Source organism: Abrus precatorius, unplaced genomic scaffold, assembly GCF_003935025.1.
Source record: "Abrus precatorius isolate BTA unplaced genomic scaffold, Abrus_2018 Scaffold8, whole genome shotgun sequence".
Taxonomy (NCBI): domain Eukaryota; kingdom Viridiplantae; phylum Streptophyta; class Magnoliopsida; order Fabales; family Fabaceae; genus Abrus; species Abrus precatorius.
The window spans coordinates 39872936-39945024 of NW_020874428.1; the positions used below are offsets into that span (position 1 = coordinate 39872936).

General features: G+C 31.3%; 3 protein-coding genes across 8 annotated transcripts; 2 read left to right on the plus strand and 1 right to left on the minus strand.

Annotated features, from left to right (window-relative positions):
• Positions 1–3868: 3868 nt before the first annotated feature.
• LOC113848113 (derlin-1.1-like) lies at positions 3869–8288 on the plus strand. The gene is made up of 7 exons (XM_027477501.1): positions 3869–3885; positions 4252–4387; positions 4824–4897; positions 5066–5159; positions 5869–5997; positions 7074–7234; positions 7847–8288. The coding sequence occupies exons 1-7, from the start codon at positions 3869–3871 to the stop codon at positions 8070–8072; spliced, it is 837 nt and encodes a 278-aa protein (XP_027333302.1). The 3' UTR covers positions 8073–8288.
• A 15346-nt stretch (positions 8289–23634) lies between these two features.
• LOC113845929 (U-box domain-containing protein 35) lies at positions 23635–30984 on the plus strand. Of its 5 annotated transcripts, none has more exons than XM_027473645.1 (10): positions 23635–24039; positions 24642–24869; positions 25113–25234; positions 25314–25435; positions 26190–26380; positions 26924–27249; positions 27949–28050; positions 28208–28636; positions 29090–29839; positions 30026–30984. In XM_027473645.1, exons 2-10 carry the CDS (start codon positions 24674–24676, stop codon positions 30206–30208), a joined length of 2421 nt encoding a protein of 806 aa, XP_027329446.1. In that variant the 5' UTR covers positions 23635–24039; positions 24642–24673; the 3' UTR covers positions 30209–30984. The 5 variants fall into 5 exon arrangements, with proteins under 5 accessions (XP_027329446.1, XP_027329448.1, XP_027329447.1 ...); XM_027473647.1 differs by having other exon boundaries at positions 23679–24039; positions 25155–25234; XM_027473646.1 differs by having other exon boundaries at positions 23823–24039; positions 24665–24869.
• Positions 30985–32872: 1888 nt separating this feature from the next.
• LOC113846911 (ceramide kinase) lies at positions 32873–54164 on the minus strand. 2 transcript variants are annotated; one of them, XM_027475650.1, is made up of 12 exons: positions 53796–54164; positions 51595–51753; positions 51339–51506; positions 51144–51236; positions 50033–50125; positions 47744–47906; positions 45817–45910; positions 44262–44411; positions 42850–42951; positions 34628–35005; positions 33501–33567; positions 32873–33429 (listed from the first exon to the last, which is right to left on the minus strand). In XM_027475650.1, exons 1-12 carry the CDS (start codon positions 53970–53972, stop codon positions 33292–33294), a joined length of 1782 nt encoding a protein of 593 aa, XP_027331451.1. In that variant the 5' UTR covers positions 53973–54164; the 3' UTR covers positions 32873–33291. The 2 variants fall into 2 exon arrangements, with proteins under 2 accessions (XP_027331451.1, XP_027331452.1); XM_027475651.1 differs by lacking the exon at positions 51144–51236.
• Positions 54165–72089: the final 17925 nt, after the last annotated feature.

Genomic DNA, 72089 nt, shown 5'->3' on the forward strand with positions numbered 1-72089 from the left:
TAAAATACAACCCAAATGACGAGCTGGTAACTAATGTATTTGAGTCGGGATTCGATGATAACCTCAGAGACATATTGGGGGTGGTGTCTATATTACCTGTTAAATACGCCAAAGGCATCAGCAAAGGAGATGAGGATGATTTCTATGCTGATGAAGAATTAGATGATAACCCCTTAGGTTATTGCATTCTAACGAAGCAGGGATTTCCTATGAAGTCATTGGCTACTTTTGAGAAGCTGACTAAAGAAATGAAGAGCCACATGAAGCCATTATATGTGGCAGCTCAAATAAATGACAAATTTTGAGTGAATAAGGTCCTCGTTGACTGTGGGCCAGTAATCAATCTCATGTCTAGTTTCTTGCTAAAAAGGATTGGAAAGACAAAAGAGGTTCTACTATCCCATAACATGATTTTAACAACTATGAGGGAGTTAGCTAGAGCAGCAGGTGCTGTAGTGAAACTGATTGCAAAAGAGGGGAAATTAGCCACATTAAAATTACCTTCTGGGGAGGTCCGTTTGATATCCAAAAACTGCTCAGCAACAGTCGGACAAGTGGGGAATGTTGGGGTAAACCAGAAAAGTTTGGGTGGAGCCGGATCTAAATGTTGGCTAGGTAAGCGTCCTGTAGTAAGAGGAGTAGTTATGAACCCTATAGACCATCCTCATGGGGTGGTGAAGGGAGGGCCCCAATTGGGAGAAAAAAACCCGCAACTCCTTGGGGTTATCCTGCACTTGGAAGAAGAAGTAGAAAAAATAATAAATATAGTGAGAATTTGATTCTTCGTTGTCGTAGTAAATAGTAGAGAAAATAGAATTTGTTTCTTCGTCTTTACAAAAAAACAAAAAAAAAATGAGTAATTAACTGTGACACGTTCACTAAAAAAAATCTTTTTGTATGTTTATATTGATATTGTGTTGTGTGCGTGTTTTTTCATTTGGATTTTTTTTAAGGGCGAACGACGGGAATTGAACCCGCGCATGGTGGATTCACAATCCACTACCTTGATCCACTTGGTTACATCTGCCCTTATCCTTATACTATATAAAAATACTATATCCAAATTACCTATACTTCAATTGGAATCGTGTCTCAAGCAATTATTTTCGTGGTAGTGGCTTCCAAGGCAAGCTAGAATTTATTGCTCGGAAGAGAATGGATCCATGGAGTTGGAGCGATACCTTCATCACTCCATTAGAAGTTGTGCTTGTGGAACAGCGATGGGATCCTGGAGAATGTCGATGAAGACCATAGTTATTTTAAAGTTAAAGTTAATGTTAGCAACCTTGATCGCAATACGTTTGACAAATCCTTTGCTAACATTTCACCACTCAGCATGAAAGATGTGGGTGACCCTTATTTTACCATGAATGTCAACTCACAAGTGCCCTATGAAATTTGACTAGATCCTTCAATGGGTTTTTACGGCCTCCAAACTGATGTATCGGAGGCCAAGAAGAGTTTGAAATGGAGCCTAAAGGATTGAGCCTTTTGGCTCAAATTTGGCCTATGTGGCCGAAAACAAAAATAAAAACGGCTCTTGAAGTTGCTGAGGTCCTAAAGGCCAAGCAATCAGATTCGACCATTGAATACATAGAAAATTCGGCTTGCTTAGCCGAAAGGAGGAAGACAGCCTTTGAGGCAATAGAAATGGAGCAGTTCTCAATAAAGCCTAAAGAGTTGCTCGCAGTAGAAGAGATCCAATGCACAGGACAAGTAAATTCGGTCTTAGAGAGATCCAATGCACAGAACAAGAAAATTCGGTCTTAGAGATCGATAGTCAGGAAAATTGGCTCGATTGCATTTATGATGACTCGCCGATCTGTTTTGAGAATTCATCATGAAAAGAACAAAAAATAGAAGGAAAATTCTAAAATCTTAACCTTGTGAAAAATTTCTTCCCTTTAAAGAAATATATATTAAAAAAATTAAAATCTCATAAATTGAGAAATTAATATTTTTGGGGGGCATATGTTTGGAGGAAAGGAAAATTTTCTAAGTTACAAAGGCCCTTATCAAATTTTTGTGGTAGGAAATGAACTATGTCTTCTTGAGGAGAAAGATATCTTGAAGACCAGTGGCATGGGCACATCTTTCGAATAAAGTCAAAAAGAATCCTAGATTCTACATCCTGACAAGACTGGGACTCGTGAAAAATCTAAAAAAATCTATGTTTAAAATCCATCATCGAAAAGAAGGTCACATTTTGAGTAGTTTTGAAGGGTCATGAGATGTCAAAAAGAAGATGGCATTTTGAAGAGTTTATGAGGATTTTTAAGCACCCAGAATCAATAGGGCCAATATTGGTTAAAAAATAGAAACTGAAATTATTCTAAGTCTACGAGATTGAATAAGATCCCAAATTCTCCTCAGAATTGGTTGAAAACAAAGGATGACAGGAAAATTATTCTAAGTCCACGAGACTAAATGAGCTCATTGATTTCCTCAAAACTTGTCAAAAGGAGAATCGACAAGGAAAATTATTCTACATCCACAAGACTGGATGAGCTCAAGGACTTCCCTAAAACTTGTCCAAAAAGAAATCAACAAGGAAAATTATTTTAAGTCCACGAGACTAGATGAACTCATGGATTTTCCTCAAAACTTGTCGAAAGGAGAATCGATAAGGAAAATTATTCTACGTCCACGAGACAAGATGAGCTCATGGATTTTCCTCAAAACTTGTCAAAACAGGAATCGATAAGAAAATTATTCTAAGTTGACGAGACAAGGTGGAGCTTACTGGTTTTCTTAAAAACTTGTCAAAATATGAATTGACAAGAAAATTACTCTAAGTCCACGAGACAAGGTGGAACTCATTGATGTTCCCTAAAAACTTGTCGAAAGGGGAATTATTCTATGACAAGATGGAGCCCAAAGGTGAGGAAACCTGTAAGAAAAACTATAAGGTTTGAAGCAACTATCAAAGGAGCGGTTACCAGCAGTTAACACTAATTGAAGGTCAGAGATCGTGGGCACGAAGAAACGATCATGGGCAACATGCAGTCATGAAATCCAGGGGATAACTTTTTTGCACCCAAACACTACACCCAAACTCTTTGTATGCTGAAATTTTACACTAAGGCAGACACCAACTACCAAGAGACTCACGGTTATTGGTGTTCGTTATTGCTAGAAGTCGTACATTATTTTCTTACACATTTACATTTATGTTCCTTATTTTCAGTTCGTTCTACGTTTACTTCTTGCAATTTCAGTCTTACTCAGTACATTGGTGTAAACCTTTTACATTCAGTTCAATACTTTATCATCATCTGGTTATTGTTTATGCTCTGTTATTTGCTTTGCAACGTCTCATTTGTTATCACGTTAACAATAGTCTTCAAATTACTCTTAGATTAATTTGTCTATAATGTACAATTTTTTGTCATAAACAACTACAAAAGTGAAAAAGATAATATAACATAAAGCTTAATAATAGTATTAGTTGACCAGGTCAATCATTTCATTACAACCAATTCTTGACCATATAAATTTAATTATTTATTATTTTACTTTTATTCCATATTTTTCTGTCATTCTCTCACTTTCTTTTTTTATCTCTTCCTTAGATAAAAATATAAGTCGAAATGAAATTTCTCCTAATGAAATGATGGGGAACAGCAAGAAGATGTCAAAGTCAATAAGTCTACGCTATGCTATTCAACCAACGAAGAAAAAGCAAGTTGGAGCGTCATTTGGTTTAAGACTTCAGATGGTCACTACTTCCAAAGATCTCTTTTTTCTTTAATGCGTTTTCTAATGGCCACTCTCTCTTTGGAATTTCCAAAATATTTAAATATATCTCCCCTTACTCTGCTTCAAGTTCAAGTCTTGCTTTGCTAGCTAATTACCCATTTCGTTCAATATGTCTACACCAGCTGAGTACTCCCTCTTTCTCTTTCTCCTAACACAAACATGAAGAATTACAAATAGCTTTTCATGTAGTTACATATATATAGAATTTCTATTTAGTTATATGCATATAATGTACATGGTCAACTACTGTGTTATGCTATGATTGATCTATTATTCAAATATCATCGTAATCATCTTAATTATGCATAAATTTTATCCTTGATATATGGTTAAGTGCGGGGTTTAGATGGTTGCACCTAATAAAATTATCATATAAGCAAGAAATTTGAGCTTAGTTCTAAATTATAACATTAGTATTACTACCAAATATTTATGAGTACACGAGTTTCTCTAAGTTTTCCTAGACAAATAAAATTCTCTCTATTGTTTCAGATACTACCGATCTCTACCACCTGTGAGCAAGGCCTATGGAGTGGCCTGTTTGATGACCACAGCTGCATATTATCTGCAACTTTATGATGCATGGAACATAGCCCTTGATTATGGCCTAGTGTTTAAACGCCTTCATGTATGTAATTCAAAAAAACTGTTCTGAACTCTGATCCGTAGTCATAGATATTTATGCATGAATCCGCACCATTTTTAGATTTAGATAAACTTATCATTCTCAACAACCATTTACAGAAAAAGAAAATAAAATGAATTAAGGAGATAAAATGAATAATTTTTCTTTAAGTTAAAATTATGGTATGTACCTCAGCTCAATAAAAAGTTATTGACCATGCTTCCAAAAAAATTCAGGTGTATAAGTTGATTTTAAGTTAGGAGACAAGTTTGTTTTATTTTCGTTACTTGATTTGATATATTTTCTTCTCTTCTAAGTATTTATTATGGCTCGTATTCTTCTTTGTTTGACCAACCACTATGTACTTATAACTGAAATTATTTTACTTCTTCATTCACTAATAAATTTTCTTGATCATGTTTGATTATATTTGTTGCAGGTTTGGAGGCTTATAACGAATTTCTTCTTTCTTGGCTCATTTTCAGTTCCATTTGCAGTCCGTCTGATAATGATGTAAACAGCTAATGAAACTTACATCTCACTCTGCTGCCCTTTGGGAAATAATGATCACAACCATGTTATATATTCCTCTTTAATCACTGATGAGAGTGTTATATTCTGATTGTAAGATAATTTCAATTTTCTAGCTGTTTATAATTGTTTGAATATTGAATTTCGTAGAGCAAAATATGGTGTTGCATTGGAAAGAGGACCCTTTGACAAGAGAACTGCGGATTATGTTTGGATGGTCATATTTGGTGCATTCTCACTTCTGGTATGTGTGAAGGGTAATTGTACTTTATGATGTTATTTGTTAATTTTCGGTTGGAGAAACGAAACATGCTTAATGCCTTTAGTTGTTCTTATTTCCTTAATATTACTTGTTTGATCATAAATCTAAAATGTGCATAAATTTATTGTTATTCTGATTTCATGGTAGAAATGACACTCAATGTTGGCTAGGATCATTTCTTAGATGAAGCTGTTGATACAAGGAACTGCAAGTTGTCTAGGATAACAAGACGAAACTTGGAAATTTGTAATTCAAAGGCACTATGATATCATGACTTTTCATCCCCAACATCCTCAAAAGGCTTTTTTATTTATTTATTTTTTCTGGAATAATTTATGATATAGTTTAGGTTCAAATAAACCAATTAAGCGTATATGTTAAAGAAAAAAAATAGAGTCAAGCTTAAATTGACATTAATTGTGGGCAGTTACTGAGCAGCATTAATTAGAATAGATTACAGCTAGTTAAGAATATTGACAAATACTAATTAGTATTCTAATAGCATTGGTCAAGAAATAAAATAATTTTTCTATTGAAAAATGTAACAATACTTTTCTTATTATTTCTAATTCTTCCCCAACTTAATTTTAATAAAAAAATATTATTTATTAATTCTTTTATTAATATTCTTAGGACAATGTTAGTGATACCCAAATTATTTTACTGACTTACAGTTTCATCCTCTTCTTAGGTGATTGCTGCTGTGCCATTTTTATGGTTTCCATTCATGGGATATTCCTTAGTTTTCATGATCGTCTATGTTTGGAGCCGCGAGTTTCCAAATGCACGAATCAATATTTATGGTGTTGTGTCACTGAAGGTATAATATTCTAATTACTTTTCTTTGCTAATGTTGCTTCTTTATTTTGATAATGTCACAAAAATTGATACTTTTGGTTTCTGGGTAGTTTGTTTTCCAACTTAAAACACTTTCTAAAGTTAACATATCTGAAAACTCACATATGCTTCATAAACTTTGACCATTATAAAGTTAACATATGGTCCAAGGGCAATTGGGATTATGTTTTTATTAAAGGGTGTATTAATTAAATACACACACCTATTATTAGTATTATTATTTTCTATGAAGTTTCATAAAGATTCTATTAATTCATTTATATCTCATTTATATATAATATGTATGAGCAAACGTACTTAAATATCTATATAAATTTCTTTTAGATTGTTTCTTTGGAAGATTAACTATATTTTTTACTTCTTCTTGTCTCTGTTTTGCCTTCTATCTTCTCTGGTCTTTATTCAGTTATTCCTCCACCCTCCCTCAGCCTCTAAAAACAGAGGAAATACAAAAGAAATGTCTAGACCTCAATTCTTTACTACAAGCAAGGGAAAAAAAATATTTTACGCATGATTTTTCAGTTTGCCTCCACCAAAATGTCCCGTTACTAAAGTCAATAAAAAAATATGCTAAAAGTTTTATGATTGATTTTAAGAAATTAAAAGTTTTTATTGAAAATAAATTACTTTGAGAATACAAAACTATAATAAATATTTTCTTTCTATATACATTAAGTTACTACTTTTAGATGTTTCAAATCAGTCACAAGGATTGATCTTGACAAAATCAGCAAAATAAAATCAAGGTAGTAAAAATGATTTAAACAAGGTTTGTTCTTGAGTGAGCTAGTGTGTGCCCAGCTCCGTTTTTTGTTTGGTGTTTTTCTTTTCCTTACAATTTTAGACAGGTTTAGTTAAATAAAGTAACCTTTTTTTCTTTGTCTTTTACAACTTAGCTTATATTAATCCTCATGCAATTTCAGTTACTATGGTAATTAAAGTCATTCGTATTATGAATACTTTGTATTTGGGATTATTATACTTCCACCATTCATAAGTGGAACTATTAAACTTTTATTGATCATTTTTGTTCTGCAGGGATTTTACCTTCCATGGGCTTTGCTAGCTTTGGATTTAATTTTTGGAAACACTTTAAAGCCAGACATTTTAGGGATGCTTGCAGGACATCTTTATTACTTTTTAACAGTGCTTCATCCTCTTGCTGGGGGAAAGTTCAAATTCAATACTCCTCTCTGGGTGTATCCTTTCTTTTTATGAGGTTCCAAATGCCATTGTGATTAAATCAAGTAGCTCATTTTAACACGTCATATCCATTTCAAAATGCCACCATTATATTTTTAGAAAAGAAATCATTTTTTACCACTCTGATCCATGAAACCATATCACTCAACACATTTATATAGCAATGATCATTGATCACACAATTTCGATCTCCATGATCAAGAGTTTTCTAACCAAGTGGAAAAGAAAATTAAAGTCTAATCTCCTCTTCACCAAGGATATGACATATAGTTTACATTAAGAATTTAATCTTTACACTGTCATTTAATTATGAATTATCATATCAGTAAAAATCTTTGATTTCTATAATAATTAATATAAAAATCATATAAATAATGTATTCTAATTGGTTAATAGTGTGAAAATTTGTACACTTACAATCCACAAAAAATTAACTCTTATATTAATTGGTCTACCCTATTGTTATAATCCATGGATTCACTGCATAAGTGGTACAAATTGGACATCATTTGCTATACCAAGTTCTGTTTTTTTTGTGGTACATATCATACTATATAGTTTATTTTAAGATTAATGCATTCCTATAATCCTTAATTATGTTGCATCAGTCACAAAATAGTGGCATATTGGGGAGAGGGTACCCAAATAAACGCCCCAGTTCAATCTAATCCATCAGCTGGAATTGTATTCAGAGGAAGAAGCCACCGTCTTGGTGGGAATCAAACAACAAGAAGCAGTGCAGAGCAAAGTGAAGGGAATGCTTCCTCCCCTCAACAGCAGAATCAGGGTAATGGAATTGCTTTTCGTGGAAGAAGTTATCGTTTAAATGGATGAGTTTGGTAACATGATTTGTCTGTGTATGAACCTCTCTTTTATATAAATTTTATTTAATTAATTGATATGTTATGCCATCAAAACCACAAAACAGTAAATGTTTTGATGTGGTGAATCATTTAACAGAAGTGGGGTTCACATCACTGCCTGAATCATGAGCTTCCTACGTATTTTGTCTATCTTAACATTTAGTAATGAAAATTATAAGAACCACTTATGTACTTTCAACATTTATATTTCTTCTCCTGCCTCTGTTGTATGTATTGTTTGAGCCTTCCTTGTCTCACTAGTTACTATGTAACATCTTTCAATTGAATTTGCACCTTTAGATTTATTCTTGAGTAAATATTCAAATTAGTATTCGAGATTGCATGCACTATGTAGATTGTATGAGAAAACCTTTTATATTTTAAAAATATTTTATTAGCTTCTGACTTTGCAAAAAGGCATTTACTTTGGTTATTTTAATGCAAAACAATAGTTAAAAATAAAACAAAAAATAACTAAAATGATTGATCTTTATTAAAGTTAAGGGCTAACAATTTATTGTAATTTTAAAAACTAAAATGCATAATTCATACAATTTTATTAAGAGTGTACTTCAACTTTTACATTATAGCATATAATTAATTTGAGAATAAAGGTTATGTTTTTCTCTTACAATATGTTTGAACAGGGGAGGAATGGGAATGAAAGGGACAAAAAAAGAAAAGAAAAGTGAACAAAGTTTTATGTTTAAATGAGAGGGGGGGTTCCAAAATGAGGGAAAGAGAGAGGGAAGTGAGATGAAGGATCAAGAGAGGTTTTGGATTTTTTTTTACATTTGTTTTGTATTTTAATTTAAATATTTATATTATATAAAAAATTTAAAATTTTGAAGTTAATTTTTAATTTTTTTATAATTAAAACTTATTTATTATTTAGTTTTGTACTTAAGAATTTACGTTTTAATTTATATTTAAAAATGTCATTACATTTTAATTCCTGTTATTATTATAGTAATAACAATGGAAGAGATTAAAATGTAACGAAATAATTGTATAATGATTAAAACATAATTTTTTAAATAAGAATAATTTATAAATAAATATTAATTATAATATGTATTTTAACTAATTATAATTATTAAAGAATGATTAAGAAAAACTTATATTATAACTCAATTTTTTCTTTAGAAGTATAAATAAAGTATTAATATCAACATTCTTAATATAATTTTCTGACATGTAACTACTTAATTTATATATAATATTTTGTATATAATATATATATTTTTAATAAAATATTTATTATGTATTAGGTATAAATATATAATATTTACTCAAAATCTTAAATGATCAAACTTTATTATATATGTAGAATTTTAACTTTTTTTATAATAATATAAGTAACTAATTTTTATAATATCAACTCAAAATTTTGTTAATTAATTTTTATGATACTTTTTATTATTAATTAGATATTTTATCCATAAAAGATTTAAAAATTTTAATTTTTTCTAATAATAATAATTTATAAATAAATATTAATTATAGAGACTAAATATATATTTTAATTTAATTTTTAATATAATTTAATTATTATTTTTTCTACTCATCAAACAAGTAGAGAGAATTTTTATTTTATTTTAATTCATTTTAACCTAAAATCTTTTTCATTTTATTTTTACTGTAATTAGGAAAACTCGTAAATTTTGTGAAAAATTGTAAGGTTAGGACATGGATAATCCCTAACTTAGTGATCCTCAGCCGTGCGAGATAGAGAAAAAATTTATTTTTATTATTTATTTTATTTTTAAATTTTAAAATATTAATAAATTATAAAATATAAAGCATTGAATGATATATGCATACTTTTTTTTTTTTTTATTTCTCCTGATGATAAGTGCAGAATTTAAAATGTAAAAGATCCGTATATATGTATATACAAAGAAAAAGTAGTCGATACTTAATACTAACAATGTCACCTTATGATTAGGGATAAGAATAGGTTAGACTCTCCAATAGGAGTTAGGCCTAGTCTTTTTATAACCTAACTCAGTTTGATCTATTTAAGTATCAGGTTTAATTGATAAATGAGTTTATTACATCCAACACTAGTCTATATAGGTAACCCCATTTCTAGAAGGAAATTATGACTTCCCTCATTTGTAACATGTTGAAGAAGGATTTTATTATATCCAACACTAGTCCTTATTCTTCTCTGATCCTTTTAGCTAAGAAGAAGGATATCATGTGGCATTTTTGTGTGCCTGATCGCTTAATAATTACTATTTGGGATCAGTTTTCTATTTCTATGATAGATGAACTTTTAGATGAATTACATGGGGCTCATGCCTTTTCTAAGATCGATTTATGCTCCAAATATCACCAAATTTTGCTTAGCATTAGAGGACTCTCACAAGACAGCATTTAGAACTTTTGATGGACACTTTAAATTCTTAGTTATGCCATTTAGGGTTACCAATGCCCCATCTTCCTTTCAATTGGCCATGAATGAGCTATTACGTGAGTACTTGTGTAAGTTTGTATTGGTCTTTTTTTATGATATTGTCATTCATAGTCCAAAAGTTGTTCATGGACAAGTGTACCTGTTAAAAAGTAATAAAGGGTTATAAAATAAGTTTTCGAAATATTGTCCCATAAAGATTATTTCTAATTATAAAGAATTTCTTAATTTAATTGTTTGAACTTAAAGGATGTGAAATTAATTAAATAAAATAAGGATTTAAAAATAAGAAATTAAAAGCCTCTGCCAATAAACTAATCAAAAAGAACATAAAGCATATGATTTCACTTTTACACTTCTCTATGTTCACTTCTAGATTATTTCTAATTCTGATTTTCTTATGATTGTCAATCACTCATATTAAATCTATTAATACCGAATGATCATGCAATATTAAAAGTTTTTTCTTAAATTATTACCTTCAATAGTTACACAAGGTAAAAAGAAGAGAAGGTATAAAGAATATATGAGTTGTTAATTTAATAACAATTTAAAGAGAATAACTAAGTTTGGTTCACTTAATCATTTGTCTCTTTTTACCCTATAGATTCATAGATTATATGTGGTCTAATTGTTTACAATATAATTAATTATGGTATGTGTAACATCCTCATTTTCTTCATTTAAAATAAATAAATGTTTATAACGAATAAAAATGATTTTGTTCTTATTTGTGGATTTAAGAATATAATAAAGACAAAATTTACATTTTCTTCGTACGAAGGTTTCATAAAATTCTAAAAGGATTTAAAACTTCTAAGAGAAAATTTTTGAAACTTTAAGGTAATAAATAAAACTTAGCTTTTTCTCTAGCAAATCATTTGATTCACCTTGACTAGATATAAATTTAGAATTTCCACTAAGGATATTTCCAAAATATTCGTTACAATGAAATTAGCCCAAATATTATAAATTCTAAAATCTGACATTGAAAATCATTTACAAAATTTGGTCAACATGAAATACAATTAGATAAAATAATACAAATTTCTCAATTCTTACAGAGCAGTTTTCCTTCCAAAATCCTTGGATTATGATTCTAAGAAATGCCAAACATCTTTATCCTTTTACTTTAGTAAGGGTGGGTATCTCCTGCCCCACTAAATCTTTTGTTTAACATAAGCAAAATAATCATATATTTATGTATATATAGTACTGAAAATATTTTCTAACAGGGACCGAATTAACAATGACTCTTAAACCATACAACTTACTATCACAACAGAGTACACACAAGACAACAATCAATCATGTTTACAAACTTTCATAACATGCATCTTTCTACTAATATGTACGTCATAATACATGTATTATCCCACGTCGATCAATATGTTACAATACATGTATCCTAATCGCACCTGTCGATGTATTACAACACATATATCATAACAACATCAACTGATATGTTACAATAGATATATTACAATCATACAACTTATATACTACTTCATATACATCACACTTTCACATTCATTTCACTTTCATATTCAATGCCCCTGGGATCCTTGAGGACTTCACAGCATAGATAGTCACTGGTTAGTTGTAGCAACATGGATACACGTGTGCCAACCTGGCCTCTTTTAGCAAAGGTATAGTCAAGAGTCTCGTCAGGAAATGAGTGTATGGCCTGTGAATGCTTTCACTTTCAGCAAATCCTTGTGCACTCATTCACATTTAGCATTCACCACCCTCATTTCTCTAAGATTTCCCAAACTTTCTCTGGACTTTATACCCCAGTGTATCTCTGTAGCTATCTAAACTCACCACTAACATTTCTCACTCTTTCTTATACCTTTTTTCTAGGTTAATGTGTCATAATACGTGAGTCTTGACCACATCACTTGGTGTATGACAATACATGTATTATGAATACACCTTCGGGATGTATCACAATACCTGTATTATAATCACATCCATCAACCATTCTAACTCCCGTATTATAATTACTTTTCTCACAATTCCATCAGCATATCACATCATTTATTTCATACATCGAACTATATCTTCATTCAAAAATAATATAACACTTTTCATTAACAACCTCATTCAATCAATTTCCACATACTTCAATCATCAACGAACATACATTCAACATAGAAAATCTTCAAACAAGTCCATACATCACACAGATCAATAAAATGTGCCGGAGGTTGGACACCTTCGGGCTCAGCCAAATCGTACAATTCAACATATATATTTCTCATGGATAATAAGATCGTCTATCTTAAAATTTGATATAATCCATTATTAACATGCTCACTATTCCAAAAACATCAAGTAACAACTCCTAACTACTTTCAAAGAATATTTGTTTAGTAAAATCATAATATTTCTCAAAGATTGTTCTATTTAGAGCCTTTATTGCCAGTTACATTTAGATAGTTATAAAAGTAATTAAGGGTTTTTCAATTCAAAATACCCCAAGAAAAGTTAGGGTTTAAGATCAACTCCCTTACCTTGGAATGAAGATCCACCATGAAATCAACAGTAAAAATACTCCCTGCATGGATTCTCACCCTAAATACATGGAATAATCCATGAGAAATCAAGAAGAATGAAGAAAGAGTAAAAATCGAAAACTCTAACTCACAATACTTACCTCCAAATGTTCCAAACACGATTCCAAACTTCAATCTAAGGCACAAATGACTTCGGAGGCAATTCAATCGATGAAAAAGGCTAGGGATCGAAAGAGTTGACCAAGAGAACAAAAGGGAAAGTGAAAATGCATTTTTCCTAACCCTAAACCCCTTAAATACACAAAGTGTCTCGCTGCAGCGAGACCCCTTCTCACTACAATGAAAACACCAGACAAAACTGTGAACTGGTTTCTGCATACTCTCGTTACAGCGAGACCCTCTTGCTACAGTGAGACTGCACCCAGAAAACACCATTTCTTTGTTGCCCTCTCGCTACAACGAGAATACAATAGATGCATGCCACTTGCCCAGGACCTTCTTGCTACAGCGAGAATGCCCTTACAGTTCACCCTCCTCCTATATTTCTAATCAACGTAATCCAACCCAAGTCAACATTCACACACACACACACACACACACATATATATACACACATTCAAATTACCACATAACAATACACACTTCTAATTAACAATACACATACTTATTTTAACAATCAAGATATTATCACTAAATTCAGGGTGTTACAGTATGTTTAAGATTTGTCAATTCCAACATACAAATATAGCACAATAGGATAAACACCAATCACGAACGAAAACACAAAATCATCATAAATCATAAAAATCTCAGAGTCATGCGAAAAATCCACCATAGCTCTAGCTATGGATTTATTTATACATGATATAAAAGAGAAATAAAAGAGTACTAAACAAATCCATAGTTATTCGAAAAGTAAAGGCAAACTAGCAGAATCTCCAATAGAGAAAAGACGAAAAAATTTCTTAATCCCAAAATGCATTTCGAAGCTTCGATAGTCGTTTGCAACTGGCCAATGCCAAGATTGAAGATGTAAAAAGGTGAGAGAAGTAAAAAAGATGTAAAGATGTGAAAGAGATATGAGAAGGGTCAAAAAGATATGAAATGATGTCAAAGTCACTACCCTTGGAGCTCCTTTAATAAGGTTTCAAAACTCTAAGGGTCAGTTTGGTGCATGGAATTAGAATTGACATTTAGAATTATAATTTCAATTCCAATTCCATCAAAATTGGAATTGGTTTAAAATTATAATTCTATGTTTGGCGTGCTCAGAGAATCAAAATGTAGAATTAGAATTCTAAGTTGAAATCAAATTCTATAGTATAATGTAAGATTTAAATTTTTAAAAAATAATTTAATTTTATATTAAAATTTTATTTAATAACTTCTTTAAATATAATGTATTAACTAAAAATATAAAATAATTATTAAATAAATTCTTAAAGATAATAACTTAATATTTCTTTTTCAAAAATTACAACACAGTAAATTTATTTTTTTATGTTTAATTTAGTATTAAAATTTAATATTGTATTATGAACTATCTTTTTCATGAATTAGATGAAAACATATGAATACTCACAAAAATAATTTAATTCTCAAAATTGAAAATATAAATTGAATATAAGTCTCATTTTGAGACCACGAGCTAAAATAAATAGAAATATTGCAATAGATTCTAAGCTTATATGATAAGTAAGATGTAATTGATTATAACAATTTCTATTAGTCTCATGTATAATCGCCTCAAAAGTATACTTTTTACTGTGTCTTTATCACTCTGTTGCATCTAGCACTAATATTTTCTTTTTTGTTTCTTTTATACTCTCAAGAGTTCTTGAATTAATGTCTAATATTTTCTTCAACGGCTAACAATCCAAGAAAAGTATTAAACAATTTATCATACAATTAACATAAACAATATAGTTTGCGGCAAGTGTAAAAAGTGTAGAATAGCAGTACGACACAGTAAAAAAAGAGAAAGAAAGAAGAAGACGTGAAAAAGAAAAAAGAAACAAATGTCAAAAAGAAGAAAGAAAGAAGGAAGAAAACGTAAAACAAGAATATGAAGAACCAAAGAGGAGGAGGAGGAGGAATAAATAAATAAATAAAAACCACTTTTATTTATAATCTGTAGAATATTAATTTCCCTATGGTCAAGAAGCTTACACACTAAGAAGTAATCCAAGAATTTCTTATTGCTCAGAGAAAACAAAGTATCCAAAACAGCAGAAGCCTAATGCTTTCTTGGCCCAATTCATCCCTAAACCTTCAACATATTCTTAGCATTTTTCTGTTATATTTTCTGTAAATATTAGTAGCTTCTAGATAGTATCAGCTATATATTGTAGCAATATTTTTTTATTTATTCTTTCATTTTGTTTTGTCCTTGCTGATGCTTATCCAATATGATCTTATCTTATATATATATATTGCCCACATTGGGATAATCAATTCACTGAATATTTCATCATTCAATTCTATTTTACACACTTTTCCTTTTCCCTTTTATGGTATCAGAGAATCCACCTAGAGCTCTGTTGATATCCCTTTCCTGCTACGATGGCAGAGACCCCGTCAGATCCAAGTCCCCTCATAGTGACCACATCTCAGACCCACCTCCTCCTCCTTTTAATGATCCTAGCTAAAACACGTCTAGTCCTTTCTACATACAGCCTAGTGAGAACCATTCCTCTGTCTTAGTCTCCCTTGTCCTCTCCGATGGTAACTATCACTCTTGGTCTCATTCCCTTCACATAGCCCTCACCTCTAAAAACAAAATCGAGTTCCTCACTGGTGCTATTCTTATCCTAAATCTTGATGATCCCACTTATCCTCCATGGGAGCGTTGCAACACCTTGTTAATATCTCATAAATTCTCTCTCCTTCAATTGCACAAAGCATCATCTATTTGGACTATACGATTGATGTTTGGAACGATTTACGTGAATGCTTTTCTCAAAGCGACCTTTTGCGCATTGCAGAGCTCCAGGAGGAGATCTATGCCTTGAAGCAAGGCTCTCTCACTGTCACATATTTCTTTACTACTTTGAAGGCCTCTTGGGAAGAACTTGACAATTTCCATCCTTTCACTCCTTGTGATTATCAAGCTTGTCTTTACCATCAACAGGTCCTTGATGACAAATTTCATGTTGTTCACTCTTAAATCTTGTTAATGGATCCTCTACCCTCTATTAACAAGGTCTTTTCCATGGTTATTCAGAATGAGCGACAACACGCAGCTACTGTTTCACTTCTTGATACACCCAATGAATTTGTCAATAATGTCAATTCCAGGTTTTCTTCTTTAGCTAACGCTACTAACACGCATTATTTTGCTAGTAAGACTCGCAGTGGTGGTGCTAGTGGACCAGGTGACGAAGGCGGTGGTGGCCAAGTTCAACAACCCATATCTTCAAAGGTGTGCGTGTATTGTAAGAGAACTGGGCACACCATTGACATTTGCTATAGCAAACACAATTATTCACCTGGGCATCCACGATACCCAGGACGCCCACATTTTTATAACCCCAACAATGGTTCTTCTTCTGGTCATTCTTCCTCTGTCAACCACATCGCCACTACTGATGACCAGTTCTTTTTGCCACAACACTCTATGGAGCAACGACATGGATTAAGTCTCAACTTTACTCAGGCCCAATATCAGCATTTGATGTCTTTGCTTCAACAAGCCCCAGGTGGTGCCAACAACAATGAACCTCACTCTTCTACTCGGGCCAATCTCATCCAGAAAGGCCCAAACAATTTTTTTAGACCAAGTGGTAACACCTATGGTCCTAGTGGTAACGCCTCTTTTATTTTTTGTAGTGTCACACCACAAACCTCTCATGTCCTCTCTTTTAATTCATCATATAATTCCTCCTCTTGGATTGTTGACTCTGGAGCCACTTACCACATTAGTAGCTCTCTCAAAAAATTTTAAGCTTTTTCAAAAATAGGACCCATTAATATTCATATACCCAATGGCTCTATAATCACTTCATATTATGCTGACATTGTGCATTTTGCTCCTGATATTATAATTTATAATGTGTTTTATTTTCTAGATTTTAGTTTTAATCTTTTCTCTATTTCAAAGTTTCTTTCCAATCTCAATTACAAATAAAAATTTTTAGGTCTTTTATACAAAATACAGGAAGTGAGCACAATGAGGATGGTTGGTTTGGTTAAGCTACAAACAGGTCTCTACCACCTAGTTACTCAAGAAAATTCCAACTTTACTCCTCATGTCCCTTTTGTCAACCATCCTTCCATTTCTACCATCAACAACAACAATCTTTGGCATTGTCATTTAGGACATTTGTCAAACAAAAGACTCAGTGTATTGCACGAGCAATTTTCCTTTATTTCAAAGCATATTAATGAATCATGTGATATTTGTCACTTAGCTAAACAAAAGCAATTATCCTATTATGTTAGTAATAGTAGAGCTTCAAAAATATTTGATCTCATTCATATGGATATTTGGATCCATTCTCTATAAAGTTTCTATTCATGGCTGAAAAGTTCATATTTTGATATATTTTATGATTTATATTTATACACTTAAACTCTATTTTATATATTTATATTAATTATGTTATTAATTATTGCAGCTTAGCTGGAAGTTGCTATCAGTGCATTATGGAGATATTTTGGATAAAAATTAGATATTTTTAGTCCTTGGCAATGCTATATAAATCTGAGTGTGAATTTTAAATTTTGAATTTAAAATTCAAAAGATTGATATATGAAGATTTGAAGCAATTCTGATTGTGGATAAAACTGATTTAAAAAGATAGAGCTCAACCGACTGAAAACTCAGGGCACAGTCTATATAAAGAGGCCTTATGTTCCACACTTGACACTCCCACTTCTCTACACACCTTCTTCCCCTTATTAGTTCTACCCAAACTCATCTTTGGGAGTCATTGGAGACCATTGGCAAGGACTACAAGCTTCCCCTTGGAGTCCAAGCAAGTGATTAATACTATTCTATCACAAGGGGGCATCCTTTAGCATTCTTTAACAAAAAGATGGGACCTAGAATGCAAAATACTTTAACGTAAAAGAGGAAAATGTATGCTATAACAGACTCGATAAAGAAACGGAGGAAATACCTGATAGAAGCGTTGTTTTTGCATTTATACTGATCAAAAGAGCTTTCAAGGTTAATGAAACAAGTGATTTAGACTCTAGCACAACATAAATGGCTCTATAAGCTCTTAGGCTTTTATTACAAAATTTTGTACACCCCAAGTTAGGGTAACCTGGTCGCAAACGCTTTTTTCCATCATGAGCATGATGACGAAGCTTTGTTCATAACAATTTCCACTAGTACACCACTCTTATTGGACAAACTTTGACAATTTTATACAACCACTTCGATTGGCCAACAATGGGCTCAAAAATTTCTCCCTCAGTCACCACACCTTATTTTTAGTTGGCAGAAGCGAATTTTATTATTTAAGGGAAGGATTTATCTACTGGAAGAAACTAAGTTGAGACATTTAGTCTTTACCAAACTTCATGCCATATTGATAGAGGGACACTTAAGGTCTCGCTCCAATTTAGCTTGCATAGCTTTTACATTTGCGTGGCCTCGCATGGCTATCAATGTTTCCACTGTTGTACAACAGTGTGACATATGCCAACAAAACAAGTATTTGAATCAATGCCCTTTTAGATTGCTCCAACCCCTTCCGATTGTGGCGTAGGTGTGGGAGAACATCTCCATAGATTTCATCACCCACCTTTTCCTCTCTTTTGGGAAGATTGTCATTTGAATGATTGTTGATTGACTCACTAAATATGTTCACTTTCTCATTCTGCCTCCATGATATTCTGCCTCTTCAATTGCTCTCATCTTTCTGCAAACAAATACATCGCCTGCATGGAATGCCTCGCACCATAGTCAGCAACAGGGACAAAGTCTTTATTACTAAGTTTTGGCAAGAAATATTTCATTTAAGCGACACCACCCTTACTTACACTAGTGCCTATCATCCGTAATCAAATGGTCAAAGAAAGCTTGTGAATTGCACATTGAAAGCTTCACTCAGGTGTTTTGTAGGGGAAGAACCTTGTTTGCGGCCCAAGCTTTTTCCTTTGGCTGAATATTGGTACAACACCTCATACCATTCATTGTTACAGTTATCTCCATTTGAAGCCCTCTATGGTTGCAAACCCCCATCCCTTCTTACCTATGTTATAGGCACAACCATTGTGGTTGTCGTGGAGGATCTACTATTACTTTTACACACTATTTGCAAAAACCTCATAATAGCTCGTCTGAGGACGCAATCTCTAGCCAACTCCCATCGTCAAGATTAGAACTTTTATGTTGGAGATTGGGTTTTCTTGAAACTTCAACTGTATAGGCAACTCACTATACAACGTTGCCCCTGTTATAAGCTTTCATGTCACTATTTTGGACATTTTTAGGTTTTGCAATGCATAGGCATTGTCACTTATGAGTATCTGCCAAAATCTGCTCAAGTCTATTGTGTCTCTCATGTTTTAAAGCTAAAGCCTTTCCATGGCCAACCTCCATTTCAAGTGGCTCCTCTGCCTCCTTGGCTGACTGCTCAACATTTGTTTCTTCATCTCCATGCCATCTTGGGGAAACGAACAATTCAAGATGACCAAGGCTCAAAATCACAAGTGTTGATGCAATGAAATGATACCTCTGCTATGGAGGCCACTTGGGAAGATGGAGTGTTTAGGACAACTATCCTCACTTTAACCTTGAAGACAAGGTTCTTTTGGAGGATATAGGTAATGATACACCTAAAGAGGAAGAGTTAGCCTAAACTGAGATAGTTGTAGATAAGCCTAAGGAAGGGGAAGAACCCAAAGTGAATAGGCCTTTGAAGGAGAAAAAAAAAGACATGTTTGGTTGGATGACTATCAATGGTCCAACAAAGAAGAAAATTAGAATGTTTCCACTTAGTATTTGACAATCAGCTTGTATTTCATATTTGTTTTCCTATGTGTTGTTTGATCCAATAAGGATGTAACAAACTCACTTATATATACTAGTTTATTTTTAATAAAAAAAATTAAAAATAAACAAGCAAAAATTTGAAATCTTTTTTTTTTTTCCTTATCAATTTAGAACTTCTCTTGCTCAATGAGTTGTGGTTAGGAGTGAAATGTCACTCGAACCTAGAGCTAGTTAGTTCTCCCCAAAATGTGTTGAGACGCATTTTTATTTCAAAATAAAAAAATGATAAATTTTATAAGATTTAATTAAATAAAAAATTTAATTAATCATTTGATATTAATATAATTGCTATGCTTAGTATGTGACTCGTTAATTTTTTTAGAATGCTTAAAATTCAACAAAAAAAAAAAAACCAACTCATAATATGAATTAATTAAAAAAAATTAATAACCCACTCATTGCTTCGAATTGCAAATTATTATTCATCAAAATATGATTGAGTTATTAAGTGATAAAATGAATAATAATTTGCAACTTGAATTTCAACATTTTCTTTTATCACAAAGTATCACGAATCATTACCTTATTTTTTACGTTCAACTAAATTAATCCTAAAATTCTTCTTCACATTAACAAAAATAAACTATAAACTTATTTCTATTATAACAATTTTAATTAATTAGTAGTAGTTTCAACTCTTCAATAAATTAGATTTAAAAGTGTCCTCATGTACTTAAAAAAATAAAATTATGTTTATATGTTTTGGAAAAATATATTTATATGCCTTTTTTATTTTAAGAATATATTTTGAAGATATATATAAAATTATAAATAATATATTTTTAGTAATTTAAATAATGAAACTAATAAAAAAAAATTAAAAACTCGTGTTTAACTGCTGTGATGATATCCAAAATACGTGGAAAAGTTCGTTATAAAAGTCAATATATGTGTTTGACTTGGACTGTTGATAAGTACATAAAGGCAGGAATCACGTGAGCATATGTAGACATCGCAACATGTTCGCGGAAAATGCTTCGTTTAGATTTTAGGATTAAAATGATTTTAACTTTTTTTTATATATTTAATTTTTATTTATTAAATTAAAAAATTAATAATTTTTTGATATTTTTAAAACAATAAATACATACGTTTTTATTTTATAAAATAATGAAAAATTATTAACGTGATTTAAGAAAACTCCATCAAATTTTATTAAATCATTTCATTCTCGCTGTTATTTTTAAATAATAAACCTAAGCTGTCTATTTATGAAACGGTAAGAAGTAACATATTTTTTACATGGTCGTTCATTATTTTTATTTTTGTTGCGTAAATTAATCATGTGTTGTATGATTTTCATCTTAAATTAATCATGTGTTGCGTAAACAAAATTAACGGTTTAGATTGCATCAAAGGAGAAGACTAGGGTGACCTCATACGGTTCATACATTATTGATATTTTGACGATATTTATAGTTTGAGTAAATTTTTTTGAGAAGTTTTTATGTATTTTTCTTTTTTAAAAGTTTAAAAAAGATTCCAGTTAACTTTTTTAAAATTTAAAAAGATAAATTATTTTTAATTTATAAAAAAAATTATACTAATTTTGGGGAAATTGATGTTTCTGTTTCACATGTTGTGATAATTTGGACGGTGTGTGTTTTCTTTTTATTCAGTGAGAGAAAAAAAAATAGCAAGGGATGTGTTTCTCTTCTGAGATTTGCATGTGTTTTACGGGAACAAGAAGTGACCCAGAAAAACATTATCAGAAAAATATATATAATTTTTCATTTTTTACTTTTCTGGGAATATTTATAAGACAGAAAATAATTCTTTAAAACACGAGATGACAAGAGGAAAAAGTATAAAATGTGATAAAAAAATAAGAAAATAAAAATAAATACAAATATATGTAAGGATATATAAATTTTTATATAATAAAAATTAAGAAGTTGCCGCTTTTTATTATTCTGATATGAATATTTGATACGAAAGTGAGAAACAATATAAACGCATCCGCCAACTACTGGAAATTTTTCAGTACATAAAGCTTTAAAGTCAACCGAAGTCGTGTTGTGTGGGCCTTATCTACCATTTTCGCTCGTCATCTTATAATTTATTTTTACGTCATTTTCCCAAGTTAACGTAAGGAAGGGTAGATGAAGCTAATTATCACAGTCGTTCTTTTTCTAGAACCACATCAATTACTAGTTCACACTCGTTTGATTTCATTTTCAAGAAAATACACACCACTCATACTCATGATTTATAGATAATCTTACAGCAGATTTTATGAAAAAAACAGAGAAATTCAAGTCTCCTGAAAAGGGTCCAAATCGTAATAATTGATTCATTAATTTCGTGTCAGACTACTGTGAAATTAATCGTGTGCTTATTACTTTTTCTTTTATAACATAAAATCAATTTTGTTAACTGGTTTTTTTATGTTATTTGTTAAAGAAAACACTAAAAAACAATGTTTTAAAATTCAAACTATTTGTTTCTGCTCAAAAGTTCGTGTTTATTTATTTGATCGTAGAATGTTCCAAAGTTACGTAAGAACAAGGTAAATGTATTATCCAATTGGAATTTTATAGTATTAAGGTCAACTAAATCCAGGGGTCCTGTGGGCCTTCTGTAACATTTTTCTCTCGTCATTTTTTTTATAATTTAATTTTACGTTGTTTTCCCCTTGCCAATTGACAATCCCACGAGGAAGAACAAAGAAGTTAAGTTGAACAAAGGTAGATCCCGTCAAGAAAAAACTTGTTACAATGAGAATTTTTTCTGGAATTAGTCCAAGCAGTTGCACAATCTTTTAATATATGTATTTCTTGATTGAAATTTTAATTATTAAAATTGGGGGTCAATTCTATACCACCCTTCTCAAAATTATAAACTTTATGGTAAATATTAAGTATACAAAATTAAAAAAAATTATTTTTTAAAAACAGAAAATGCAGACCACTAAAATTATATGCTAGATGTCATTTTTGTTATGTAGTTTCAACGGGTGAGCGAAATCTCCTTTTCATGATAAGTTACTCCTTATGTCAAGTATGCCCATAAGAACATATTTGAGTAAGTAATTTAATTAACTGCTTATTTAATAAACTCTAACCACATACGACTTTATCACATAAATTTGTTTAAGTTAAAAAACATTAAAATCAAGCTACATGAAATAATTTTTTGTTAACATAATTTAAAATATGTTTAAATTCAAAAATTATAACTTGCAACGTTGAAATAATGTGAATATATTTTAGCTAAAATGCAAATTTGAACATCATAATAATAATAAAATATTATCTCCATCTTAAAACTGAAGTTAAGTAACTAATAACTAACAAATTATATTGAAAAAATATTTATTATATTTTTTATTTTGATAAAAAAATTATTTGTAGATATTTAAACACAATGCTTAAGGCTGGATTAACAAGAACTCATAGTAATATATACGTAATTTATGAAAGTCAAAACGCGAATATTCCGTTTACATGTACAACAGTTTTAGCATAACACACAAAACCAAGTAACATTAAATTCTAATGTCCCCGAAAAAAAATAAAACCGGTAGTCTGTGTATGAGGCGGCTGAAAGCTTTGACTATGTAGCATGTCAGAAACTTGCTTTGAAAATTGGAAGTCACAATTTGAAATTAAAATTGCTCTCTGAAATCAAAATAATTGTGCTCATTTTATCTTATTGGAAGTTGTTGAACTGTTTAATTGCATAAACAAAAACCTCATTAAGACAGTGACAGTTTCCTTTTAAAGAGAGACATTGTCTGAAGGCATGGTTAGGTTGATGTATTCAATTTATTACAAAAGCATGATGGGGTCATGAGTAGTTGTGTGTCACGTTGTTTTTTCTTCTTTTATGTGTAAGCCAAGCTTCTCTCAGATTTTGGAGTACCCAATTGGTGATTTTGTTTGAAACTTGGGTGTGGTTTCATTTGGGAGAAGAAGAGTGGTGGAAATATCTTCTTTCCTTGCCAAGATTTGAATCACTTCATGATTTCAAGTTAACTTAGCTGGTTTGATTGGTTAGTTCAAATCCTTTTAAAGTGGTTGTTTTGTTTGTTTGTTTTTGTTTTTTGTTTTTTTTGTCAACATATTAACCTGTTAAGGTGGTGGTTTCTGAATTTTACTCTCTCTCTTTGTCCCTGATTCCATGTAGTTGATCTTTGGAATTTCCCTTTGTCTCTTAAAATTGAGAATGATACCCATGTTTCATTTTGGAACTTGTTGTACAATGATGGGAATTGAGGGGAAAAAGGTGCTTTCTTTCTTTCTGGGGATTAGATGTTTTGGTTCACGCATCCAAAGAAAAAGTTTGTCCTTCCAAAAAATCAGGATTCAATTATTTGAATTTGAAGCTTGAAAGTTGAAATCCTTGTTCTTAATTCAACTGCTTGTTTTGTATGATCAATTGGGTTTCTTTTTAATTCTTTATACAGTACTCATTTCTTTATATGTTTCTAAGTCTTCACTGTATTTCTGTTTTTGTTTTGATATATATGTGGCATAGGAGCTAAGGTTCTTAGGCTAGTTTGGTTTGAGAAATTTATGCTGCAAGTATTTTAATGTAAAGCTATTCATTCTTGTAGAGCATTGTTTTAAAATTATTTGTTATCCACTGTTACAGATAATTCACTTTCTTCTTCAAAGGGAATAGAGATGGATAGGATAGATGAGGCAGATGAAAATAATAAAGCGCAGCATTCTGCGTCTTCAGTTGTTGCTCTAGCAGTCAAGGGTAACAAGAAAAGCAAATATGTGGTACAGTGGGCACTTAATAAGTTTGTTCCTGAGGGAATGATTATCTTCAAGCTGATACATGTCCATGCCACCATAAAAGGAGTTCCAACACCAAGTAATTTCACATTTTATGCTCATTACGTGAACTAAAGTAACAGTTTTATGCATTTAAAATTTGCATTAGAAACTTCTAATTCTAACCATGAGGATAACTGCAACAATTACTTACTCGTCCGGTATCCTCAAAAGTTGGATTATGAGGTTTGATCTATTTATAAAATGTTCCAAGGACTATCATGATTAGCATTCTTGCATTGTGTCTCAAAGTTAGGGTAATTCAACATTTTTGCACTTTCAGTGGGAAATATGATCCCTCTTTCACAAGTGCGTAATGATGTAGCAACTGCTTTCAAAAAGGAAGTGGAGTGGCAAACAAATCAAACGCTTCTACCTTTTAAGAGAATGTGTGAGCAAAGAAAGGTCAGATATCATTGCTCATGTTGATTAATTAGAATAATTAATGCAACATAGGATCTGTATTCATATATTGTTGGTACAGGTGCATGTTGATGTTGTAATGATTGAATCGGATGATGTGGTAACTGCAGTAGCAGAGGAAGTAGCTAAGGGTGCTATAACCAAACTTGTTGTTGGAGCTTCATCCCGTGGCATATTTAAAAGGTATTTATTGAAACGATGATGTATAATGCAACATGATTACTAGTTCTGAAGGACCTTTATTGAATTATTAAAATAAGGTACTTCTACAATGACGACACAATTATTCTACCTTTTCTTGACATATACTTCATTTTGGGAAAAACCATACACATTGGAGAACTAATCTGTTATCACTCCGTAGTTCATTTTAGGAGGACCATTGTTTTTACTGTTACTGTTGTCTTATCTCAAAATGATACTTCATTTATTGAATTTCTTATAAATATGAAAAAACCTACGCTTCATTTAAGCTTCTCTTTCAAATGTCAAAAGACTGAAACCGTATCTTGACATTTTAGTATGAATGGATGGAATTAGGTGAAATACTTCATGCTGAAAAGTGACTTGTTCCTTAGATCAAACTTTTAATCTCATCTTTGCACTTTAACCCTTGTTAGATCACCCTTGCAAGTGACAAATTTATTGATACAGGTGTATCAAATGAAATTCTGCGAAGCTCATCGAAACTAAAATACAACTATATTTCGTTGAAGTGTAAAAATTGATCTAGTACACTATCACTTGTTAATTTTATTCAAAATGTGTAATCTCTAGGAGGCTTAATGTGTAAGTTATAAAATTTTGAAATCTGTCTAAAATGTTGGTTCTAACATAAAAAGTTTCGATTTTCGTATAAAAAATATTGTAATCAGTAAAATTGATTATGGTCTTTATATGACCATATTCCTCCTTTCTGATATTCTATTGTTTTCAGTAAACACAAGGGTATGTCTGCGAAAATCTCAGTATGCACTCCAAGATTTTGTACAGTTTATGCTATTTCAAAGGGGAAATTGTCCATACGGCCATCAGACATGCAGATTGAAGGAAGCACTGTTGATGACGCTAGTGAGACCAGTTTTTCCTCCAACAGCTCATCAAACTACACTTCCTCCTCTCAGACAGGTATACTAATAGGAACTTACCCAACACTATGGTTTAGAAAGTTGTAAACTCCAAAAAAATGTCAACAACATTTTTGAATTCTTAAAATAATGTTTTGCTAACATCTTAATTTATAGAATTTGTGACAAATTACTTGCTATAACCACATGAGCATAGACGCTTCTCCAACAACTGAAATTTTCTAGTTCAGCATTCTTGTGTTGCTGCATTGCATGTACATAGTTATGCACCTGCTCATACTTTTCATATATTCTTGAATTCAAAATTCCCCAAGCACTTCCCTCTGGGATATAGAGAATAAAGAAATATATATATATAAAAAAAACATCTACACTTAATTATGACACTAGCATTTATGAGTTCTACTATGGCATATAATGTTCATTTTACTCTCTTAAATTGATAATAAAGGGAACACTAATATGCTTGGTTTCAATGATCTGCTTACCTTTAAACTGGAAATTTTCGCTTGTGTTACATCATGGAAAATGTCAAAATCTATTTCCCTGACATAGAATAATTACTGTTTTTGGATATAAACAGAATCTGGCTCAGTTTCATCATATGCTGGTTTACATTCCTCTTCCCTAGCAACACAGCGATTTCAAGCTCTTTCAAGTATAAATCAGTCCCTTATAAGCGCAACTCCTAGTTTAGTTGACACTAACCATTCTAGAGGCCAGTCTCTAGATCTTGGAAGAGAAAATACTGCTACAACAAGTTCTGCTAGAAACTCCGATATTGATAATGCTTTGAGTCGGGCCTCTAGTTGCAAAAGCTTTATTTCAGATACTGAATCTTGGATCAATGATCCAAATTCTGGCAAGGACGTGCAACTAGCAACTACACTTCCATCTCCCAGTAGGCAGGTAATTGAAATTTCTTTCTTTTGACCTGAAATTTCTTTTTTTTTCCCATCACCTTTTGGTTTCTGACAGAGCGCGAGTCATGTTGTCCTTATAGCCGTTCTTGTTGTTGACTTGATAAAATGGTACTTATTTTCAATTCATTCTTTAGTGAGAGGGCCTTTTTTATCTGAGAGTGAAGGGAACTAACTTCGATCATTAGATCTTATCATGAATGGTTAGGATTAAAACATATAAAGTCACAATCTTCTTAAGTGATCATGCAACTTTTCAAATCTTATAATCATGATCATCCATGTATGGTCTATACGGTCCAAATTTACGTCGCCCACTCTCATATGAGAAGGCTCTTGTTACTCTATATATATATATATATATATATATATTTGTGACATGAATTAACATTGGGGGTAAATAAATCATATCCTTGGTTTCAATTGTATCGTTACTTGACAAGACTCCAGCAATGTAATATTTCATCTTAACTAGAATCATTGAGTCAGTCAGTCCTGTTGTTTGCTCTGTCTTTCAATCAGAGTAAGTTATGTATGCACAACAGCACAAGGTTTACTTTTGATTAATATGCAATCCTTCGTAGAAAACTATATGTAATTTGTCAAACAGCTATTGCTTCCGCAAATTCTAGTAAGATACAACTCACATATACAAATGAACTTTCTTTGTGGTCATTTATTTGATCAGGCAAAATTTAACCTTGAGCTGGAAAAGTTGAGAATTGAACTAAGACATGCCCAGGGACTGCATGCAGTAGCTCAAAGTGAGAACATTGACGCATCCCGAAAGGTAATACCTATGTTCTCAAGCCCAGAAACTCTTTCTATTACGCTTTGTCATGTCTCTAAAATAGAAATTGGAGGATGAATTAACTTTCCATATACCTGGAATTGAATTTTTTGCTGGCATTGTCAAATGGAGTAACATTCTGTATTGATTTTAGCAGCTAAATGACCTGAGTAAGAGGCGATCAGAAGAAACCATGAAAATGAAGGAGATTATTGTTAAGGAGGAGATGGCAAAAGAACTAGCAAAACAAGAAAGAGAGAAATATCAATCTGCAGCAAGAGAAGCTTCATACTTGAAAGAAAGTGCTGAAAGAGAAGCAGCAGAAAGAAAGGAAACGGAGTTGAAAGTTATTCGTGCTGCCAAAGAGAAAGAAAAGCTGGAGGATGCTCTACGTGGTTCCACGCCTCAGTACCGGAAGTTTACATGGGATGAAATAGTCTCAGCTACTTCATCTTTCTCTGAAGATCAGAGAATTGGAATGGGAGCCTATGGAATAGTGTATAAGTGCAATTTGTATCACACAACTGTTGCTGTTAAAGTTCTCAACACTAATGGAAATCGCAAAAGCAAGCAATTCCAGCAGGAGGTATGGAATTTATATGAATAAAATGTATGTGCAAAATAATGTTTCATAATATAAAGAATAAGTGTGCACTCCTTTATCGCTGAAGATCTTCTGGAAATTTAGATGGCAAGTTGTTTATTTTCTCATTGATATGTCCAAGTTTACAATCATATTTCAAAAATATGTTTCTTGTTAAGTAGAGTTCTTAAGATTAACCATTCTTCGCTACTTATATTTCTCTTTTATAAAAAAAATTTGGCTTAGATATTAGAGGCATAGTAAGTTTTCATGTTTTTCTTATTTCCAATGCTTCCATCCCCTAACTTTGGACAAACTTTACTGTCGACAATTGCAAATAATAATAATAATAATAATATAGTGATTAATGAAACTGTACATCTAATGATGAGTATGAGACTGGAATTGAACCACACAGCAGGAATTATTTTTTATATATTTTTCTCTTTGTTCCAGTTAGAGATATTGAGCAGAATTCGTCATCCAAACTTGCTTCTTCTTCTTGGTGCATGTCCTGATCATGGATGCCTTGTGTATGAATATATGGAGAATGGTAACTTGGAGGATAGACTAATTAGGAAAAACAATACTGCCCCAATCCCATGGTTTGAAAGGTTCCGAATAGCTTGGGAAGTTGCATCAGCTCTTTCCTTTCTTCACAGTTCAAAACCAGAATCTATCATCCATCGTGACTTGAAACCGGCAAACATCTTGCTCAGTCATAACCTTGTCAGCAAGATTGGTGATATTGGCCTTTCTACAATGCTCCATTCAGATATGTCTACCATGTATAAGGACACAGAACCTGTTGGGACACTATGCTACATAGATCCTGAGTATCAAAGGACTGGGATAATATCTCCAAAATCTGATGTTTATGCTTTTGGAATGGTGATCTTACAGTTATTGACAGCAAAACCAGCAATAGCACTTGCTCATAAGGTTGAAACAGCAGTTGAAGGTGGGAATTTAACAGATATATTGGATCCAGAGGCAGGAACTTGGCCATTTCAAGAGACACTGGAGTTAGCTCAATTAGGACTCAGCTGTGCAGAAATTCGGCGGATTGACCGGCCTGATTTAAATGATCATGTGCTTCCAACACTAGAGAAATTGAAAGAAGTTGCTGATAGGGCCCAACGTTCTGCTTCAATTGTTACTATTAAAACCAAACCTCCTAATCATTTCATTTGTCCAATACTTCAGGTAATTCAATACTCCATAATGGCAAAATATTGATTTTCTATGCTAAAATTAAAGAGAAACTGCTTTGGTTAAAACATTTGGTGCATATTAATGAGTTTACAACATGGCTTGAGCTATGCATTTCTTCCCATGCATCTTGCAATGTCAATGTTCTTGAAGATGTTTGTCATACTTTGTTTGATGCAGGATGTGATGGATGATCCTTGTGTTGCTGCGGATGGATATACATATGATCGCAAAGCAATTGAAAAGTGGCTTCAAGAGAATGATAAATCACCAATGACAAACATGGCTTTGCCTCATAAGAATTTGATTCCTAATTACACTCTTTTGTCAGCAATTTTGGAGTGGAAGTCTAGAGAAACATGATATCAGCATTATCTTTCTCAATCAATATTGGGATAAATGATTTTTATTTTTTTTTGTAGCTTGGCTAGAGAGGTCAGTGGATTTTAAATGTAACAGTGTCTTGGATGCAGATTTTGTTTGTAGTTGAACCATCCTGAGCATGCTGTTTGGTTAGGTCTACTTTGAATAAGTTTCTCAATAAACACTAGACAAGAAAATAAGGTGGCAAAATGATTTGAACTTCTTTCATAAGTTAAGATCAATCTATGTACATCAGTTTTGGGAGACAATGGATGAAAAATTTTTAAAATAAAAAAATGATGTTCATCAGTTGATTTTAACTTATAAAGAGTTTGATTTATTTTACCTTCTTATTTTTTTTATTGTACAAGTACTAATTGAGAAATTTACTCAAACTAAACCTTAATTTAGGGAGATTGATTTTCAAATGTAGATATAGTTGATTCTATTGTATTCTTATATATGTCAAATCTGCTTCTTATTATAAAATGAGAACAATATTTGACATTCAAGACAAACCAATGCCACATACATCTGCATAATTTGCTTATTTTATATCACTGTATTCTAATTACATGTTTGGGTTGTACACTTTTTGCTGACCCTTTTGGATTGAGCCAACAAACATGATGTGACCGATCCATTTACTTAACCATGCACTATACAAGACCTATGAAAGATGGGTACTCTTAAATAGATGAACTGATTCTGTATTTGTACTCTTAGATGAACCGATTCTGTATAATGTATTTAATAACTTGTTGAATATATGTATGACTAAAGAAGAAAATAGCCATTATTGCAAATTAATACCAAGTAAAAAATAATCAAATTAATAAGGATATTTATATAATATTTTCTTTAACAGTAGTCATAGACACATTAAAAATGGCAATGGACACTTGTTTCTCACGAAATGAAGCAAAATTATTACTCCTTTCAAAACTTGTGGTTTTTAAAGTATTTTTGTTTTCTTGAGTTTGAACACTATAACAACTGAATTTATATGCTTTATATTTTTAATGATATATCTTGTACTTTTAATTAGTTTAAATTTTTTTATCATATCTTGTAGTTATATCAATAACGGTATCCGGTATCCATACTCATATTCATGCAATATCTTAATTAACATTTTAAATTAAAAATTAAAATAATTAATACTTTAAATTCAATTTTGAATTTATCCAACTTAATTGATTGACGTTGTTTAATTTATTTTGTCTTTTCCAATATAAAATAAATGATGATGATTTCTCAGGCACAAACTCCAAAACTTGCTTAACAGTGATTATTTTTCATTTTCAAAAGAATAAATTCTTCATAAAAAAAATTTTGAATAAGCTTTTTGTGTAAGTACTTGTAAAAAGAGAAAAAATTAATAAAACACTGTTTTTGAGTTAAAAGTAACTTGTACTCTTCAAGTTTTAGAGAAATTAAATGAGTAACTTAAAAAAAATATAAATTAATTTTAACTTATAAGACAAATTTAATTCATTTTGATACTTAACTTTTTAATTCTATAAATATTTATTAAGAAGTTTATCTAAATTGTGCCTAGGTATAATAATATTTTGGGTATAAAATGAAACTAGTTAAAAACTCACTTGTATTGAACCTTTTCCTAACACTTTTAAATCAAGAATTATTTTTTTTCCAAATTTTTTCAAGCCCAAATAATTATATAGTGGCTTCAATGAGGTTTGGGTCCTTAAAAAATTTACAGTTTTCCTATTTGATCCCTTATTTTTATTTTTTTAATCTATTTTCTCAAAAACTTTTTTTTTTCATTTTTATCTAGTTTCTTCGTTAGTAATTTTTCCCCCCATTATTTGTTTATATAATATTTAAATTGACTCGTATAATTTAACTAAAAAATAACATGAATGAAATGTATCATTAACAGCACATCTTTTGTATTTTCAAATAAAATTTTAGGTTATAAAGTTAAAACATTATAAGTTAAAATTTGGAAATATGAAAAGAGTAGAAGTGTAAATATCAAATCATCATCCATATGAACTCTAAGTTATATTATATGAATCAAATTAAATGTTAAATAGATGAATAAAAAGAAAAGTAACAAATTACTAATCGAAAGACTATATAAAAAAGAAAAATAATTAGGACTTATTTGGAAAAAATTTAAAATAAAGGATTAAATAGAAAATTCATAAATTTTTAGAAGATTAAAACCTTATTTAAGCTTTACATAATTTAACCTAGAGCCGAACAAACTACCCCTGAAGAGTTTGTTGAAGGTAGTTAGTATAGTGTTAAATCAAATTCAAATTATTATAACTGATAATTTACTAAAAGTAACCTGATAAGCTGCACAAAATTATCATTTTCACAAAAATAATTTATTTGCAATTATAAATTGATATAACCAAAAGTATAATTTATTTTGTGGTTATATATGTTTAGTTAAATCGATCTTTCAATAATTTAACCAAACAGTACCCATTAAAGGTTGATTGATTGGGCTTCAAATTATTGAAGGACATAATTATTTACCTACTTACATTAACGAACAACATTCGACATGTATAATCCAAGATCCAAAAAAATTAATCATAAATGGCTAAATTATCACCTATTCTTATTGTCATCTATATTCATTAAAAATACAGCATCCATGGCATAGTTAATGACTTCGCTACATATATAAAACAACCGCAACATCTATAAAAGACCACATCCTCTTATTGAACAATGACAGCGTTAAAATAACCTATATTTTATGTCCACAGCATAATGATTCCCGTTATAAATACATATATAATCATGAATCGTAAAACAATAGTACCCGACCCTTTTTCTCCTAGGTGGGATTGGCTATAAAAATCATGAAATTAGTATAAGAAAATTGTAACCAAATGTAACAAAATTTTCCCTCCATGTTTACGAGTCCTAGACATGACTTTAGAGAATAAAAAACTTCCACTTAATGATAGCTAGGCATTGCTATATATATATATATACACACACACACTACACACACACACACTAACTTATTGTACTAAATAAGCTTCATGGTTCCTGTTAATGGCCTTGGCCAAAACAATTTATAGCAAAATCAATTAAACTTCAGGACCAGATGCAAACAAGCATACAAGGCCTCTAAACACTTGAGCTGAAAGTTGATGTGCCTCAAAGATCTCACCATCCACATTCCATACACTCTCTTTGCCCGAAGAAGTAAAAGTAAAAGCAGGGGTCTGCAAATGCTAAATAAAATTAGTAAGTTATCCTTGGGATAAAGTGGTGTTTGGATTAGGGAAAAACTAACCTTATGATGTTCAACAAACTTAAAATTCAAGGGGCTTGCCCCTCTTCTTGTAAGTTGAGTCAGGTGCCTGTATCATTTAGTAAGCAAACAAGGAAGGATCTTTTTACTAAATTTGTATTTGATTCATATGGAACAATGAGTCAAACATACTAAAACACAAACAATTAAATTTGGGTAAGAAATATGAGAAGAGAGATTATAAAATTAAGAAAAAGAAAAGAAAAAAGATTCTACAAAGAAGATCATTAGTGGGATAACACTAATTAATTAGAAAAGCCAGTTCCTTACAAGCCATGACTAAACTTTTTCAGAATGATAGTCCACACAAACTCCTGACTAGTCATATGGCTGTGCAACAAATCATTATTCTACGTTTAAAGGAAGATAGCCAGTGACAGATTTCCAAAGGATGTTTTAAAAAACGGTGTGCTTTACTGAGGGAAAAATGTCCCACCACAAAGCCAGAGGCAAGCCTTTATATCAAATGCTCAATCCAAGTAGTAGAAACTTCAGGGTGTGCTTGATCAAGTAGACAGAAAATAGAGGACAGGTTGAAAATCGAGAGAGATACAAGAGGTTTCAATTTTCACTCTTAGTCATTTGGTTCAGCAATGAAAGAATAGAAGGTGGAAGATCATTTTCTTCCCTATTCTTTGGTAGGAATGGAAGTAGAGAACTGGAAAATAAAATGACCATTTTACTCTTGCACATGCAACCGAGTACAATTACTGTAGAAAGAAAAAAATTCTTCGAATTCAGATTATATAAAAAGTAGGGGTAAAATAGTAGTTCAATTTATGGTAGGCTCAATGTTACTTTCCTAGAATGCAGATGAATCCATGTTATCTTGCACCTAATATTTTTGTTACATCAGGCAATGTAAAGTGATTTTCATTTCAAAATTTCTACCAACACAACTACGAAGACCAATCTATAAGTAAACAAATCCTAATGTCCAAAAGATTGATATGATATTGCATTACCATGTAGGATAATAATTACTTACCAACATAATCTAGATAAAGATTGAATTCATGGTACCACAGAAGAGATGCAAGAATTTCAAGAGAAATTGGCTTTTGATAATTTCACATGGGCAACGACAAAAGAAGACAAGAAGTGTTTACCATAAATAAGATGCATGAGAACAGTCTCTAATCAATATAAGATGAAGGAAACCATCTGACAGGTGTGCATCAGCCACCAATCCATCTGGTGCTTTTTCATTCCTGCAAGAGATTACAGCAGCTCCTACACTAAGAAAGCGTCCTTTGGCTCTTACCCATCTTGCTTCTGAATACAAAGAAGGTGTTGGGCTGCAAACTCCAAAGGATGCATGATTTGGCTTTTCTTTACAAACTTGGCAGTTAATTCGGCAGATACATCTTTCTGATAGATGTGAAGATCTCAATGCCCGTAATAGATTACCCTCACGATTCCTTTTGGATGTTAAATTGGTTTCATCTGATTCAACATCTAGGTACGCTATTTCTGCCTCATATGACCTGAATAATATTCATGCAAAAGAAAGGTCACATTAAATAAGCAAGATGTTAATAATCAATAATTGAAATAACTAACACAACCATTAGTTATGTGTACCAAAAATCTCAATTTGAGTCAAATCAATGCTAGTTAATAGATACAAAATATGATTTCTATGCAAAGAGGCATTACCAATAGCAGGTGAAGCAAGATATCAAGTTAGAAGATAATATTAGTAAAATTGCATAATTAGATGGAGATACCATTATTAAAATGCAGCATGCTGTATTCGGGTGTAGGAGATGTTTAAATCTGATCCTCAAGAAGAGAATCCAACAAATGTTTTGAAAATTGAAACTACACATAATCAACGTGTTGATTACTGTTTTGTCCATTTGTGCATTAAAGTTCGCTAAATCCATGAGATGTGTGTTGTTTTTAGCTTTGTTTTAAGTTTTGTCTTTGTTGTTTGAGGTTTGTATGACTTCCGTCATGTCTTGTGAATTCAGGTCAATTCATTTAAGTTTCTCACCATTGTTTAACTGAGATTATTTGGTGCATTTCCAAAGTGCAACTCCAACAAGGGACTTCTAGATATAAGAAAATAAGGTGCTAATATATTCAAGCAAACTAGAACTTGGGTCTATTAAGGAGGAAATCTTGGCCAATCTTGAAGGAGAGTTCTTAACTCATTTTGTCTTCACATTTCTAATCTTCATCCTTATTCTTATCCTTTTAATTACTTATCATTGTATTTATCTAAATCCTTATATTTTGGAATAATTCTACAAAAACGATTTGATCTTGATTTGAATTTAGGAAAACTACCTCAGACCTTCCTAAGAGAAAAACAAGGTAATAGATGGAAAAGTCAATAAAGATAGGAAATAAAAGATTTGGTAAAGGGTATTTTAGGAAACTTTTGTTCATGAACCTATATCATTAAAACAAACACTACTTTTAATCTTGTTGAAGTCCCATATCATATACCTTTATGGTCAAATAAAAGCTTATAAAAGTTATAATAATCTTCACCTTACAAGCTAGCTTTTGAGGTTAAATTAGGCCTTAGATGAAATTTAAGATGAAATCAAAGTCCATTGTAGATCTAAAATAGGTCATTCTTGATTTAAAAAAATAAACTTGGTCTCATATTTTTTCAGTGCATTTAACTTGGTCCTGCAAATTTTCTAGTGCAATATTAAAAAAAAAAAATTCTACAATTTTCACACTCTGGATATCCAATCTTGAGCGTGCGTGTGTTAAAGTTCCACATCAAATATAGACATGGACAAATAAGAGTTTATAAAAATTAAAACAATCCCCACTTTACGAATTAAATTTTGAGGTTATGCCTTAGCCTAAATTTAAGTCCTAAATTGAAAATAATGTCATTGTGAAAAGATGAGAAGGATCTACAATTTTTATGTTGACCACTTTCCTTAATTTCTTCAGATTCTACAAGTCATTTGAAGTTAATTTGAAGTTAACTTGTAATGGAGAAATGTTGCACTGCTAGTGATACTGCAAGATTATATTATTTTACTTAGGCCTATCTTCAGATAGATTGGGGATCAATTTAAAGATAATGTTGACCAGAGAGAGATTAAAAAATAGAGGCCTTCTAGGCATTCATTCACTTTTCCTCTTGGCATTTTCTTTGTTTGAATTGATGGTTGGACTTCTTTTGATGTTTGTTAAGAAACTTGGGCCTAACTCACTCCTAAAAGTTAGCTCATAAGAGAAAGATTGCCCTAGACCTTATAAAGAGTATTATGGCTCTATTCCTAACCAATGTAGGACATCAACACACCTCCCTCACACCTAGGACTGAACATGTGTGAAATTTGCAGGACTAAACATCTACATAGATGGACCCAACATCTGTGGATAGTCCAACATTCAAACTGAATAGGCTTTAATATCATGTTAAGAAACTTGGGCTTAACTCACTTCCAAAAGCTAGCTCATAAGAGGAGGACTGCCCTAACCCTTATAAGGAGTATTCTAGCTCTATTCCTAACCAACGCGGGATATCTTAACAATATTATTAGACTTGGATAAGTATAATAGATTTCATTTTATTGAGAGAATGACTTGATTTGCTTCTGGGAGAGAAATATATACCTACCAAGATTTATAATCAAGATTAGCACCTGTTTATAATGAACACAATTAAGAATGTTAAATGAGAAGCATCCCTATGTATTGTTTGGTTTATAGGAAGGGAGGTAAGGGAAGAGAGAGGCATTTTAATTGAAGGAATGGACACTTGTTTGGTTCACAAGGGGAGGGAATGTGAAGAGAAATAAACAATTTTACTATTATATGTTTATTATGGTCAAATAAAACTACTAAATTAAGAATAATTTTGTCTGATTAGTTTAAAGGTTTTCTCTTGCTCCAAATCACTCCAATTTTGGAGGGAAGCCAAAATCAAGTGAAGAGGGATTTTAACTTCCTCCCATCTCCTTCCTTCTAAAAATCAAACATGAAAAATTACAAAAAAAAAGCCCTTCCTAGCCCTCCATTTTCCTCTAACCAAAAACTATGGTAGACTGGTAAACTTATAAGAGTTTACTCAAACAAAAATAATATTTAAAAGACCTATGTCCATATCCAAACAAAATGTAATACCATACACAATAAATATTCAACACTCCAACTTCATAATCAAGCAAACTACAATAACAAAGAATGACAGTACATGTTTGTCATTAACCAACAATCCCAAACGCTTCATATGTTTGGTGAAGACATATGAATGGTCTTATGTTGAGTAAACCGGCATTCTATTCCCTAAACTTATCAGGATGAAGACCTATGAATGATTTTATATTGAGCAAACCCCTATTCTAGTCCCTAAGATTATAAGTGCCAATCACTTGTCTTTGATTTTAAAAAATATTTACTTAGTCCTAATTGCATAAGATATTCATTTTAAACTTTTTCCACTTCATTTTATGTTGTTGGTTGACGTGTGCATTATTTGCATAGTTTTTCTAAATAGATTTGCATTGAATTAGGTTAGGATCATTCGCTTTCATAATATTTTAGTATGTGCATTTCTATTCCCTTTTAGTAAGGATACTTTTTCTTTTTGGGGTAGGTAAGCATGTTCAGCCTGAAAAGATAAGAAAAGAGTAAGAAATTGGCACTCTTTTGAAAGCAATTAGAAGAGGAATTTGAAATTTGTTTGCATCACACCCTGCTTGTGACACGAGTCATGCCTAAGAAGGATGGGGCATATCAAGAATTCCTAAACAAATTGCATCATGGCCTATTTGTAATCTAGGTCACACTGTGACAGGCACCATTGTGCTAAGATAACTGTTGAGAGAGAAAAAAAAAAAACAAGAAAACATAGAATGACTCCATGTGTTGGAATAAACAGCAGAGCTATTTCTATTTATAATAATACTCAATAATTATATAATATTACATGATATTATGTTATCTAAAATCACGTTATCTATGATTACACTATCTACATAATTACCGTATGCCATTAAGCACATTGGTTAGAAATAGAGCCAAAATATTCCTTATAAGAGCTAGAGAAGTCCTCCTCCTATGAGCTACTTCCTAACCCTTATAAGAAGTATTCTTTTTTTTTTTTTTGAGAAAAATTTTGTATCTCAACTACACCACGGGATATATATGTATATTGATAATGAGAATCGTAATCATAGCTACAAAATTAAAGACAAATATACGGTTACCTACCTACCATAATTACATGGATATTATTTCTCTAAATAATATATTTAAATATATTTAACAAATATTATTTCCTTAAATAATATATTTACATATATTTAACACATAAATCATATGATCATTAAAGTTGACAAATTATGAAACAATATCTCCAAATAAGATCTTTTCTCTAATCAAGTGACAATCTATCTCAATATGATTAGTCCTATCATTAAAGACTAGGTTTGAGGTAATATGTAGAGTAGTATAATTATCACAAAATAAGGTCATCTATGTGTCCTCTCCAAACTTCAATTCCTTCAGTAGTTATCTGAGCCATATGAGCACAAAAGTAACTAAGTTATGGCTCAATATTCTACCTCTGCACTTGATTGCACGACAATGCTTTGTTTCCTACTTTTCCAAGAGATCAAGTTGTCACCAATGAAAATATAGTACTCAGAAGTTGATCTTCTATCTATAGGAGCAAGGTGGACTAGGAAGTGTCTACAGTAGGAACAATGAGACAGACCAAGATTTGATCGCAAACATTCAAGTAACTCTCAAGTAAACCATACAAGGCCAATAACATTAAGAATTGCTGGTGTTGCTTGAGTTCCTTGCCATTTTGTCAACAAAAGGTAATAGTTCATTGAAATCATGAAGGAGACCAGATTCCTAACCCAAATAGGTAGTCATGGAATCACCAAGAAGAGAGTGAGTACCAATAATAGTCATGAGGTTGTGACATACCTCATAAAGTGGTGGAGTGTTATTAGTATAAAGAGACTTAGCCTAAGTTCATATAGCTTCACATGTTTCATGGCGTCGCAGAGAAGGATGAAGGATAGCCTTAATAATACAATAAAGTTGGGCATCAATCTTCTTCCAACAAGAGCAATTAGCCTCAACAATAGTGTCAACCTCCGTTGTTAGATGGTCTTCGTAATCTTACCCAACAAACCAAAGACGAATATTTGAAACCAAGCAGTATAATTTTATCATCGACTTCAAGGTAGTTAAAATTGGGATTTCACTTTAAATTGTAAAGAGTGAAAATTGTGAATTGTAAATTGACTCGTAAGATTTTACAAAATTCGTATATATGCAGATAAATTCATATTATGCAAGTAGCACTCACAAATCAAAATTTATTTCATAAGAATTTAATGCATTGACATGAGTAAAAAATAGACCAGAAAAGAAAAGATGCAGGAACAGCAACACTAGACTCGAACTCAGAGCATTAGCACACTGCTGGGTTTAGTTGCTGATGTAGAGCAAGCCTTGAGAGATCATAAACAAGAGTCAAAGGATAAGGAACCCAGTGAGCCTAATACATTTCTAAGCCCAATAACAAGAGTAAGAACCAAAAAAATTAAGGAAGCCCTTCAACAAGCCATAATAATATTATTTGGAGAGGAGCTCAACATGAATCAAGAGAAACCCAAGATGGTGAATTGCATTCAAGAGTTAGAAGAGTGATGGCTTAAAGTATGCAATGAAGGCCCAATGCTTATTTTTGGCATGCACATGCTTTTGTTTTGAAACTTGATTTTTTTTGTAATAATGGGCTAATATGTTAAGTGGTCCAATTCTTTTAAGTTTGTGGCTGAACTAGGAGTGCCAAAACACAGCCATTGAAGGTTATTATTTTAATTAAGTGTGAGTTGAATAATGCCTAGGTGGACCATCCATTGATTGGCTGAATTATTGAGAAAAAGAGTGGTGCTTTTAGTTGCCTATTTCAGTTACAAAATGTTCATTAAGTAAAGCTTAATGAGTGGAGCTTAATGGGACTTTGAATGAACATTATTGCAGTAATAATTTCAGCCACTAACTCATTGCTTAAGAGTGGTTGGCACAAGGTTGTATGAATGATCAATTTAAATGAAAATTCAGCCTTTGCAAACTTAGAGAGTGATTCAAGAACCTAAGTTTATCAAAGGATATTCACTCGCTTTGTGTGCATGCCTAACCTGGTGAAAGAGTGATTCTTTCATTCCATTCCTAATTTCCTCAATTACCACGTAATTGAACCCAAATTCCCCTATTTTTCCAAATTCGAATTTCAACTAGAAAGGAAACCTAAACTTTCTAATTTTTACAAATTTTGCATTCCATCTCCTTAATTATCATCACCACATCATTTTCTTTCCATTTTAGTTCACCCTAATAAGGAAACTCTAATTTTTTCTTTTGATAACTCAATTTTGCATTTTCTCTTTTCAAATTAATTATAATCAATCAAAGACTCAATTACCGTAAATAATTCTTTCCCAATTCTCCCAGAATTTTGAATTTCCCCAAGGTCCAAACCCTAAAGGTCCAATTATTCCCAATTTGCCATTGAGGGACACGTCAATTGCAGACCACGCTGCACACACTAGGACTGTTGAATGTTGACAACAACAGGGTTCAAAGCTGCTAGAGGCAAATTGGATTTGATAGAAAAAAGAGATATGAAAGAGGCGTCAACCACATTAGGGTTCAACAAAAGAGGCTTTTCGAGGAATTATCAAAATCAAAGTGAAATCATAAAATCCCATGATTTGAGGGATTTTACAATTCAAATCAGAATTTTACAAAGATTTTACTCAGCCATGGTTTTACCCACAGTTTAAATTGGTAAGGCTTCCAAAATCATAAAATTGTAGGATTTAACAATTCAAATTGGAATTTTAACTACCTTGATCCACTTGCTCAGTAGAGAGAGGAGCAGTGACGTGGTTGGTAAAGATGGCTGGTTCAACCTTGGGAGGGTCAATAGCAGCCATGGGCAGTGTGAAGAGAGAGAACAAACGTGATCAATGCCGAGAGCATCAAACAAGAAGGAAAACATCAATGAAAGAGCAAATGAACTATAGATCTAGGAAGAGCACACACCAACAATGCCCTCGACATTATAAGCAGCTGGAAAAACAGCCCAACACACTGCCATGCGCAGCAGTAATGATGGTGGAACATTGAAACCACACCTGCTTATGGAGGCATGTGGGAGCTTCGATGAAGGAGGCACCAGTGGTGTTGTGTGGCACAGGATACGACGAACCAGATCCAGTGGTCGAGGATCAGAAAAGTCACAGAAAATGGCAGCTGCCAACGGGAACAATGTTTGAGGAGTAAAAAGGTGTCGGAAAATGACCAGAAACCATGAATGAAAGCTGTTTCTGGAAAAAAAAAATTTATGCCAATGGATAGTGGGCCAATCAGGAATGGAGGGATTAGGAATGCTTCTTGTCAGGCTTTAGATATCAGGTTGAGGAGAGAGAGAAACATGAAGACATAGGATGAATCCATGTGATGAAATACACAATGGAGCTATCTATTTATGATAATCCTCAATAATTACATAAATATTACATGATATTCTGTCATCTAAATCATGCCATCTATGATTACACTATCTACATAGTTACCTTATTTACATTATTCTCAAAAATAACTAAGACAGACTGTTTAACAGCTTGCCCGTGACACAAGTAAGGGTCATGACAGATGCCCAATATGCAATAACTTTCTAATTTCATCAATTTTAATTGATTTTGGGTCTAGGCTGCATAAATATGTATAATGCACAGGCACAACTACCTTGTACTAAATTTCAACTTTTTTTTAGAAGAATAAAGATATTAAGGATTGAACTTTAGAATACTCGGCCATAGAGGCACTAATATTATGTTGAAATTATAGGGGTTTAGGTATTGCAGGAAGAAAATGAGAGTATAGAGATGGAATATTCTGAAATTGGTATTCACTTCATATGATATGACGTGTTAAGACTAATTCCTACTATTTATAATCTATTATATCCTTAATCTTAATCATATAAAAAAAAATTCATGAATAAACCCTAAGAAATAAAATAGCGAAATCAATCCTAAAAGATAATCTAAGATACTCTAAATTACTCTAAGATAGAATCAAGATATTATTGAATACTTTTGTATATTCAAACAGCAGGAGAACCTTGGAGAGAAACAATGTATGTGTTATGAAAACAGCATCACTAGATAACAGTCCAAAACTGAGAAAGCATTTGCATAGCATAGTCCACCATGTAAAGGAATAAGAGACGTGTAACAGGAGAGAAGTGTGGAATTCAAGAAAAGACATTTATAATTGAGATGATCAAAGCACAATATCACATCAACTTAAGGATTACCTGTGCCTTAAAAATACCATTGTTCCAGCATAATCATAACGTGTGGGACCCATCCAACGATACTTCTCACTTTCTGTGATGACATCACCATAAAATCCATACCTGAGGTCATTAATAGAGTATAAGATTATTAAAGAAATCTTCTTAATAATTAAGTTATGTAGGATGACTCTGCCAGTATGTCTCACAGTGTATAAATTGGAGTTAGAGTTTCTTGATGGGTCACAAAAATCTCAACTATGATAGGCTTGCATGTACATGCTAAAAGGCAGCAAAACCTTACATTTACATTTCCATCCATAGCCTTAAATGTTTAGCAAAGTGAGTACACAAATGACGTGCATTTAAAGATGTGCTTATATTATAGTTTCAGAAATTTTCTCCACTCTATTCTAGTCACAGCTAATAATCATGTTTAAGTGAATCTGACACCAAGAGTATATTTATAAAATAATAAATTTGTTAAGATGACAAATAGATTTGAGGATTAAAGATCCTCCTATAGAAAGAAAATTCAGAATCAAAAGAAAAAAATCAAGAGTTAAGGTATCCAATCCTAAACATCTATAAAATGGGAAACCCCCCTAAGAGAAACTCAAGCTTATGCCGAGTAGAACCGTACAGGTCAAACGCATAATCATAATCCATGGAAGCTGCTTACTCATTGAGTTCTCCTTAAAAACATGAGAATTAAGTTCCTAATATGTGCTACAAAGCATACACAGCTCCTTACCACAAAATTTTGGCTTCTTTACTTCTACCAAAACCAGAAAAACTAATATTAAAAAACTGGTAAAAGGACCTAATATACTGCCAAACAACAAATTCCATTAAGGAACAGAAACTGAACAGTTTAAAAAATGTGGAGCAGATTCTAAGCTTGCTGCACACATAAAATATACTTCAAGTGAAATAGCTGTGTGCCTGTGTGATTACAAACCTGCAACATATCATTGGTGTTTACTCTATCAAGCACCGCTATCTAAATAAACAATTTTACCTTAGAGGCAGCTTAGGACTCTCAAATAGGTTTATTAATATATATTGAAACCCAAAGTACAATTAGCAAGTTGCATTTCTAAAATGTTCAAGAATCAGACCATCAAAAAGCCTATCAGTTTAATTTCCTGAACTGCCATATAACATTTAATTGTGAATAGTTTATAGCCTATGACAGTTGAACATTTGTTTTCTCTAGTTGTCCAAAGCATGTCTTTTAGTCCAACAGAAAGAGATAAAATTCTTCCAGCTGGCAATATTTTTCTTTAACAGAAAATAAATAGTGAAAATAAAAGCACCATAGCAAAATCCTTTGGTGAACCACCAATAGCACCAACTACAAGGAGCTGATGATATTAAAGACTACATAATTTGTTTTCAACATGTAATATAACAGGACAGATAGAAATTACCCTGAAAAGGAAGCTGCATAACGCACATTAGGTTCAACCTCTGATCTAGGAGTTCTTTTCCACCGTACAACTTGAGCTATGTCAAGGTGCACCCTTTTACCAAAGACAATTTGCAATGCTGAAGTTATAGGATCTCGAGCCCCAGTTGTACTACAAAACAAAGAGAGTTGTATTCAGAATTTCACATAACCCATGTGAATTGTATCAGAAAACTATAATACATTGCCAAATATTGGCTACACAAATTTAAATATCATGTAATTTGCTAAAGTATGTATTATAATACCTACAAAAGAAATCTAGAACATCTTTAGTGCATCTTAGAATATTTTAGAATACCTTAAAAGGTCTTTAGAATATAGAGGACTAAATCAGTTATCTAATTAGGGAAGTAATCTAATTAAGATGTAAAATTATTTCTTATTTTTATCATTTTTTTTATTACCTCCTCTAAATAGGGTTAGTAGTCCTATTCTATTGATAGATTTAGGCTTGTGTTGGTAATAATACACTAGTTCTGAAAACTGGACCGGACCAGTCCAACTGGGAACCATCCTATGACTAGTTCAGTTGACCATTTATGAAGATAAAATATGATTTTTGTTATTAATATGTAATAAAATTAATTGATATGAATTTAAATATTAATTTTTATTAAATATATCATATAAATAATAAATTAAAATGTTGTTAAAGGATATATTTTGATTAACCAGATTTTTGAAATTTTGATTTTTGACTGAGTTCAATTGCATCGTGTGATCCATATAGGCAACCTCACCTCCTAGGATAAGGCTTGATTGTTGTATATTATATAAATTTTAAAAAAATTATATATATATATAATTATCATTGGTTTGACCAAGGTTTAACTGCAATTGAACCAATAAACCAGTACCTTCACCGGTTCAATAACAGGTCCAGTTTTAAAAACATTGACTATTACAACACCATATCAATCTAATATCACTATTCAGATCCTTTCTTTCCTCATTCCCAATCTAAACCTTATAATTCAACAGTGCAACTCTATAGATAAATCATTGCATAAATCAATATGTTTTAACAGGCAAACACGCAATCTATGCGCCATAAAGAAACAGTATCGTGATGGGCATTTTTATTCATTGGCAAACCAGGAAAAAAAGTGTTGTTGGAAACGTATATAATTAGGTTAATTTAATGTTTATACTCAATGTATGTAGTGAGTAGTCAATCCTTAGATTTGGTTACTGTAATTAGGCCTCTTTGATTTTGACAATATCTGGTATGTTTTATATATATATTCAGCTACTTGTTTGTGATTGAGTTGTGACACTAAATGTCTGCATCCCTCTGTTAAAAATATAATTATAACTATGAATTGTAATTTATGCAGAACAGGGCAGAAAAATATTCGATAGAAAGTATTGCAGAATGCCAGAAATGGTTTGGTTTTTATCAGGAAAAATAAAACAGATTATAGAGAACAAATACAGTTTTTTAAAATTGATTTTAGATATGAAACATTAATCATCTCTTGTGCAGAATTGCAAGTAGGAAGGAAAAGACTTACCACATGACAATGGCATCAGTTGAACCTGCAGGAATGATCCCAAATCTAAACCATTCATTTGGAACAGGAAACTCAGCAGCCTTATCTTCTGAATCTTCAAAAGCCACATAATAATCAAGCATTAATTTGTTATTTTTTATTTTTTATTTTTCCTTTTTTCTATTAAGAGTGGAAAATTTTAATATTAAATTCAAATAGAAGCAAAATATATATATATATATATATACACACAAAAAAAAAAAAAACATAATCTCATGATTATGAAGATTAGAAGATGTAAAAAAATTGGTGCAAAATGGGCTAGGGAATGGGTTGCACATGATGAGGACATAGGAGGTGGCATGACCAAGGCAGACAACATGGAATACATACAACTTACAAGGCCTCTAGGACTAGGAGGCTCAATGACAAGGGCAAAAGCTAAGAAGGTAAAGCGGCTCTAGATTACTTAGTGGTCACTTTATTTGAGACAGACCGAAGTCTGGAGCAAAAAGAGCCCAAAATGGTGTATTTGATTCAGATTGAAGACCTTGAGGAATAAGCCTTGCTGGATGCACCGATTGGGCATAAGTTGATGTCCAAATTGTTGAGGGATTAAGAGCATGAAGGTTGCATCCCACTTGACCCAAATTCTTCACTTAGTTTTCTTTGTTCTTACAACTAGACAATTAATGTAATAAGGCTGATTGGGCTGTTTCTGTTTGCACACATACTCGCCAAATTATTCTACTTAATTTTATTATTTTTAGTTGGGCCGATTAGAATTTTTTATTTGGGTTATACTAAGTTTAGGTCCAAACAATTTGTAAGGCCGTTGTTCACTATAAAAGCCACGCCCCAAGCTTTTAGAAAGAGGAATTCAGATAACAACTCTAGCCATTGTTTGAGACTAGTTCTCTTAGGTTTTTCTGAGAATCTCTGAACTTATCAAGGTCGCTTATCCTTATGGCTTTCATAGGCTTATCAATCCATGGATTGTGGCACCTTCCCATTCTATTTCTTTGTTTAATTCCATTCCCAATTTCAATTGAATCAAAGTATCAAACCCCATCCCTCAAATCCCTATTTTTTGTTTTAATTAACCTTTGATCATATCTCGCAAAACATTTTTCAGTGTTTCTTGAGCCTATCCTGCATTTCAGAAAGATTTCTTTCACCTTGTTTTGGTATCACTCAATTCTAAGGTGTATAATGTGAGATATGGGCTTCTAACAAGATGTGTTTTGGGGTACCTAGCGGCTGCACATTCAAATCATGCAAATGGAGGCTTAATTGGGGGATAAATTCCTTTCCTAGTTGATCCAATCATCCACTTCATCCACTTCTCAAGGGGGTTCACATCACCAGATTCACCACACGACTTAACTCACCCAAGTTACAAGTGGGACACAAGTTTTGTTCAGCATACATGCCTAAGAATAATATAAAATAAAATGGCATTGGTTGCAAAACTAACACTTCACGGTAGTCACTAAAGTATGGAAAAACTGACATTTACTGCTCGAAATGATACAATGCAATTAATGAAGTGTTGGGATGACAATTGTAATTAACGCAGCATTAGAAACACTAGGGAGTCAATGTAGCATTGGAAATATCAAGAGCTGATGTAACATTGCAAGCATTAGGGTTTTAGAAAATAGCTCAATTCTTCTTCACTGTTTTTGTAAATACAAATTGTATTTATTATTTCCTGCATATAAATACCAGAATGGTGAATTCAAATCAAGCAAGCAATTCACCAATTGCTTTTTTAATTTATCCTCTAGTCTCTTAAACTATTCTCAAGCTTTACAACTCATATCCATTACCATAATTTCAAAGACAACCAATAACCAAGAAAATATATAAATGGATGAGTGAGTGAGTGATCACAAGTTAAAGCATTTTTTTGAAAAGTAATGAAGTACAGATAAACTGAACTCACTCCAATTCAAGATTGTAGCCCCAGATTCATTTGGACCTGAAATTAGAGGAAACTGCTCTTCATATTGAGCTGAAGTCTCATTAGATGGAGTTGGTGGGTAAGGAGCCTTAAGCCTGGGAGAAAGAAACCCATTAAGGATTTCATTGAAAAATCCATCACCACCCTGGAACCACCTCAATTAGAATACAATAATTGAAAAAAAAAAAGAAAACCACTTGAAAGCAACAAGGGAACTTGAAAAGTGATTTAATGGATGCATAAATAAATAAATAAATATATATATATATATATATATATATATATATATATATATATATATATCAAGGTTTGAAACCTTATTGACATAAAGCCTCAAAAACAGATGAAAAGAATGATGAAGGAATTAGTTTCATAACATGAATATGCTTATAACATTCTTGGAAATTGCAATGTTGTGCAAGCATTAGTCACATTACAATAAATATTAAATCAAAATGCCAGTCTTAATTTTGCACATGCTCCTCATATAAAAGAAGACATCTTATGACAGCATCATTTGCAATAAAATATTAGATCAGAGGGCTAAATTTTTCATATTTATTTATGGTTTCATAGATTAGACAACAAACAAGAGAAAGAGGTTTTTCCTTAGATGGATTTTTTTTTTCTTTTTTTTTTTAATCGTAAAGGTGAGGTGAAAACAGAAAAGTGATAGAACTTGATTAGGAGAAAGAAGAAAAGTGATGAAATGAGTAATATTCTCTAGTACAACATTCTGATTATAGAGCCAGAGATGAATTACAGTAGTACTCGATATTCAAGAGACCCTGACCCTCCCCACCCCAATCCTTTCAAATGACAAGATCACACTCCCTCTCAACCTCTCCTCTTATTTACAGGCAATATACCTTAATTCTTCTCTATCTTGACCTAACAAACTAACAGACATTAAAAACCAATTAACTCTCTCAATAACAGATATTAATAGGCAGTTAGGCACCTAACAAAATGCTGTTTCCAACATCAAAGTGGTCATTGTCAGCATAAGGCAACTATAAGTATACTATGTTAGCATGAAACTAGAAAGGTATGCACATCACTGTGCTCTCTAAGAAGCACCCCATTTCACTATCAAAAAACATTGCTTGACAATTTCAACCTTAGAATTGCCCTACTTTAATTGCTTTCAAAGTATGAATGTGTTAGCAAGCCCACCACTAGACCCATATATTTAAGGTGTATCAAAGGAGGCTGGAGACAAATTCATAGACCTCCAATAACTAGAGTCTATAGAAGGAGAAATAGGACTCATAACAGACCTTAAGGGTCTTAACACGTAACAAAATAATGGAATCTGTTAGTAGTTAGTATAAATAGGAGAGAGGAACCAGAAGGGGGATACTTTTGAGACTAAACAGTTTGGAGAATTGAGAGTCCAGGTCTCTCAAACACCTGGTTGTTACCCGTATTCTTTCTACCATGAATCCCTGACTAGTAGGATATCATACTGGTATCTGCTGGGAAAAATTAGGGTTTAGTGATCAATACAGTCTTTCCTTCTATTTTTCTGATCTAGTTCTATCAACTAGTATTAGAACCTTCCTCCGTGTCTCTCAGGTGCAAACAAATAGTCTGGGTGGTGATGTTGACGTTGAGTGTGCTAGTGTTTGCCAGAGACTAATCATTAGTCAAAGGACTAGTGCACAGTCAGCCCATGTGAGCATCAAGACTATAGAGTGCGGCAGGATGTTAGGATCCAATCGCAATATATGGGACTTAAGTCCCACATTAGAAGTATGTGATTTCAGTGTAGGGTTCATAAGGCCTTGGGCTCTCCCATTACAATGGCTGGGTTTTGTAGTGTGGTTCTCCCAAGGTTCTTATCACAAAAATAGAAAATAAGACCCACAGAAGTCATGAATGGAATGTGGAAGGACAAGAAAGGAGTTGACCAGTTAGTGGAAGCACAAAATAACCTATTGTATACAAGGAAGAGAATTTGGGAAGGAAGGAAAAGATGCAGTCAGTTAGAAGGACACAAAAAGAGATGAGGGAGAGGAGGAAGAGGGGCATATATTGGGATAAGGTGGGAGAGAACCAGACCTCTTGAATTGTTTGGGATATTCTTTACTTTGTGTATGTTCTGTATAGAGGGGAAGCGAGTATCAACAATCAAGTATTTCTGTACAAACCTACCACTATGGATATCATACCAACTATTATCAGCATCAAAATTTCAATATAATACAGTATTCTGCAATTTCTGCTCCAGTTCTATCAGAATGTTTAAGAAGGGAGTAAAGTTCTTACAACAGCTACAACACCATCATATGAGTTAAGCTCCGTACTTGTTATAGATGACATCACATCAAATGCCTGTCCAGCTCTCTCTGTCACAATCACCTGGTGAAGAAAAGCCAAATTATTACCAGCATACTGATCACACCCTTGTTTGATTATCCGCTACCACTTAATATTATGATAAAGCTAAGTTCTGTTCCTCTAATTTGTAGTATTGGAGCAGACAAAAGCTTCAGTTGTGATGTGAATAGGTTTATGCTAATCGCAAATGATATTAAAGTAAGGCAGTAACTAAGCTGAGCCAAGTTAAAAGCTAATCAGCTCAAGCTAATTCAATCAAAATATATCAATCTTGACCAAGAGCTCAAAAATAAGCTATCAGTCTTTCTTGCGCTAAAACAGACAAAGCTCAAGTTAGTCAAGCTCATTAGCAAAATCAAATGTGCACAAAATAGCTAATTACTTCTTACTCACCTCTCCTCCAAAATATTAATACATATTTTCATCAAATAATTATTTTAGTTAATTTATCAACAAAATCATGTCACTTTTGCTATTTCTATTCTTAATTCTTAAATATACACAACAACTTGGCCTCTAGTTAATCAAGCATCTAAATTGAGCATGATCTCGATTAGTATCTACCATGTGTGTTTTAAACATTTATAAAATGCAATTATAACTCAAACTTTTAATAACACAAGTTCAAATAGCTCATTAGTGATTTTATTTATTAATGGAAATAGTCATAAGCAGTAGGATTGATTAGCCAAGACAAGTACAACAAAAGAACTATATATTATTCTAAAAGGAATAGAAAAATTAGAATATTCATCTGTATAAACTTCAGAAAGTAGGAAAAAGATGATAATGTATCGAACTCCACAAGTTAACCCACAAAAATAATGGAAATAGAGTTATTTCTGTTTTAACTTCCTACCACAGTCCAGAAATAAGATTTTAAAAGCTATTCAACAAGGAGTTGATGTTTATTTGAAGACTAGGTATGAACTTCTTCACCAAAATACAGTGGTTAGGACTTGAGCATACATAAACATAACAATGAAAGTATATTAGTAGCTATCCATTTAGGCAATCACTAGGGATGCTAAAATTTCACCTTTGTTTCTACTTTAGCACGAGAAAATATAGGAGCCACAGCTTCCCAGGTACTACAGCCATTACCTTTCCCACTCCTTGGATGAACAAAAACCTAGTGAATCAGAAATAATCTCTGGGAAAAGTTCATTTGAATTAATCAATGAAAGTAAATGGCATAACTATAAAGATGGTGTTGACCAATAGAAAAGCGTACCAAAAGATTCCTAGGTCTTCCAACTTCATGTTTCAAGGAAACATTAAGTTGATTTACCCACATCTGACATGTTTGCAAATCTTTATGACCAAAAGTGTATTCAGCCAGGATCCATTGAGAAGGTTGATTCTTGCTCCTTACATAACCATGCACAGTGAAGCGGTACATCTGCATAATTGTAAGAACAATACTACTAAACATTATAAACCTATAAAGGAACTGGATTCCATAACCAAGAATGAGAACAAGCACAAACCTTTAAGTCGTGACCTAAAAGTAGACACTCAGTAGCATGAGGGAGATTTGATATGTGAATCAGACCATGATTGTTTAATTCAACAGCATATATGTCTGAAAGTTTGATCTCGGTAGCAACATTTGAATCATATTTAAAGCCTAAACAAGCTGAAACATCCTGTGCCATTGAACAATTAGGAAAAATAGTATTAGATGAAATCCAAACCTATATTTTCACTTTAGCAATTATCAGTTTAAGAACTACCCCATAGTCTATAATGTTTCATTAAGGCATCTTATTTCAAGTAAATATGAGGGTAAAAGTTAAAACATCAAACATGACAAACAAGCCTTGACAGGGATGAAATTGTGGACGAAAATAAAATACAACAGGATTTCCACCAATTTATATTTGGATAGAAAAAATTATTGGAAAAATCCTTTTCATGGACAAATACAAAACCAGTATTAAGGAAACAAAATCAGGCTCAGGATGCTTATGCACAGAAGAGGATAAAAACTAATCTCATTGCACTTAGATACATCCTTATTATGATTGTTATCCCAAGTTAACTATGTCAACTATTAATAAAATAACAAATATTTAATTTTCCCCAAAAATAAATAAGTGCAAAAAAATGATATGAGAAAAAATTTTAGAAAATTCTCATACTTAGGTGTCCAGGGGAAAATAATGAGAGGAAGCAAAATCCAGTAATTCATTCTAGAATTATAATTCCAAAATGAGATCAAAGTTGATAGAAAGCATGGAGAATTGGTCCCTAATTAGCTCACACAGGGTTGGACTTGGAACAAAGCACATAGAATAACTTCATCAGCCATCATATGGAAGATTTTTTAACCTGTTGGCCTAAATTCATTTGAACAGGCTTATACATGGCTCAAGGGGTGCAATAAACTTCAATGTATCAAGGAAATGCAAACCCTTATCACCACTACATGTATTAGATCATTGAAATGTGAGCTTAAGGTTTGCCTTAACGAATTATTCACAAATAGATCAAACAGAGAAAATTTAACAAAACTAAAAATGCAGGAAATTTTCTGAATTTTATTTGAGCTTGCCACATCTAAATTTAAAAAAAAAAGTGTAAAATTGAAGAAGTGTATAGGAGAGTAAAAACCTCCCCAAGTCTACAAGCAAGTTAACCAAGAAAGATAGCCATAAAGCTTGAGAAGTTTCATATTGAATTTTATTGGCCCTTAGGTGTGGTTTCAAATTCTTCTTTGTGCTAAACAATGTGGAAGTCCTATTTGACTAGAAATTGCATGAAATATATTGTAATAATTTGACTATGGAACTATTTTTTCTGTTCAGTAACAAAGAGTACAGCTGTTTGGTTTTAGTAAAAATCTACATGCAGTCAAATCTAATGTAACGTGATTATAATGTTGTCCTATTTTCTGCAATATATTATATACCAAACTCTGACAGCTATGTTTTAATGAGAATTACATGTTACTGAATCTATTATGGCTTGATATGAATCTTAGTGAGTATGTTGATACTTGATACACAATTCTAGTTGGCTATCTGTGATCACCACTCACACGGAATGTATTCATCCCATCATTTTTGACAGATTAAAGGATTCAGAATGCAGCAGAGAAAAGGGGAATGTATTTTCAAGGTTCTCAGTATTTTCGTGTTTGTTTTAGTTTTGTTCACATTTTATCTTGTCTAAAGAGCTACAAATATTACGATCATAAAAGTGGTTAGAACTATGTATTGTGAGAGAGTATTTTGATATATGCATTGTCAAGAACATGGATGATCCTACACTGACAGTTCTGGAAACTAATTTTGGACGTTGCACTTAGTCTCTCCCTAGTATTATTCTGTTCAATGAAATGACTCCAGCGGTGGTTCCTAAAAGCTTCATGGTATCTTAAACGCAAACTTGTGTTCCTTGAAAACCGCCAACAAATCCCATCCTTACCCATGGATTAGGCTCCTCACTCATGTTCAAGCTTTAACCTCATACATAATGCATCACGAATGCATTTTATCAAACATTTCAACTACATCTGATCAAACACAGTAATAGGCAAATTCAGAGGGAAAAACAATAATCAATTCAATAACCACATGCACACCCTGAACTTGTGGTCAAAACAATCATCCACCAAATTTGACAAAATCACAAGAAAAGCCAGAAATTTTCACAAACATGTCAAAAACATTCAAATGGGACTCACATTATCCAAAGGTTCCACCAATTTCCAAGACAACGCATCTGAATTGAAGGTGAGGGTGACCTCTCCAACATGATCCAACAAAAGGGTCGAGCTCAAAATGGAAGCTTCAGCATCAAAAGGTGCAGCTGGGAGAGGTGTGGTTTCTCCCACAACACAATCGTTTCCTTCTCTCTCCATTCCCAATGGAAGAGTCAAGGAAACGAGATGATATATTTACAAATAAAAAAAGAAAGAAAGAAAAGGTTTTGAAGTTAAGGAGAGATTGAAAGTGCGTGAAAGGTTTCAACTGTCAAGTTTGAAGCGTTTGGAAAGTGCAAGGAAGGTGCAAAGGGAAGTCTTTATTATGGTTTTGGTGGTGTGTTTTTTCGAACACAAACTTGTGGGCAGAACCATTGACTCGATTTAGCCCAAGCCACTGATTGACCACAAAATTTGACCCCCAAAATTGAAGTGAATATTCTCTTACCAAAGATTACCTTGGTAACGTGAATGGTTATTATTCTTTCTTGCAATTTTTTTCTTTTACAAAAAAAAAAGGTATGGTTTTGATACCCTAATGCTAAATGAGCAAATAGATAAATAAAGTTACATATTAATAAAAAAAACAAGCCACTATGATTTTTTTATTGTGTGACACCCCGAAGAAACAAAAGCAAAACCTATTTAGAAAACGTGACTCTAGCTGAGTCAACGAATAGGGTGATTGAACTGCATCAGGAACTTAAGAAAATAAATTAACATATAATCCAAAATTTGCCATGCCATCTGCAGCACAGTTAGCCTTTCTCCACACGTGAGTCCACTGGATCATCTAATCTAGTATATTGTGTTTAGCATTCAATACTATATTTATTAATTTCATTCACCATTTAACCCAAAAAAATACTATATTTACTAAATGAAAAGTATAATCAAGCAAATGGTTAAATAATGTATTCATTAAATATAGTATATTCTAAACAAATTTATTAGATTTAATAATAGATGCATTAAATGTATAACCTTTAATTTTTAAAATTATTAAGATTACAAATTAAAATAAAATATTATAAAAATAAAAACCAAAAAATTTATATTAATTGTTTTGATTTATTATTATTATTGTTGTTATTATTATCATTATTATTATTTATAAAATAGATAACTTTTAAAAATATGTATTTAAAATAATAAAATTTATGTAATGATAATATAATACAGATAAATTAACAAATATAATAACAATTTATTTCTTAGCATGTGTTTGGATAACTATTTATTTAGATTTTTATTCAACAATTTTTTTAAACAATAATTTATGTCATAAATATATTGATAAAATTTATTGGTATAAGTTAAAAATGTCTTATTTTGATAAGTTATATAAAAATATGTATTGAAATAAATTAAAAATAATTCATGAAAATCATAGTATATTTTTTATAAGTTATTCATAAATTAATAAAGTGCATTTGGTGGTCAAGATAAAATGACAAGATATGATAACTTATAATATTTTGACTTAATTTATAATTATGAGTTATTTATAAGTTACTTAATTTAATTGGTGGTCAAGATGACATGAAAAAATATGAAATTATTTTGGAATCCATATCATCTTTCATTATGGCAAAAATTAGATCATCCAATTTTGATTCGTTTAGGTGAATTATATTCTCTTAAACGAATAAAAATAACAAAAAATACATACAAAATTCACTTAGATGAATCCTACAAGTGTCATGTCTTAGAAAACACATGCTCTCTCACTTCCACTTTGTGACCTCCTAACTTTTTACCTTTAATTTACACAATCATTTATGTAGAAACATAATAAATAAAATAAATTTTATTTAAAAAAGATAATATAAAAATATGAAAAAATTAAAATTTTTTCATAAATAGATCCATCCATAAATTTCACCAACACGATGAAATGAGATAAGATAAACTATAATTTAATAATTATACTATACCAAAACAATTAAAGAAATATAGGTACTAGATTTTCATTTACATGTAATCAGTATAGTAATTTACAAACTGTCAATTGAAAAGTTGTAGGATTTAGAATAATAATTATATAACCAAAATAAACTAAGTCCTAAGAACAGTCACACCCCATATTCAAAATATTGAGGATCCAACTCTAGTCGTCATTGTTATGTCAGCTCTGTATCTCAATCAACTCTTTCAGAGTTAGATCTTCATCTTTTCTGAGATAGAGGTCGTCAGAATCAACCACGACCTCAACACCCATGATTCACTCAAAGGTCACCTGAGTCAATCTTCCAAAGAGGTCATGATCAAGGTAAGTACATAAATAACTCACAGTTGTTGGAGTCCTTACTAAATATATAAATACAGAAGGTGTGGTGGATCTTATCGTTCACAGGAAAATATGAGGGAACACTATAATTTAAGTCTATTTCCAAAGTGTAACAAAACCTCTTATATTTATTAAATATATAATTTATTCTACAATTTTAAATTAGGTTTTAGCTTTGGAACCCGATTACTGTGGGTGTAACTTATAAAATTTTAAATAACTAGAGATTTATAGCTTAAACCTAGCCTAGGTTCTGAAAATGCGTTGATTGAAATATTAGGGATGGGATGTGTAATAATTTCTAAATTGATAATTAGGTAACTAATTTAGTAAGCTTAAGGACTTTGTTGTTTGTCTAATACATGAGTTTGAGTTTGATTTTTTGATCAATTTGTTAGCCTCTTTTTCTAGACTGATAATTGGGTTCCTAGTTTTGGTAATCTTATGGACTTTGTTGTTTGTCCAATACCTAAGTTTGAGTTTGATTTTCCTATCAATTTGTTTGCCTTTTTCTAGCTAGAATTGGGATAAGTTTAGTTCTTTATTCCCTGCTTTTGTTTGTAAAAAGAATTGATACCATAAGTTTTCCTAAAGTTAGGAAGAGGAGTAATATATATGTGGGTCTCCGTCTATGAATTAAATTTGCTTATCTTGTGGTGTATAAGGATAATTTTCTTCTTTGTCAAAAGAATAATTGCTTCAAAATAGCTTGAAAAATGACTTGACCTTCCAAGGATTAATTTTTCTCTTTAGAAAGTTGCTCATGGTAAGTTATTAATAAATGAAGGAAAAACATATAAGGTATTTTTTGCTCTAATATTTGTCCTAAGTGAGACAACAGCACCTGAAACTGTTACGTTTGTATTATAATTTTTTTATGCTTGGGATCTCTTAATTTCTCAAGCTAAATGGTGTAAATTCTTCAGTGTTGGTTTAAATAATTGAGTTACTAGTAATTTGCTCAAAATAAAGCTAAAAATTTTGTGAATTGAAAATTGATTTTTGACATTTTAGCCCAGAAAATATGGTTTGATAAAAATTCACTCATATTCATCCTTTATTTTGGTTTCTCAAGCTATATCACATGCTTCTTATTTGATCTCTTCTTGCATGGTGTAGGGTTGAATCTATCCTATGATGTGCATCAATTTTTTATTGTAAAATGGTCATCGCCTTCGTTAAACAATGTTGAACTCAATGTTGATAGTTCTATATTGTTGGTGCAGGTGCAATCGCTTGTCTAGGTCTTGTTTGAGTCTAGATGGAGGTTTTTTATAAGGATATGGGTAAAGGAATTTGTTCTCCTTTAGATGTGGAGCTACAGCCTGTCATTTGTGGTCTTCACTTCACCAAAATTATTGGTTATTTGAGTGTAATATTAGAGTTGATTCTGGGTGAGCTATACAAATTATTTTGAATGTCAGAGTTTATGATGGTCATTTTCCTTTTCTGGTTTCATTAAAATCATGTGAATCATGAAGTTAACCATTATGCAAACAAACTAACTCATATGACTCATAAGGAGCCCCTTGATTGTAATTTTCATTTTAGAGAGCAGTTACAAGCATACCGCTTTCACAAATTAAAATTCTAAAAAATCATAACAACTTCTAACTTATAAACACACGTAAGTGTTGAAATCAACTCACATCAATTTTATGAATGTAACATTCTTACTTTATTCAAAATAATAAGAAAATAATTTTGCAATTAAAAGGGAATAATTAATTTAAATCTATGGCCAGTTGAGTATAATATGTGGAATTATAAAACATTTCATTTATTTTACTCAAACTTATAAAAATTTAGAGAATGAATCCATGGAAGTTAAACAAATTAAAAAGGAAATATGAAATAACATTCAAAGATATATTGTTCTAAAAGGTTACAATGGGTTGACCTTAACAAAATATACATCAAAATACATTAGGACCCTTTTACAACATTTACAAAATACAAAATGTAACAAGTCCTAATGAGTAGCCTATCCATCAAAAGACCGAAGAGATACTAGTCATCCACGTGCTATCTCTCAATTTCTGCAATATTGTTGGAATCGAGATCCTCATCTGACCCTAGATATTGATTGCCTGAATTTGTAGTAACCTATGTGCCAGTAATTCGCTTAAAATTCCATCTGGATGGTCTTCCGAGATGGTTATGGTCATGATATGTAAACAAATAGGTCACAGCTACTAGAGTTCTCACGGTACCAAGGAATATATATATATACATATAGGGTATGATGTATTCTACTTACAGGGAAATAAAAAAGATACTATAATATAGTTCCATCTCTATCATAATAATATTCCTAGGCACATCATCAACATGTACAGCAATTCTAAAGTAGCATAGTCTTTGATATTCGTTAAATACATAGTTAAGTCTATTATGTACAAAACTATCTACGAGCCTAATTCTCTCTCTGGGTGCTGTCATCTTAGTCCCTGAAATATTTATATAAGGATGAGTCTCTATTCATATTTCCAAGCATACATTCATATTTAGTCATACGATACAACAACGGTAATACAGTAATAAATCATATCACAAAATTATATTCATATACATGCAACAATCTTTAAATATTTAGCTTATTACTCTTCATCTCTCTCTTAATACTCAAAGTCCTTATAATGCACTTTCACTACCCCTGAGATCCCTCGAGATCTTCCTTAGCAAAAGCATGGTTAAGAGTTTAGGTCAGGAAATAAGTATAAGGCATGTGATACTCTTATTTTCAGTTGTTATGCACAATTTAAAAAGAGCATCCACCATCCTCATTTCTCTAAGATTTCTCAAATTGCCTCCATCTTCCATACCTCCAGTGTATCTTTGAACAATCCATACTTGTTCTTATTGTATTCTTTTCTCATTTCATTTCTCTTTATCTGTATTTCTCATCTCATCTCTATATTTGTCATTATCTGTTTACTAACATATTATTCATGCTTTTATCTCTCTATTTTACCCTAGTTTATTATTAAATCATACATCAATCAATCATTACCGAGAGTTGGTCCCCTCAGACTCAGTCCATCACATACATGTATATACACTCAAAATAAGGGTCATACACATCATTAAACATCACAAAACATGCTTCAAATCTAACAAAAACATGTTCTTATCCAACATATACTCAAAATCATGCATTTCACCATAGCATTTTCATGAACACAAGCAAATCACTTTCTTAGTAACCAGATAGAGCTCTCCTTACCTTAAAATAGAAGTTTAGTGAAGGATTTTTGAGGAATCTTGCTCAAAACATTGTGTTCCTCCTAAATATCATAAGGGATCTTATTTAGAGAAGGAGAAACAAGAAAATAACCAAAGGAATGGAGAACCAAGCTCTAAGAACTTACCAAGAAGCAAGGAAAGTGAACTCCTAAGCTTTGATTGAAAAAAGGTTGAGATTTTTCAAGGATTTTCTGAGGAAATGAGGAGAGAAGTCAGAGAGAATGTAGGAGGGTCGTAACTTGGATTATAATCTAAATTTCTCAACTTGGAAAAACTTTAATACCCCTTAACTGGCGACATTCTTGTTACAGCGAACCAATTCTCGCTGCAGCGAAAAACTAGACAAAATTGCACTTTGCGGTCTGTCATTCTCGCTACAGCGAGAGAGCATCAGAATGCCTAATTCTGGATACTGATTTCTCGCTACAACAAGACACATCTTGCAACAGCGAAAAATTCTACAACTCACACATCTAAAACTCTCATAATTTCAAGAAACATACATTAACAATCCACACAAAATACAAAGTTAATAAATAAAAAAATAGGGATGTTATAATGAATCTCTTTTTCTTCATCTTCTCTACTCTTTACTAACAAAGCTAATCTCTTTCACATGATTGTAAATACATTTTTCACTATCTCATTTCATTCTCTCTCTTCCTTTCTTTTTCTCTCTCTATTAACAATGAAATATCTCATTATTTTGATGCTTTTTTGTTTTATTTATTTAGATATGAACTATTTGGTTAACATAAAATACAAATTTGAGTTTCAATGAGACAAAGAATCATTTTTAGTTTATGATAAAAAAGTTCACAAATGAAGAAATTTTAAATGTCAGACATACAAATTCAAATTTAAACATAACAATAATTTAATATTAGTTTATAATATGAACTCACGAGGGAAGAAATTTTAAATTTTAAATTCACGATTTATACCTTAAAAATTCATTCTCCAAGTATATTCACTTTGTGTAGTTGTGTTTGTTAGAGCATTTTGAATCACTTTTTAAAATGATGCAGAATTATTCTCTAACTCATTTCTGTTGAAGTATTAAATTAATTATTTAGTACTCAAAAATTATTTCATATTAATTTAATTATTAAAAATAATATAAATTATTTAAATTATTTATTTAGTACTTATAAATTTAATTGATATTTATTTAACTATAAAAAATATAAAATAATCATTAATAAAAGATAAACTAAAAGGTTAAGAACAGATAAAATAAGTAAAAAATTATTAAAATTAAAAAAAATAACATATTTTTAAGAATATAAATTGAGAGAACTTCATATGTAATTTTTAGTTAAAAAATGTTTAAAATAAAAAAATTGTCGTATTTCTCTTTTAGTGGAAGAAATTTAGTAACATATATAAATATCATCTATTACAATTTACTAAATACTTGTACACTTGATATTTAAAAAAGTAAAAAGAATAATTTTTTTTATCAAATAATTTCATATAATACCTTACACTCTTAATTTGAGACACACAATATTTACTCTTTATCCAAGAAAGAGAAATAAGAAAATCTTAAACTTATAAAAGTGATAATTAGTAGGTTATTTTAATATTTGGATAATCGAATTCATCTTTCCAAAATTTTAATTATTGTTATATTAATTTTGTAAAAAACTTACTAAGTTAATCTTTTTATCATCATTTTAAAGATAATTTTTTTTAAAAAATTTAAAATTTAATTTATCATTGAGAAATTTTTTTCACTACTTTAATATTTTAAAAAATCAATACAATATCATTATCAAGAATTTAAATTTTAAAGTAGTAACAATTTAATTTTAAGAAACTAATTTCATTGCCTTAAATAACTTACACAATGGCAAAGGTAATGGTCAGAGGTCTAGTCAGAAAGAGAGTGTGTGGCCCGTTATACACCCGTTTCACAGTCAGTGTCACCACCACTCTCTCTTTCCCAAGGTATTTCTACCGTCCTCATCCCCACACCCCAGTGTATGCTGAACCATTCACAGCACATTATAATAGCGCTAACACGCCCATTCATACATATTTCATTCACGCATGCAATAGTCATGCTTACACATGGCACACAGCCCACATGGCACTTAAATACACGGCACTAGGCCCACATTCATTTTACATTACACAGCACATAGCCCACATTTATTCACAATATCATTAATTCACCAATCAATGACATTCTATCACACACAATCACCCTCACAGGGTCTAATTATTCTATCACACATCACATTTCATATCAATTTCCATCAAACACACAAGAATTACCATACATTGAGATATGGTAGAATCTCCCTTTACCTTGGATTGAAAACTCACACTCGAATTCAACCATGGACGTGCTTCCTACACAGATTTTGGCCTAAACACATGGAAGAATTCCATGAGAACCCCAGAAAACCACAAATACAAAGAATGAGGTTGAAAAATGGAAACTCTAATCATTAAAACTCACCTCCAAGAGTTCTCCATGCGGATTCAACCTTCAATCAAGCTCCCGAACGGCTTTGAAGGCAATTAATCGGTGGAATAGGGCTTTGGGTATGAGAGGATCCAAGGGATTTCGAAGGAAGAGGGAGAAATAACTCTCCCCGAACCCTAACTCCCTTTAAATCCTTTTCTAGTTGCGACATTCTCGCTACAGCAAGATCTTCTCGTTACAGCGACTCCCTCTGTCACCACAGTGAAAATCTGAGATGAAATTGTACTCTGGTTTCTACAGATTCTCACTACAGCGAGACCCTCTCGCTACAGCGAGACTGCACCCAAAAATGCACCCCAAATTGTTACTCTCTCGCTACAGCGAGAAAGTGACAGTTCTGGTCTTTCCTCCCAGGCCCTCTCGCTACAGCGAGAATAGCCCAGTATCATGCGCATTTAGCCCATTTTCAGCCCAACCAGTCATGCATACACACACAAATATATACACATATTCACAACATATATCTAAAAATACACACACACACATATATATACATTTAGATTTATATAATTAAGAATAATTAATATTACAAAATTAGGGTCGTTACATAGTATGACTTAGTAGACGTTGTATTATCAATTTACAAGCACACATGTTCATTAATAGTGTTAATAAATTGTATATTAAACACGTCTTTTTCCATAATTTTTAATAAAATGGTGCTTTATTTCTATGTGTTCTGCTCTAGAATGTTGAATTAGTTTTTTATACAGATTTATGGCACTAATATTATCACATAAAATAGGTATATTATGTTTATTCAAGGCATATGTTCTCAAGTTGATATTTTACCCATAGTAGTTAAGGCAATATTCTGCTTGAGATATACATTCTACTTTTGCAATTGAGAGAATAATTGAGTTATGTTTTTTGCTGGCCTAATGTATGAGATTTGCTTCAATTAACTCACATCCTCCACTTGTGTGTTTTTTTTTTTTTACTCTATCTCTAGTGAAATTAATATTACAACATCTTGTTTAGTTGAAATTTTCCATGTGCTTATACAACATACCATAATTAGTAGTATCAACATGATATCTAAAAATTCTTTTTACAACTTTTAAGTACAATTTTTTGGGTTGGATTAAAATCTAACAATAAAAAAAACATAATGTCTAGTTCAATGCATAGCGATAGTCATTTGTTTTAACTCATTTGTATTAAATTTTTTAATTCTTTCTTTGTGTAATTTCTTAGTGATTGAAGATGCTTTTATTGTGTTAATTATTTTTAGTCCAAGAAAGAACTCCAACTATCCTATCATACATATCTCAAATTCACTTTGCATCATTTCTAAGAATTCTTTATGTAGTACAAAGACAATATGATCTACTATGATAAAGTTACAATTGTGAATTTTCTTAGCAAGTGACTTTCCTTTGAAAAAATCTTTAAAAAATAAAAAAGTTTAGCATATCATATCAAGCTTTTGGGACTTGTTTTAAATCATATATAACTTTTTAAAAAAATTAAAAACATATTTAGAAAAAGATATATCTTCAAATCTAAGCGATTGTTTAACAGACTACTTTTTTTTTTTTATGAAACCATTTAAACAATGTACTTTTTATATCCATTTGAAATAGTCTAATGTCATGCTACAAATATAAGAGATATACATATAGTTTTTTTGACATAGCTACAAGAACAAATATTTTAATAAATTTTATATTTTCTAATAAAGTTACAATTAAACTAGTTTTTAATATATATAATCACTTTTTAGAAGATATTTTAATGAAGTTGATAACATTTTTAAACTAATTTTATAAAATAATTAATGCTTAAATTTTATCTAAGTTATTTAATATTTGTAATTTTAACTTAAATTATATGAGAATTATGCTAATTATTGTTATTTTGTTGATTATAAGGTCGATTGACTAAGTATTCAAGTCATTAGATTCCAAATTGTACTAAGGCTTAAACTAAGAATTTTACCTTGGGCATTCAAATGGCTAGTCATAAAACTAGCTTGGAGTAGAAGATCTGTGGGCATTGCAATGCGAAATTTACAGAAAATGTCAAGTTTATGACCCCTAGCCAATGCAAATGCTAGAATTATGTAAAAAAATCTCTATGAGGACCTACACATGTTCCAATGCCCATGATTGACATCATAACACTTAAAGAAGAATCCAAACGTTATAGATATATGTTATGTAGGACAATTTTATCATATAGTGTTATTTTTTCATTTTTCAATTTTTTGAGTTTAATTTTTATGGATTTTTCTCCCACTTTTCTCTTATTTTTTATTTTATTTCTTAGTCATTTGGAAGACTTTTGTATGTCTATCCAAGTTTGTATAGAATTTAAGTTTGCATTTTATATTAGTTCTTTGTTGTATTTTGTAAGTATGAGTGACTAGTTTATTTTAGGTTAGGATGAGATAAACTTTTATTTAATTCTCCCGCATTATTTATAAATTTCTATTCTTATTTACTTTCGTTAACTTTTTGAGTTTAATATGAGAAACTTACTATAGTTGTTGATATGTTAAGGAATCTACTTATTGATTATTGGATTTTTTGAACCATAATGCATGTGTTAATCAAACTAGCCTAAGAAATTAAATAATTTTGGGTTAAATGCATAAAGAGTTTCCATCCAAAAAATTGAAGTTGACTTAACATTAGAGCTTAACCTTCGTCGTATAAAAAAGTGAAGTAGATGAGATAAATTACAGTATAGGAGAAGCATATGGAAGTGAATCCAATGCTAACAACTTTTGTTTATTGACTTTTTGTACATTTTATGTTGTGTTTTTTTTCTTAAAAATAGAAAATACCAAAAATATTTATAACATTTCTTCCTTTATCTTATGCATTATATGTCTTTTCACTATACTCTTAGTTGAAATAAAAGTCTAAGGAAAGAGCATTAGTACTTGACCACAATTCTCATAGGATCGATATGAACTATATTTAGTTAAAATGATTGTTGCATTTGTCAGTACTACTTGTATTTGCAAACAAACTATATCAAACCTACTACTTTTCTATCATCTTTCAATTTATTTTTGAATACTTATCTTGTACTTATTATGGACTTGTCTTGTGACTTAGGAATAAATTACCATTAATAATTTTTGGTAAAACGCATAATTTCTTTTTATATTGCAACTATCCATTCATACTATAGCTTCTTAGGCTTCATTTTCAATATTAATGAATGATAATTTATTTTTTGAATGTTGATCTTATCCTTTATCATCCAACTTATTTTTAAATACTCATTTTTTTGCCAATGATGGACATGTCTTGAGGCCTAAGAATAAGTGACCATATATTATTTTTCACGAACTAATTATGTACTTCTTTTGTTGTAACTATCATTCATTATCTACTAGAGCTTTGTCAATAGTCTTGGGTTTTATTTTAGATACTAGTGTACTAGCAATTTGTTCTTTGAATGTTGATCTTATTTTTATTCAATCTAAAGTATCGCCAATAATTAATTAAGAAGGATGGTTACTTTTGTTGGTCCATCAATAAAGATCTTTCTTCATCTTTTAATTCAACGAGTGATTCTTTGTTAATCTCAAACTCTAAGTTTAATTTGTCTTTAATATTGATAGTCTCCTCTTAGACAACTCTTTAACATTAAATTTTCTAAATACGAATCCTTCTACAACTAAAGTTTTCGAGTTATATATTTTATAAACCTTAGAGTTCATAAAATATTCTAGAATATACCTTAGTCAACCTTAAAAACAAAATATTCAATTTGATAATTGGTGTTAAGAATGTAACATGTGCATTTAAATGCATGAAAACATGATATTTTGAATTTTTCTTTCCTTTCACAATTCATGTGGAGTTTTATTCATCAATGATCTTATAAGAGTTTTGTTTTGGATATAAGATCAATTATTGATTTCTTCTATCAAAAAGTACCTTGGAATATAATTTCAAAAATTATTATTCCAGTTATTTTCTACAATGTATTATTTTCCTTTTCCACAACACCATTTTGTTGGAGTTTATGGAGAAAAAAAGTTATGAAATACATCAATCAAATCATTAAATGTGTCAAAATTTTTATTTTCAAATTTTCTTTCATAATCATTTATAATAGGGATTATACATAATCCTTTTTCATTTTGAACTCTTTTGTAAAAGATTTTAAATACATCAAAATACTCATCCGTGTGAGTAAGAAAATATATTCTCATTTGAATCTAGTATGAGATCTACTATGAAAAGTCCATATCTTTTGTCAACTATTATTAGAGTTATAGTTAGATCAAATAAGTCTAAGTGAAGTAATTCAAATAGTCTGGATGTGGAGGCGATATTTTTAGGTTTGAAATAAATTTTTGTTTGTTTTTCTTATTAGTAAGCTTAACATATGTTAGCACTTTTAAAAGAAAGAGAATCTTGTTACAAGATTTTTCTTACAAATTTGTGAAATATATTTCAAATTGATAAGATCAAATTTTTTTGTGTGTGTCAAATTCACTTTTTATCTTTTTCAGAAAGTAAACATGTTATTTTGTGCATTTTTAGCTCATATAGATTTATTTTATGCAAATTATGGTGTCTAAATGCAATGAAAACTATAGAATTATCATAAATTTTTACTATACATTTATTTTTGTCAAATAAAACTTATATCAACTGTCACAAAATTGACTAATGCTTAGTAGATTATGTTTTAATCCTTTGACATTAGTACATTATCAATGGTGGGTAGTCCTTACCAATCTTAGCTATACCATCAATAATTCCTTCCTGATTTCTTTCAAAGGTAACTTTCCATTTTTCATGTGGTCTTAGTTTTTTTGATACCCTTATTTATTTAATACAGTAAGAAAAATAATTTTGAAGTTGAAAAGAAAATTTAAATTCAATATGTTTGCTCGCATAATACCAAGTGTGGATATATAAACATTTTATTTAATTTACTAATATTTAAGTGAAAAGTTGAAATAACATTAATATACATTGTTCTTATAAATTTACAAGAAGTCAACATTTGCAAAATATAACTTTAAAATATATTTGGACTCATCCACATCATTTACAAAATATAAAAATACGATAAGTTCTAATGAACAGTCTATCCACCAAGGGACTCAAGACGCTACTAGTCATCATCCCCGAACCATCCCTTTATCTTTGCTATCTCTTTTGGTGATAAGTCTTTGTCTTCATCAAAGTCACCCTCAACAGCTACCAGTTCAAGACCCGTGATCCTCTCGGCGGTGCAATGACTTGGTCTCCTATGCTGGTCATGGCCTAGAAAAGCATACACATAATTTCATGTATTTGGTGGCCTGGTCAAATTTCTATATATAATTACGCATACGGTATGGTGAATTCTACCACTGCTAGGGTAATCTAAGGATACATCATATCCTATAGTCATCTCTAAGGTAAATATAATACTATAACCATCATTATCACATAAAATAAAGTTACAATGGCATAATCGCTGCCACTCCCTAGCTACATGATCTATTCTACTGGTGATAAGTAACTCGGGCAAACTAACAAGTCTTTATTCTGAAACGTTATGTAAGAATGAGTCTATCTTCTTATTACCAAACATAAATTCACATTTAAGTCAAACAATACAAGCAAGGATAATACATTAATAAATCACACAATACAATCATATTCATATACATGCAATAATTATCAATTATTCAATTTATCACATTTCCTTTTTACTAATTCTTGGAGTTTTCATTTCACAATTTCACTGCCCCTGGGATCCCTTGAGGTTTTCCTTAGTATAGATAGTTGCTAGACAGCCACAACTACATGGATACAACGGGTGCTGACCCAGCCCTTTTTAGCAAAAGCATGGTCAGGAGTTTAGGTCAGGAAATAAGTGTAAGGCCTGTAATCACATCCACCATCCTTATTTTCCTAAGATTTCTCAAATCACATCCATTTTCTACACTCCAGTATATCTCAGAACTATCAATACTTGTTCTTATCATTTTCCTTTCTCATTCTATTTCTTTTTTCATATCTCCTATCTCATTTCCATGTTTTTCATTTTCCTTTCTCACTAAAGTCTAAGACATTTTGTTGTTTTATTATCTTTATTTTATGTTTTTCTCAAGGAGATCCTAAATCTCATTCTTTACTTGACAAAATGCCAATTAATTTCTTGTTTGAGCTTGTTGATCTCATCATTCAAATGAAAGTTTTCATCACTTGTTTTTCCATATGAATAAAAAAACATTTTGTATGACATTATCTTTTCATGAGTTTATACAAATATGATTCATTTTCTTAATTACATGGTCCTTCTAAGTTGTCCTTAAGAAATTTGTGAGCTTTTTTCAATTGATCTTCATCACTTTTTGTGTTAATATTCTCAATATCTTTCCCAAGTGGACAATATCTTCATCACATTTTCTTAATTGCATGGTCCTTCTAAGTTTTTCTTAAGACATTTGTGAGCTTTTTTCAATTGATCTTCATCACTTTTTGTGTTAATATTCTCAATATCTTTCCCAAGTGGACAATATCTTCATAACATTTTCCTCTCTGTATATTTTGGTCATGTGCAATTTTGATCCTAACATTTCAAAGTGTGCAACGCAATGCCTTGTACTTTTGGAAGTGTGTAAAAAAACTCATATAATACTCAATTGTCCAAATCTTCGTTTCTCAGACAAAAATACCCTCAATCCCTAATCTCTCCTCTTTGTTGTGATATACATTTTTTAGGAGTACTTTTGTCCAAGAAAGGGAGAAATTGGACGACTAAGTAACAAAATAATTTTTTTGCACACTTTCAAAAGTATAAGATGTCGTGTTACACATTTTCAAAAGTTAAGGTCTAAATTATACATACCAAATATAAAAGGGAGTAAAATGAATTTTCTCTTTAAAATATATATATTATATTAACATTGAATGTAAATACTAGGGGTGGACAACAAATTTACAACCAACCAAACCCGTTAAAACTGAAGTAGAGTTTTAATATCTCGAATGGGTCAATTTGAAGTTAAAAATCAACAAGTTAAAATTTTGAATGTATTCAGGTATAATTGGTCGGGTGCGAGTTTAAGATTTGGTATCTGACCCGACTGATCTATATTATATATTGTTAATTATTATACATAGGCCTAACCCAACTTATACCTCTCAGTTTACTAAATAATTTTAGGGTTTCATTGTTTCACATTTTCAAAGTTTCTTATATTTTCTCTCTTGTTTGTGCCACTCTTCTTTGGAGATTTCTCATTTCAAGGTTTTGTTCTCACCATTTTTTCTTATCTAATTCTTCATCCCAATTAGCACTTTCCTGAACCATCTTGTTGGAGGTATCTTTGTAACAGGTTCTACCACCTGGCTTAGTTTAGTTGAGGACAGGATAGCATACGACTCAAGAGGAGTGGGAATAACATGTTCTATGGAGTTAAAAAGGCGCGTGCAAAATCATCTTCCTGACTTTGAGGAACTTTTTATGTTGCTCCCAAGTAGAGAGGGAGGAGTCTATCCAGAAGGCTTCTTGGCCTTGGTTTCCTCTTGTCAATCTTGTTTGTTCCTATTTAGAATCACGGTCCCGTTCCTTGCCATGTCTTGAACACTTTATCTGGTTAAGCCTCTCTGCATGCAATGGCAGTTTCCAAGGAGTACGATTGGAAAAGTTATGACTAGGGATTTTCTCCTAGACAAAGATAGGAATCATTTTGGACTTTAGATTTTCTCTGGTATAGAATAGGGTACGATTATTTTACCTAGTTCTCTCCTCTTTCTTTAGAAACAGTATAACCATATTGTAATAAACCATGACTTTTTTTCTTTTTTCTTCAATAATCTCTCCTTTCTTTATTGATTTTAGGATCAACGACCCTCATAACTTGAAGGTTTTAAAGGTGCAATAAAAACAGAAGCAAGTCTATATCTTTCTTTTCTTATCTTTTGCATATTTTTTAAGAGCTTAAAATTTTTAAAAATTTGCTTATTAGGGAAGTGGATTTGAAGAACAACAAGTCTCTTAATTTGAAGGTTCTAAAAGTATAACATGCTCAAAATTACATCTATATTTTTCTTTCATTTTTTTTTTTTTGCTTTGACATTTGAGAGCTTAAAATTTTTTATTTGCTGATTTACTATTCTTCAATGATATTCGATTTCTTATTTTTTAAAAAGATAGAAATATATAATATTTAGTTTCTAATATTTATTTTGGAATAGAGATAACGAATCAAATTTATGTTCTTGTTATTTTTTTTCAATTAGTTGAGAGCTAAAGAAAGACAAAAAACTCTTTAACTCAAAAGTTCTAACAATATAGCATAGTCAAAGGTAAGTTTAAATTTTTCTTTTATCTTTTGTTTGCTTTGACATCTCCGAGAAATTAAATTTTTTGAGATTTTATTCACTGAGTTATTATCCAGCAATGTCATTTTATTTTCAAAAGATGAAAATATATGATATTTAGTTTTCTATATTTGTTTCAAATTTACCCTTTTTTTTTGTTAAAAGAGTTTAACTTTTTTAGGTGGAAATTTTTTTGCAGGTTATAGAGATAATGAATTAAATTTATATTGTTTTTGTTATTTTTCTTAATTAGTTTAGCGCTAAAGAAAGACCAACGAGACATTTTAATCTAAAGGTTCTAAAAGTATAACATGCTCAAAGGTAAGTCTATGTTTTTCTTTCATTTTTTTTTACATCTCTAAGAACATAAATTTTTTTATATTTTATTTGTTGAGTTACTATTCTATAATATTTTATTTTATTTTCATTTTTTAAAAAGAATAAAATATATGATATTTGGTTTCCTATATTTTTTTCAGATTTTTTTTTTTGGGTTAAAAGTTGTTAACTTTTTTAAGTGAAAGTTTGTTTACTCAATATAGAGATAATGAATCAACTTATTAACTATATCAATGTGTGTTATTTGTTGTTTGCACATGATTTGCTTGCACATGTCTAATTGAGTTTCTATTTTTTTTAAAACTTTGGTGTATGTAAATTTGTATTGTTTGAACTATTATTCATTTTGCTTGCACATGTTCAATTGAGTTTTTTTTTATTTTTAAATTGCATATAATATGCTTACTTTAATGGTTTGATTCTATTTAATCAGGCATTGTTCATGTAATTTTTAAAACTTTAGAATTGAATATAGTAAATTGTTAGTGACTATGACTCCTTCATTGAATCAGCAATGGAGCAGTCTAGTGAAAACCCGCTTCCTATACTTACCTAACTAGCACCTACGTCTTTAAATGAAATTGAAGGAGTTGTTTTCACTAATTCTACCCCAACAGTAGGAGGTGGTGGAAGTGAGCCTAATATAGAATTTGTGGCAGTAATCTCATTTCTTCTCTTCCGAAAGAAAAAAGGAAGAGAAAATCAAACGCTAGTGGTTCTCAAAAAACTTCAACAGTTTGGGATCACTTTCTGAACCTGAATGTAAAGAACCTATGGCTGTGTTTAGTTATTGTAATAAAAGGTATTATTGTGACACTAAAGTTCATGGAACATCAAACATGTTAGGACACTTAAAATGTTGCTTTAAATGTACATACGCTATTAGCAATGATCCCAGCCAAAGAATTCTTACTTTTGGTCCTATTAAGAGTGGATAGAATTGTAATTTGATTGCTGCAAGTCAGAGATTCAATGTAGAAGCATGTAGAAATACTTTGGCCTTATTTGTCACCTTAGATGAACAACCTTTCAAAGTTGTTGAGGGTGAGGGATTCAAGATTATTTGTAAATAATTGTAACCCCAATTTGTTGTGCCTTCAAGATATATTGTGCCTAGAAATTGTTTTAAATTTTATGAAGCTATGAAGACAAGATTAAAAGCTCTTTTAAGATCAAATTATAATAGACTTTGCCTCATTATTAATTGCTAGACTTCTATTCTAAATCTTAATTACTTAACCCTCCCAACTCATTTCATAGATAATGAATGGAATTACCAGAAAATAATCATAAGTTTTTCAGTTGTTCCCAATCATAAAGGTGAGACCATAGGAAAGCATATTGAGGACATCTTAAGAGTCTGGAGCCTTAGAAATGTATTTAGTATCACTGTTAATAATGCTTCTTCCAATGATGTGGCTGTGGGTTATTTGAAAAAAAAGAATTAAGAGTTTTAGTGGGCTTATTTTGGATGGTGAATTCTTGCATATGAGATGTTGTGCACACATATTAAATTTGGTTGTTAATGATGGCTTAAAGGACATGCATGCTTTTATAACAAACATTTGAAATGCTATTAGATTTGGGAGGTCTTCACCTTAAAGGCT

Coding starts and splice junctions, on each gene's coding strand:
- LOC113846911 (XM_027475650.1), bottom strand. CDS start 53,972: ATGGAGAGAGAAGGAAACGATTGTGTTGTGGGAGAAACCACACCTCTC. Junction 51,754..53,795: donor TGGTGGAACCTTTGGATAAT/GTGAGTCCCATT, acceptor TCAATGGCACAG/GATGTTTCAGCTTGTTTAGG. Junction 51,237..51,338: donor GAAGACCTAGGAATCTTTTG/GTACGCTTTTCT, acceptor CTGATTCACTAG/GTTTTTGTTCATCCAAGGAG.
- LOC113845929 (XM_027473645.1), top strand. CDS start 24,674: ATGGATAGGATAGATGAGGCAGATGAAAATAATAAAGCGCAGCATTCT. Junction 24,870..25,112: donor AAAAGGAGTTCCAACACCAA/GTAATTTCACAT, acceptor TTGCACTTTCAG/TGGGAAATATGATCCCTCTT. Junction 25,436..26,189: donor TCCCGTGGCATATTTAAAAG/GTATTTATTGAA, acceptor TATTGTTTTCAG/TAAACACAAGGGTATGTCTG.
- LOC113848113 (XM_027477501.1), top strand. Junction 4,388..4,823: donor TAGTGTTTAAACGCCTTCAT/GTATGTAATTCA, acceptor TATTTGTTGCAG/GTTTGGAGGCTTATAACGAA. Junction 7,235..7,846: donor TTCAATACTCCTCTCTGGGT/GTATCCTTTCTT, acceptor ATGTTGCATCAG/TCACAAAATAGTGGCATATT.